The 72,089-nt window shown below is 38.7% G+C and overlaps 1 non-coding gene across 1 annotated transcript; it reads left to right on the plus strand.

Annotated features, from left to right (window-relative positions):
- The first annotated feature begins 44,951 nt into the window (after nucleotides 1-44,951).
- LOC122805107 lies at nucleotides 44,952-45,059 on the plus strand. Its single transcript, XR_006365316.1, has one exon. It is a non-coding gene; the product is annotated as a U6 spliceosomal RNA (small nuclear RNA).
- The last annotated feature ends 27,030 nt before the right edge of the window (nucleotides 45,060-72,089 follow it).

Consider the following 72,089-nt stretch of genomic DNA (forward strand, 5'->3'; position numbering starts at 1 on the left):
TGAATGTGTTCAGCATGCAAAAGAACTTCAAGTTCTGGCATACTTCTGTGTAGACTCCTAGCACTGAGTAGTGTCGCCATCATATTTTCCAAATTTGAGTCTAAGTTTACCATATCGGAATGCCCATTAAGTGGACTGTGCCTAAAAAAGGCACTTTGAGAGCAACAAAAGTTTTAGCCAGTATGCAAACTCTTCTATGGAGGAAATAGTCCATCTCTCGTGAAACAAGAAATCAAATCTACCATTTCATCCCAGGCCAGAGCATACCGGATCCCCTTGGTATGACACCATCTGCTTAGCCAGTTTTGTTAAAGCCAATTATCCTGCTTTGGTGTCTAGCATCATGCTTGAAGAAGGCAAGATATTGTTTAAGACCAGTGTGTTTCCTGCCTATAGCATATGCATAGTAAGGTCCATAATGTCTGTCTGCATGTCCTGCTACATGGAATGCCTCAAGTCCTTCACATCCACAAGGGTGTGACTAAGTTATAGTCATATTTATCTGGTTTAAGATAACTTACAGCCATTTGTGACATAATGGATCTTTGCACCAGTCAAGCAGTTGACAGTCACCCTGTTCTTGTCCAATCTGGTGACTATGGGGTCTCTATGCCTAGATATAGAGCCACCTATGATAAAAACATTTCCCTGTGTGAAAGAATGTGAAAGCAGACTTAGTGGACCTTTGGTCTGCTTTACTAGTGACTCTTCAGTGGGTTATATGAACTTGCAGTATGTGTGAATAGACAGGGAGTATATATTGCCTTGTGTGCTACATCCTGGGATCTAGGAGGTTTTGGCATTTTTTTTCTCTTTGGCCTCAGCATACGTTATGGGCATAGTGGTGTGTTGAAATTGATGTGGTATTGTGGAGATATGCTGCTTATCAATTGTGGATTGATGCGAGAGGTTTGCTTCATGTTTCCTAAATAATTGTATCTCTTGCCGGTTGTACTATCAATTGGTGGAAGCAGTGAACAGTCAGTGAGCATAAGGTGCTTACTACACTGCCTTAGAACACCTAATGTGGTCAGACTCACTAAGGATGAGGACAGAGCAAACTGCTGAGCAATGTTGCCTGAGAATAGAAGACTGGGGCTTGCATAGTACTCAGGTGTTTGAGGGAAACTACTGCAGTAGACCCTGAAGATTTATCGATTGGGCATTTAAGGTGATACTCTAAAGTTAGGTTAGATGATAACCAAGTAGTATTTAGTGAAAAGACAGAATTAGGTTATATTGTCCAAAGTAATGATAATTTCATGAAACTAATTTGTAGAGTTATAACTCCTAGTATATACAGGTCACTTGCATGCACTGTAGAACAGTTGTAAGGTATTCAACACAGTAGATTTTCTTTGCATTACAGAATGAATACTAAACACTAACACTGAACTTCTAATGCTGTACAGCTAAATTTTAGAGGCATAGATGCTGGGAACTGAGCACAATAGCTAGGGTTGTTTACCACAGAATGATCACCAGTCCTTAGGACAGAAATGCTAACTTCATACAGCTGATTTGCAGAGTCGCAGGTGTTTCCACAACTTATAATAATTGTGCATACCACAGAGCAGTCACTGGACACTGACCACAGTCACTATAGCTTGTAAAAGCAGAACAGTCACTAAGCAGTAATACTATCTAGGACAGTATTGCACCCATCATAGCAATTTCTAAGCATTATTTCCTAAATAACATAGTCAACAAAAAGGCTATACACCAGTCAGTGGGCATAATATCTATGTCATATAAAAGCAGAGCAGACACTAAGAAGTAACACTGCACATGGCAGTAGCTCACACAACAGAGCAATTCCAAGGCACCTGTCTCTACATAAGTGAAGACAATGTATGCAACTCTAGCAGGACAGTAACAGTGTGAGAGATACAAAGTACTACACCCTGCAAAAAGGACAAGAAGAATTCAGCAAGTTTTGCCAAGAATAATTAATAGTGATGGTTTACCTTACTGGCAGTACTTGGTTACAACCAGTGTTGATCTTACAGAAGTAACCTCCAGCTAGGGATCAACAGTACCTGGTAATAGATGGCTAATCAGTCACAACCTAATACTCAACATCAAAGAGCAAAAAACAATTCTCTTTGGAACTCCACAAAAAGTTTCAAATTCTACAGCTCCTGGTTCATCTCCTACAACCAAAACCAACTAAAACCATTTGCATACTACAGATACACTGAAACTTGGTTAGACCCTACTGTTAACATCCAGTATCACATTCAAGTTACTAAATCCAAAGATAATACATTAGTCTTCTGGCCAGGTAAAATTGCCCCTTCCTCTCTCCAGCAGGTAGGACAACCATAGGAGAAGTAGTATCCCCCATCTCCCACTGACTGCTTCTGTTTCACAAAAGAGCTATACTGCTCCACTTATCACCTCAGAGAGCATTTGCTGGTTCATTAACCTATCCCCTAAAAGGGGAAAACCATTGCCTTACTCTTGCTATAGCCAATTGGTTGTCCATATCACAAAGAGCTTCCCTCCTTCTGTGTACTCTGTTTTACCAACTGGTATGAAAATAAAGCCTCCCCTTCTTTGCTCACAGAATCACAGAAAAATATCTGCCTCCTTATAATCTAAGGTCCTTTTCTCAAACTACACCTCATTTGTAAGCTCTTCTATGCAACCTGAAATGCTCAAGACATGCTTTTTTTCTCTCTACTGGCCCCCAAATTTGAAAAACCATACCAGAAGATGTTAATTCATCACAGCCATTAATTTTGAACAGCTGAAACACTTCCTGCTCAACCAATCCAAATGCAATTGCTTTAGACTCAGCACCATCACTTAATGTGTTCCACAACACAGTTCAGCAAATTCTCTGCAGTCTTACTGCTACCATTAGCCTTCATTATTCCCCACATTAAGATACTGAGACTACTACAGCAGTTAGATATCTCAGCATGTTACAGAAGTAACACAACTTCTTACATACACATGCACCCCCACCCTTCCAGACCCTTCCAAGCTCAGACCTTCCTCTTACTATGCCTGGACTACTCCAGACAACAAATAATGCTCTAACAAATTTACTGCTATCCCCCCAAGTTCCTCCTCATACATATCCCCTCCTGCCTCCTTCTGCCTCTACTTTTTAGATACAACAATTCACTTCCCTAAAACTTTGCTCACACAATTTTCAGCTTCCTTCCCCTCCCAGCCTCACCACATCTATTATTTCTCTTCTCATCTACTGAGTCCAGAAATCATTCCCCTATAACCCTCCTCTTCTGATGTACATATCTCAAGAAAACAAACAGCGTGCCTTTACTAGTTTTCATGGTTTGCAGAAGACTGTTACATAGTACAAAAATAGTATTCCTTTACTAGAGTGTATTATGTGTTACAGTATTCATTAGGCAGTATAACTGTCTTTGCTAGTACATATGCTCCAGAAGTTTAGCAACCTATTGCTAACCTTGCATGATTAATCCCAGAGCCACTTTTGTATCTTTGATTGTATTACATTTTTTAAGGTAAATTACTGTGGAACCAGTTTCTTATATTACCTTGTATCTTCTTTATCTGGTTGCAATCCCCAGGCTGATCCTGATAAAGATAAATGGATAGATGAATAGATAGATAGATAAATAGATATACAGGTAGATAGATAGATAGATAGATAGATAGATAGATAGATAGATAGATAGATAGATAGATAGAAAGATAGATAGATACATAGATGGATAGATAAAGTGAATGTTCCTTTGTAGTAGCATTAATCCCAAGTTTTTTTTTTCAAAGAAGTGGATCATAGGCTCTTTGTTGGTTAAAGGTTTCATACAAAATCTTGCTAGGGTCTGAAGGCTTCTTGTAGCCTTTGCCTCATAGATGCCCCAGCTACCATGTACAACACCCCAGCACAACAAATATCCAAGCTACACAATGGTCCACAATTAAAGGAAAACTCCACCTTCTCCTACAGTTTAATTCAACTCTTAGGTTGCTTTTCTCCCTACAATATGATTTCTGTACCATGTAGGTACCAGAAACCTGCTTGTACTTTATGAAACTTCCATTTCTTCATTTTGGTATCAAAGGAAGGGAAAGACCACACACTTTTTAAGCTTAATTTCTCACATAAGTTGCAGAAGAATTTGTCTACACTTGCATGACATACCACAGACACAGAGAAATTTGTAAACAGGAGGTCAGGGTGCAGTAAACAAGACAGAGAGGAGTGAAATTGTTTTCCATTGTCTTTATTGCAGAGAGGAAAAGAACATACATCTGCTTTCAGTGCCTTTCACAGCAAAACAGAGCAATTAGATCAATCAATAGTTCAAAGGTAGTTGTCACCTCTTTTGACAAATTTACATAAGCAGCATCACAGTACTGAAACGCTAAGCTTTAAACTTTAAATGTTTGCTATTTATACTACTTTACATTTTAAAATGGCTTGAATGTAATATCAAAGATGTCTGTGACATTTAAAAAAAAGTCAAAAAATATTTTTCTTGTAATCCTTGTAAAGTATCAGCACATTTACCAAACTGTAGAGTGAGGGGCTGTCAATTTATATTGGACTACAAAAAGATACTTTGAACAAAGGCCTGCAACTTTGCAACTGGTCTGGTTGCAGCTGTATAATTCCTTAGTGTACTATAAAACAAGCCCTGAGACACATACAGATGAGGTCCATTCAAGAAATAAAAGAAGCAGTCCTCTTACAGAAAGTATATAAGTTGATAGTTACTGACACTAATCCCATTATATGTCAATGGAACTGGGAATACACCAATACTCCCTTATGTCTAGCATCACTCGTATAAAGCAGACTTGAAATGGATTATGGGAAAAAGAAAGACTTGAAGAAAAATAAGATCACATTGATAAGTCAAGCCCCATTGACAGCCATTTTGCAGAAAAGAGATAAAAATTCTATAAGAAGCAGTTAGAGTGATTTTGAGATGCTAAAATAACAAAGAAAACACTGAGAGAGAGAGAGTGAAAAATAGATTTTTTTAATTCTAAGGTGGAGTTTTCCTTTAAAACTGAAGAGGTTTCTACTGAAATGACAGCCAGACCAATTAGGAAAGTCCTCCCATCTCCCCATATACTCTGCCCAATCAGAGACAGACAGTAATCAATGTCCCTCTGCTCCTTCTCTCACCTGGAGCAAAACAGTTTTATTAATTCCAAGTGAGCTCGTAAGAATTATTTTCAGGTTTTCAAGTGATCGATAGTCCTTAAGAAGGCTAGGAAACAATGTCCCATTCATTCTTCATTCACAAGGAGCAGAACAGAAGCAGTAATCCCAGGCTGGCTCCTGAGAGGTGATTTATAGGCTCTCCAGTAATCAATAGTCTTGTACCAGATGTTGCAGATTTTAAAGTTAAGATGAAAAAGGGGATTAATACTCCATTTATTACAGTGTTCAGGCCTCCCTAGTCTAATCCTCAAGTGTTCACTAGTAGAGCAGATGAGATGAGAACAACTAAAGTCAAATTTACAGTAGGGGTAAGCAACCCAAGAGCCTCTGGGTTTAAAAGTACAGGATGGACTATGTGTATAGGTGGGAAAAATTCCAAAATTAGTCATACAACAGCAACAAACACAGAGCAGTGACAGCTCCCAAAGATTAAACCTTTTCCTGTTCTGCTTACTTAGCATAAAAAATGTCCTTCTCAGGTTTAGCATATCTATATGAGACTTGGGGGTTATATTAGTTCAACTCTTGTTCTGTCTACTACACTACAATAATACTGACTGTACAATATATTGTAATTACGTAGCTCTGTACAGCAACTCCCCAGTGTTATCCTTTTTGGGTATGAAATTTTACTGGGATGAGCCTGAAATGGTTTTCCTGGATCAGTATTCGACCCAGTTAACAAATGAAAGTAAATAAAATAAGTAATAACTAAGCTCAGATGTTGGGGTGCAAATAAATCCTGTGCTACATTGATCAAGACAGATACCTTCACCAACTTTTTCCTCAGTGTCTCTTATTCTTCATAACTCATCTTATATGTTATAGTCTAATTTAAGGTGCTTTGTATATATGCTGAGCTACATGATTCATCCATAGCACATTCATTAGTGAATGCCATAGACTGTGCATCATGTAAATTTTGAGAGCATGCCTGACCAAACTTAACCCAACACACCTTCTTTGAATTTTCCCTTCCTCCACACTACATAAGAAAGCTCTCCAAGAGTTTCATTTTTTTTCTTCTCTGTTTTTGGCCTGTCCTCCTCAGTGACCATCAAACCCTTTCCTTTTAGATGCCCAATGAACCCATTTGCTCACAGGGTCAGAATCCTTTGACCCATTCATTCAGTGGTGAGAGAGTTGAGTGAACTGAGAATGAGAATCATCATCCACTATTTTAGGGAAATGGATTTTTTTAGGTGTGTGTGTCTGTGTGTTAAACCCTACCCTTTCCTGCTTATACCTGCAGTATCTGAGGAGTTAGGGAAACAATGGACCTGTGTGATGTATTCCTTGCATGACATTATCAATGATCCTGCCCCCCCCCCCTTGCAGACAGTTGTGCACCTCTGATCCATGCTTATCACTGGGTATCCCACCATAGAGAACATGCCAGGGCATGTGCTCTTTAAGCAGCCTCACAGATAAAAGGAGAACAATCTAAATCTCACTGGTTCATAGGTAAGTACTAGGCTAGCTGCCCTTGTGGTCCATTTTAAGCTTAGCCAACTTCTCTTTCAAAGGTGAGAATTGAACCCTGCACCTTGTATATGTGAGATTAACACCTTAACCATTATACCAATCCCCAACCCACATAATTATCTGTAAATTGGATTCATACCCTGTATTACCTCTGCTGTTTCCCCAAGCTCTTTGCATTCACACCTTTTTCCACTGACATAGGTTGGGTAGAGATATGGAATGATAATTTACTCAACCATGACAATTGCACTTCTTCTCTCCCATGCCAACTTCATCTGACACCTGCCCCACTTATCAAAAGCAAGGCACCTGGTTTAAAAGTGGGGTTTATCTGTCTTTCACAACAGAGCTGGCCTCTCAAAGAATTTCATGTTTAGGGATGACTGTAGACACAGCCGTCTTTTGTGCTGTACCTTTGATACTGCATGTTCAGATCAGTATACAGCAAATTAATTTACACAACAGAGCATACTAGTTAAATGAGTAGTGTACTACATAATGCAGCAATCATTAGCTATGTAGTACTATAATGTAAAAAATATTGCATACAATCAACAGGAGGTGAAACTGTTTGAATAAAATAGTGCTGATGCCTTTGTTTGTCATATCCACTCAGATCCATCAAGCAAGTTCTGTGGGCATAGATGTGGGAAGATAACTTTGGGTGTCAGGTATGGACCAATCAGCATTTCCTCTAACATCCATACTGTGTGGGTTATACAGTCATTCCCCACCCCAAAATCAGAATCTCCTACTCTTTCATCTCTCAGCATACAGTCATTCTCCCACTGTTAATATCTGCCTATCTGCCACCCCTTCACAATGCCTAAAAATCATCTAGGATCATTTTTTGTCCAGTTCTACTCTGTTGCCATTTGGCAGTCACAGGAGACGAGTGCACACTTAATCACTCAGTGTGGTTGCCAGCAGGTAGCTAGGTAAGGAGGGTATGTGTTTCCCTTATATTCTACACGTTTCCAGCAATGCTATTGATGGCTCTGAAGTAGCAGCCCAAAGAAGTAGATACAGAGAAGACCAGTGAGTTGAGAAAATTAACAGCTCACTAGGCTAACAACACTAGTATTTTGGTTACATGCGGCTTCCTGTAGATCACTGCAGTATGTAATATAAATTGAAACCAGAGAAGGGTGATTGGAAAGGTAAGAACAGCAAAACCTTAAAGAATATGAAAAGCTAATATAGCACCAAGAGTCAGAAGAAGGATTTTTACTTTCCAGAAGTATAGTGAGAAGCTACTTTATAAACCATCACAGACACTATAAAGCATAAGATGGTGGTAAAGCCATATCAGTTAACGAGGAAATATTTATGTATGTGCATATCTAAGTATGCATTTAAGATAAATAGGCAGAAAGAAAGGGCTCATTTTCAGTTACTAAAGAGTTATATAAAAGTAACAGCACAAATATGTTGTGAGGACTGATCATGCAATACCACTACAAGACTTTGTACCATTACACAGATATAATCTACTCAGGTCCAGAAATGTACTAGTAGCACAGATTTATTCTAAGGGCTCGTAGACTTTTGTAACACTAGAAGTGAATTCAAGGAACATAATTTACATGCAAATTATAGTTTCAAGAAAATAGTTTAGACGGATTATTTACATTGAAATAAATAGTGGCAACTGTGCTTAGATCTTACTGCCAAGAAAAGGAATTATTTTCACCATTGTAACTTCTGAAGCTTGTGAAACAGAATATGGATACAGTAAACACTTGGAAAAGATTAACCAGTTTACCTTGAATCTAGCACACTGAAGCAGAAAATGAAGTCCAAAGGTTTATAGTTCATTCAGGCTAGTTAAAAAATCAAGTCATGCAGTCAGATAGTTTTATTTCTGCAAGAACTTTGGCTAGAGTGTGTTAACTTAGCGTTTTGATCACATTATTAGAATAGAAAATCTACTTGAAAAATCTAAGGCATCTAATACTTCTTAAATCTGGAAATTAAACCTACCATTTACACTTTTTTGCCTGTGTCACCGTGAATATCTGAAATAATTGTAGCGATCAGATTCACACTTCTAAATGACTTATTATATTTAGATGGCATCAAGTAAAAACACTGAAAAAACTCCTTTCTAGAGAAGGGTTGTCTTAAACAGCATTGAAATGATTAACACAAGTACAAGTGAGACATTTCTGATAAAGATTATTGATTAGAGAAGTCTAACATTTTAGACTGTTAGGTACTTATGTTACTAATCTTAATAAAAATGTCTCAAGATTCATGTTCTTGTAGCACAGTAAAACAGTGTTGTTTTTCACTGATTTTCCTTCCCTGACTATTTAGGATTAAATAACCAGATATTGTAATTTAAAGTAGTTGGATTATTAACTACATATATTTTTCCATTATGAAACAAGTACAATTTTTAACACATTTCTATTAAGATTAAGTCTATAAAATAACAGGTAGAAGTAACAAAACACCTTTTATTGATTCGGTAACAAGAAAAAGGCTTTTTTTCAAGTATGATCTGTGGATGTACAAAAACAACATACAACTTAAGAGTACAGTACATTAACGTGATTCACATTTTCATTTATCGCATGTAACTAAACTGAAAATAGAAAATGCATACTAAATGGCACATAGAAAGGATCTAAAGTAAACACAGGGATCATTACATGACGTAGGCATTTAAAGTAGTAAATCATGTAATTGTAGACTTAACCAAAGTAGCAAATATAAACACAGTCCTTCTTTCAATACTAGTAATACCAAGGACTACCTGAAGGGAAAGATATATATTGTTGAAAGACAGTGAAATGTTATTATTCCAGTGGACTATAGTAGATCTGCAATGAAGACAGAAAATAGACGCCTAACATGCTGGGAGCACCTGGGAATGCACAACGAAGAAAGGAGAAAGAGCTGAGGGGTACAGAGTGGGATTCACAAACATACTATTCTCTGTGCAAGGACATACCTCTCAACTGTACAGATCTTTCCAGAATGTTCAGATTTTTCCCTCATATGTTTGGGCTATTCCTCATACAATTTGTGGTTTTCTGGCAAATCACTGAGAATTGAGGTCAATAAATAATGACAGACATTTGAGTTTCAGGCTACATAAAAGATGTGTCCTTAGGTAAACAGTAAACAAGGATGTATAGTAGTGCTAATAAAGTGATATATATCTTTAATATGAGTGTTACAAATAATCACTGAGGAAGTTTATGTTTGGACAGCATTTCAGGTAAACTACTGTAGTACATCCATAAGTAGCAAAGCTAAATTATATTTTTACCATTCTTCTAGAGTGTACCTGAGAGTTCAGTTGATAAAGATTATTAAACTGTTTACATGTATGGCTAATTGTATTACCTGCTGAGGCCAGCAACATGGCATATAAGGATAAATCCCTAACTACAGCTCATGTGATCCAGGTTAAATTAGCAGCTCAGGCATATGAGCACTGGCAGGGAGGGATGGGTATGCCCATCCCAGATGTTGGCGCTTGTTGATGAAGCTCCCTGAAGGGAGGCATGATCCAAAGAAGGCAGTAGCCCATGGATGTGTGCCAAGGAGCACAGAGGAGAGGATGGGGAAAAACAAGAGGATAAGTCATTAAAGGAAAAAAATCCCTTCCTCAGCAAAATCAGTTGCTAGCATGAGACCCCCCCCCAAATCAGGCTACCCTTAGGTTCTCATGTCAACCCCAGCACAGAATCATAAGTAAGTCTGGAGAGGATGGAGGAGTTGACAGACCTGCTAATGGATGGGAACACTGGGATTGGCAGAAGATATGAAGCAATGGGGGGAGTGTGGAATATATTACCTGGCAATAGCAAGTTGAGCCTCATTAGTTAGGAGTCTCAGCAGTCTGTAGTGAACCTTAAGTTTGCAATTCAGTACATTGGACTGAGCAGATATTTTCTCAAATATACTTTTAAAAGTGACCTCGAAATATATATGAATTCTCATGTTCTGTAGTGGTTTACTCTCTGAATAAGTGAATGTTAGGTTTATAAATAAGAGGAACTGTTAGCAAGATAAAACTGCTGCACTAATTAAAATATCAGCATTGCAGTACATGCAGATAGTGAGGAAGAAGCAACAGTGACCATGTGCATTGGAGGGAGTAGTAATCATAGGTTTTGTATTTGTTTGCATATACTATATTCTGTGTATGCATAACATCAGCTCATGGTAAAATTATTTTACTAAATTTCAGTTTTTTGATACGGTACTTGCCAGACTATATGAAAAATGCTGCAACAAAAATTAGCTCAAGGATGTCATTAATACTGAGCAAATCTATAAAGTGCTTGCAAAATACATATATTGTTCTACAGCATGCAAAAAACAAGCGTGGCATGCATTCATTTTATTTTTCCTAACATCTCTTCAGGATGTCTCTTACAGAGCAAACATGTCACTGTCTTTACGTACAACACTCTACCTGCTCACTGGTTAAAACTGGTCATACAACCATATACAAATGTCCTTCATTAGTATAATGACAAATATACTAATGCAGCAAGAAATCTCCTTTTAGAGGCAGCCTTACATTAAGCACCAAAAGATAAAATAACTTAAAATTATTGTTTTAACTAACTAGCTTTCAGTTTGAATTTCATTATGAACTTTCCAGTAAACCCACTCTACCCCAGTCTGCTTCATGTAAATAGCAGCAATAAACTCCATTAATGTCAGGTAGATTAACATTATCAATTCCTGATAAACTTGTTTTAACATATTCAAGTCCTTGAAACTTGTGATGTCCCATCATGTCAGTGTGTTCCATAGAGCACTGCTGATAACACTGCACTTAACATCTTATAAACATTCAGTGATCTGAACCTTGAACTTCCTTATGGTTCATCCTTCATAAAATTGCATTTGCATGCACATAATCAAATGAGTAACTGAAGCAGTTTTTCACTGAAAAAGTTGTGATTTTCAAAAATCTGTTGTGTCTTAAAGTTATGATGAACTGCAGCTGTAAAATATGAGGATTAAAACTTGTCACTTGTTGTTACAAGAACTAAATAATATGACAGAGTAACACAGAAGTATATACTTTTTATTTTCATGTGCCATGTATTTATTTATTTATTGATGCTTAACTCCCATATCCCCAATCTTCCTTTCAAACAACATTTAAGGAAAGAAATAATACAATGCAGGAGTGGCTACTTTTAACAAGGATTTTAAAATGTTTGTGAGAATTGGTGAAGGGTTGCCATCTGTCCATGTTCTCAGCTGCTTTGTCCTAGTAAGGCTTGCAGTGGTAGCAAGCTGAATGGAGTAGAACAGACTGCCCAATCCCCAGAAGCCATTTCTAGCTTATTCTGTGAGATACTATTTCCAACAAACATGAGATAGACAATCCCACATGCATGTACTAGGAATGGCATGAAACCTCATCCCAAAGGTTTTTGCCTGGCACGCTTGGGAGGTGCACAGTAGGCATTCTTACTATGGGTCTTAATCATCTCAAGCATTTCCTGTTGACCTAGAGGATCAGTGGATATACTCCATGATGTTTCCAGACTGCTGCTACTTTTAAAAGGGCCTCATTTCTGCCTCTTATATACGTGAGCTTATCCTTTTAGCCACTATGCAAAACTTGTGATAAGGTAAGAATGGACAGAGACCTGGACTGAGTGGTAAACTGACAGCTTCATGCTATGACTTGGTTTTATACAGACTGGTGTAACATCTACAGCATTGTTACCATTGCACCCATCTGCTGGTCAAAGTCCAGATCCCCTCTATCATCATTCATAACATACCTCTCAACCCCATAGCACAAGAAATCTCATTAAAGCCTAAAATTATTGGGGTACAAGGCCCAAAAATAGGGTCAGATTTTAAATATTGTTCTTATAAAGTTAGAAAGCTGCAAGAATAACATGATTTTTGTTAGCATGCATTTTCTGACAGATATGAAGCCTGAAACTCAAATGTATGTCATTATTTACTCATGACAGTAATTTGCCAGAAAACTACAAATTTTATGAGGAACAGACCAAAAATATGTGAAAAAAAATCTGAACATTCTGCAAAAATCTGGACAATGAGAGCTATGATTTATAAGTAAAAAACTAATGTATTTAAACTCCTTCACTTAAGGAGTTGATATGCCCTCACTTGCAAAGAGCAATCCAATCTCTTCTGAAAGAGAAGCATGGTACCTAGTTTGGAGGAAATTATATTCATCTCAGCTGCTTTAAACAAAGCAATAGGCTGCCCCAGTGTACACTGGACATCACAGCAACCTGAGGCTTAGAAGATAATTTTCACTGTAAACAACAAGGATGCAGTCCTCACATCCCCATACTGGAAACAAGGATGCAGTCTTCACATCCCCAAACTAGAGACAAGGATGCAGTCCTCACATCCCTATACTGGAAACAAGGATGCAGTCCTCATATCCCCAAACTGGAAACAAGGATGCAATCCTCACATCCCCACACTGGAAACAAGGATGCAGCTCTCACATTCCAAAACTGTAAACAAGGATGGTGTCCTCACATCCCCAAACTGGAAACAACAAAGATGCAGTCTTCACATCCTCATACTACAAACAAGGATGCAGTCCTCACATCCCCAAACTGGAAACAAGGATGCAATCCTCACATCCCCACACTGGAAACAAGGATGCATTTCTCACATTCCAAAACTGTAAACAAGGATGGAGTCCTCACATCCCCAAAGTGGAAACAACAAAGGTGCAGTCTTCACATCCCCAAACTGGAAACAAGGAGGCAGCCTTCACATCCTCATACTACAAACAAGGATGCAGTCCTCATATCCCCAAACTGGAAACAACAAAGTTGCAGTCCTCACATCCCCAAACTGGAAACAAGGATGCAGTCCTCATATCCCCAAACTGGAAACAACAAAGTTGCAGTAATCACATCCTCATACTACAAACAAGGATGCAGTCCTCACATCCCCAAAGTGGAAACAACAAAGGTGCAGTATTCACATCCCCAAACTGGAAACAAGGATGGAGTCCTCACATCCCCAAACTGGAAACAACAAAGATGCAGTCCTCAAATCCCCAAACTGGATACCCTCTGGACTTTCTATCTTAATATTATATCCATGGAAATCCTGAAAAGGAGAGTGAGATAAGAAATATTGTTGTTATTTGAATATTATACTCAAGCTGATTGTATTTGACTTAGTAGCAAGAATGCAGACACAGCCCTTGGCTTCTTAAATACACAGGCCAAATAGCACATAGCAGCAGTCCTGAGACCAAGTATCATTGTTGGGCCTCTAACAAAAATGTCTAGGATATGCTTTCATATGTGTTCTCCACATCCACAAATCACATGAAGATAGTACTGACAAAGTCTCTTGAATTTTCTTCACCTCCAAGATAGACAAGTCTTGGTTGTGGTTATTCCACAGAGGATTCAAAATCAACTAACAACTTAGGTAGTGCAGGAGCTCACTGGGGAGGAATATAAGTAAGCAGCTGATCATAGGACTAGCAGTTCACACAATCCAATGCACTGTGATAAAACAAACTGCAATACTACATATAAATCTATAAGAAAAGTAATACTAGGGATAAAAGAGCATAAACTTTCCTTATTTCAGAGTTGTAACTGTCAAAATGTACTGGAGAATATCGTTGTATATATATATATATATATATATATATATATATATATATATATATATATATATATATATATATATATAAGTTTCTGTCTACAGCAGTTTTACTAAAATAAGAACATTCAGAAAATAATTCTTAGTTTCCACTCATAACCCTTTGATATTTATCATACAAAGAAACAAAAATGGTTTGGTGCCTTCAGATCTCTCTATTAATCATCACATTTTTCTTTGAAATATCCTAATGCAACTGTATGCAAATGCTTTTTGAGAAGAATGGCAAAAAATTATGATTTATACTCTTGCAAGATGTTCTCTTGTCAAGCATGCAAACTGTAAAGGGGGTAACAATGCTTCTTGTGATATTTGGATTTGCACAATTAAGTTAAATTTGACATTATTATTAACTGCAGTCAATAAATCCACTCAAGTGTGTTAAGAATCCTGTCAGGAAGCTAAAAATAAAAAAGTAAGAGGAGAATGTTGTTCATCAGGATACTCCCCTCTGTCAAGGAAAATGTGCCGGAGTTCCCCCTCTTTGTCATTGATATCAAGGGCTGTCTAGCCTTGCAGTTTCTGTTACTAGCATCCATTCTACAAGAGTATTAAGGTTCTATGAATCAATTTCTTTAATTCTGTGAGATTATCATTTTCATAAATTCATATGTCAAAAAAGCTTTCCTTGACTGCTTGCTAAGAGTGATTATGTATTAACAAACATTAATTTTCTTTGTTTGTGCAAGACACAAACATAAGGCAACAACACCCCTATAACAATGGAGGTTCCTATGCTGAAATATTCATAAATATGTATGAAACTCAGTATTGGCACTGCAGGCTTGGCTAAACATTCACTATGTTAGAAGTAGAAATGTTACTCAAACTAATATTGTTTTAATGTACAAACTAAATTAATCTTTTGTATTCAGTCACAGAGGGCTGTCTAGAGCTCCTGCTATGTGCATTAAACATGTTTGTAAATTAAATATTGAAGTGCATAGGCCCATTTAGCTTCATGGCAGTTCATGAATATTGGAAGATAATTCTTTATGTGATTACCATCTGGGTTTATGACACCTTAGCTGCTGTTACTTTGTTGTAACAATGTAACACTTAGTTATACTTGTTGCATTTGCTTGACCATAGTTTCAATTTAAAAGAATAAAGTAAACACAAAATTGAATAGACATGACAACTTCTACTGATCTGGCTTACATAAAATAAAAAGACACCCTGGCATTCAATAAACTCTGTGTAGGTTTCTTGCACAGCCTACACGGAGTTTACATGTGTGTACCATGATGTGTGGTGAGCAGCAGTGCTTATTGCATATTCATACCGCACATGATGTTTAAATGTAAAATGTAAATAAGCAAGGTTTCATGGTCAGCAACAGTGTTGCCCACCAGGAAACCATGCAAGTGAGCATGAATAGCAATCCTGTTTAAATCACAGCACTGAAGGTCCGTGGTTGTGCAGAATGCCACAATGGTCACCGGGGCCAAACAGATAACTTTCAATATTCTTAGTGCAAGATATCTGGACAAAGGCCAACATAATGGGGACACAATGACCCAGAAATAGGGATATATTTGACATATTTGCTCTTTAGAAATGTGCTAGAAAACCAGGGAGTTGTGCTAAATACATGTTCTGAAGGATTTGAAGTTTGAAACTCTAATGTAGGTAATTATTGAGAAACATCAATCCTGAGATAATCCCATTGGTATGGCAGAAAAAAACACAAACTTGATAAGGAACAAAAATCTGGACATTCTTTGAAAATCTTGACAGTTGAAAAGTATGATTAAGTACATGGTGCGAAGACAATACAGGACAGTGTATCTACAGTGCAGATTATTGTGAAATCCCATTCCTGCCATTCTGTACTGAAATGATCTGTAAGGGTACATGAACTGCCATGTAAAATAAATACTCGGGGAAGTGTGCATATTGAATAGGGACACACACAGATGACTTGTAGGAATGAACACAGGAAAAGAGGACAGGTAAAACAACTTAATGTACAGCAGATAAGGGCATGTCAATGGAAGATGGTTGTAGCAGCAACATCAATCACATATCAGTATGGGACAGTAGGGACTGCACAGTGAAAATGTGTATTATGTGACTGTCACACTAGGTGACATGGCAGTGGGGAGGATGTCCGTGTGAGATAAGCATCCTTACATGAACAATGAAATGGACATCTATCAGGGATTTTAAATGCAATTGGAGTAGGGTGCATTTTGTGAAGCTGTGCAAACTGATTTGCCTGAATATGAGTGCAATCTCAGCAGAGGTCTCCAGTAAGTGGGACAGAGGTAAAGGCTCATAGACAAGATTAGAAGAAGCATGCAGAACCATGGACAATATCAGAATAATACCACCAGTAGTCCCATGTCTCTGACATAACATATGTGATTTAGAGTGATCAGAGAAGATTCTGCACAAATACACTTGTACAACTATTATGACATGTCTGCACTCTACGAGAGTAATCATGCACACCATCCTGACACTGTAACATCTGCTTAGGAGGGACACTGCTGTACCTGTATGTGACATGCAACTGATGTAACACCTTTATAGGTTTCTGCACCATCAGACAGTAATGCTTATGCCACAAAAAGAAGACCTATGTATGGCCAATAAGATGTGTGACAGCTCAATGTAGCAAAGGTGATACACTTCAGTTATACATCACTGGGAAAGGTGTAGTAAGCTACAAGAAAAAGGGTGCATTGTACTCAGTTATTAGTGTGATGAAGTCTGTCAACTATAGAAATATTACGGCCTGTGATGTGGATGCCCTTCACATACTCAGTAGTTGTGTCACATACAAGGGAGTAGTCAGCACTGTGGCTACATGCTGGTGTACATTCCACACACCATCTATCCCAAGACACAGGTCATATACCTATTGGTCTAATTATAGGGTGTGATGGCCATATTATACTTGGGTTGTGTGTTTATTTTTTCTGACGTAACAAATCCCCCCATCTTTTTATGTCATTCCAGGTGTCATGGCTGTGGCAGCAGTCTTTGGTGTGTGTTGATACTGTCTGTATTATACTAATATCACAGCTGAAGTCAATAATTGCCTACAAGCTGTAGTCCTTCGGACAGCTGTTTGGACATAGGATGTGTATGTCATTTGTGATGTCTGTGACTTAAATAATTGACATGGCCTAGCAGACAGCTCTGATGTATGGACCTGATCACTGGACCTGAGATATACTTCACATTTCAACATATTTCCATGCCATGTATGTGATACAGTTGTCTCCCCACTTGGAGATATAGATGTTTATGGCCACATCTGACAGTGCTGAGTGAATAACCCAGTGTGGATTTGTGTCAAATGCCGTCAAGTCCAAAAGGACGATAGTGTTCTCATCATGCATGCCCTCAATGACCTCTTTGAGGACATCTAACAGATGCAACAGACATGATATATCATTAACAACTCACACAGGTCCATTGCACACAGCTGTCCATTTAGTAAAAGGTTCATGATGACATGTTGGTCTACCTCACATGCATGCATCTGGTGCTGTCTCCACAACTCACATGGATGCATATTGATGTACACCCTTCTACAGGAACATAGTCTGTGTAGAGGGTGTGTTGAGGTGTGTATTCAATTATGTTAGGAAGGTTTATGTGCTGAGTCATGCAATAGGTGATCTGTCATGTTGTCAGAGCCCATTGATTCTGTGTGATAAGCCTGGATGATGGTAAGACAGCTCATAATGGCTATACTGATCTGGCCTAGGGTTTGGACACAATCCCCCATGCAGGTATCATTGAGAAACTCACCCAGCTGGGAATTAACCTTTACATCAATAGATGGGCAACCAATTGGCTCAATGACAGAACACATACTGTGAAAGTTGGTGAATCAGCCTGTACCAATAGAGCTGTCACCAATGACATACCCCAGGGATCTGTGCTTAGCCCTATACAGTTTGGACTCTATTTGTCAACAGTTCAGGCTAAAGTTACCACTTTTGCTGATTCTTGGTGTAATCACTGAGTCCACCTATGATGATAACATACTACAGGAGGGGCTAACACAGACAAATGATTGTTGACAAAGCCACATGATCTACAAATAAATGCAAAAATGTGTCTTTATTTTGTCCTTCTGCAAAGTGGAATTTCCTGTTAATTATAGCTTGACAACAGTCCCGCTATGCAGAAAGCTAGTGATATAAGCACTGGGAACACACATAGATAGCAATCTGATCTTCGACCACCAAGTGTCCACACTGTTATTGAAAGCCTCTGTTGTGCACATCATAAGTCATGCCACAGTATTCAGATATGAGGATTATATCTACAGTGATATAATCAAACCACATCAGAACACTAATAGAGCATAATGCTCTCTTATGCATGTACCTCACCAGACACATGCAGCAGCCAGAAAGACCACAGGTGTTTCTCACCAAAAAAACACAGGGCCTACAAACCATGCCATGACATATGTGAATAGACTGAAAGCCATGTTACTATAATCTGAATTGTATAGCATGAGGTGACTTCTGCCTGGCCTCCAGGCCAGTCTTTAAACCTGCCCTGGTGAGAATAGTGCACATTCATAAATCAGATATAGCTGATGACATAATTAGTGTCTGGTGAGGAGAATATGGTAATAACAGTGCTCCAGTTGCTGGTGTAAAAGGCTCTCTGTAATGTCAATCAATTTATTTATTTATTTTATTTATTTATTTTACATTTGTTAACCATGAAATTCTGACTGGACCAGGTCCATTTTCAGAGGAGGCCCGGGGAGAAGTTATACAAATACAGTACATCCAGCATAATACACAAAACAGTTTACATCATGTATGCTGAGCATAGTAATATAACAAGAAATTAATAAAAACACTCCAAGTAAAAGAAGATATAGAAAATAGGTAAAAGACAATGTCAGTTACGGTTCATCCAGCATAATACACAAACAGGTTTTATCATATATGCTGAGCATAGTAATATAACAAGAAATTAATAAAACACTCCAGGTAAAAGAAGATATAGAACATGGGTAAAAAGACAATGTCAGTTATACATTGGTAAGAGAAGAACATTCATCAAGTAAGATTCTATAGTTAAAAGTACCCTTTCATATGACCAAACCTACAGGGGATCAGAGATCCAGTATGTGATCAGAGAGGAGTTTGGGGAGTTAATAGTAGTATAGGTAGGGTTATGTGATATAAAGGCATAACCAGGTACTAAGAAGGTGCGATTTGAGGAAGTTTTTGAATATGGATGTGGAGAGAGCAGTGGACAAGGATAGGGAAAGAGAGTTCCAATTTCTGGCAATAGTGTGGGAGTAGAGCGCTTTTCCTGCATTATTGTTAGCCTTGGTGATGGAGAGGACAGATTTTTCACTGGATCTTGGGTACCGGTTTGCAGTATAGACAGTAAGTAGGTTGGATAATGAAGGTTTTTTTTTCAGGATATTTGAGAATATTGTAGGCTGTGCCCAGCTGGTGATAGTTACGTAGCTGTGGTAGCTCAAGCCATTTTAGTTCTTTTAGTGCAGCACAGTGATGGGTTCTATAGGTTGAGTTAGTAGCAAACTTGGCTATTTTATTGTTGTATGATTCTAGTTTGTCTAGGTCACATTGTCTGATTTGGGTAAAGATTGGTGCTGCGTATAATAGAGTTGAGAGGAGGTGGCTTTGTGCAAGAGTGACTCTTGCTTTTTGTGAGAGAAAGGACTTATGCCTGCATAGGGAGCCTAGTTTTTTGTGTACTAGTTTTATGGTATGTGAGATGTGAACATCAAAGTGGAGATTATTATCTATTTCAATGCCCAGAAGTTTGGTGTGCTTAGAAGGGGAGATGGTGGTGCCGTCCTTAGATGTTATGGTAAAGGAGAGGTTTTTTGTTTATCTATTAGAGGTAAATAGTAGCAGTTTTGTCTTTTTGGGATTTAGAATTAGTTGGATACCTGATATCCATTTTTCTACTGAGTTAAAGGTATCTTGAGTGAGTGTATGTAGGGTGGTGAGAGATGAGGTGGAGCAGATCAGGGTTGAATCATCCGCATATTGTATGAGTGTGGCATGTTGTGTAGAGCTATTGAGGTTATTTGTGAAAATAGAGAACAATAGTGGGCCCAGTATAGAGCCCTGTGGGACTCCTATGTTGGTTGGAAGTTGTGTAGATAGAGTTCCTTTCCAATGGACTGATTGTTGCCTGTCAGATAGGTAGCTTCTGAACCAGGCTATAGTAGAGGAGGTGAAGGATAATGATGTTAGTGAGTCTAGTAGAATGGAGTGGGAGACCATATCAAATGCTTTTGAGTGGTCTAGGAAAATGGCTGATACATATTTGTTGTCATTCCTGTGAAGGTTTACATAATTAGTGAAGGATACAAGGGCTGTGGTAGTGCTGTGATGTGGACGGAACCATGTTGTGTGTTAGATAGTAGATTGTGTGTTAAGAAATGTCATCACTTGCAAGTGGATGCATTTCTCAAGAATTTTGGATAAGCGGCAAAGGATGGCAATAGATCAGTAGTTGGAGAATTCATAAGAATTACCTCTTTTATGGAGAGGAATGATGTGAGATACTTTCCAGAGTTTGGGTGTGTAGGATTGTAGTATGGAGCGGTTGCTAAGGATGGAGACAGGATATGATAGGGAGTCACTAGCCATTTTTAGGTATGCAGCAGGTATGTTATCAGAGTTTTTTGATAGTTGAGGTGGGCACTGGTGATAGGCTAAAAGAGGGGGTGGTATGGGATAGGTTAGGTTGTGATTGAGGTAGGCTGTTTTTGGTTATTTGACTGGACAGGGATAAGATGGATTTAGTAAAATGGTTATTAAATTGAGAAGCTATGTCTAGGGTATTGTTAGTAGATCTGGGTGCTGGAGTTGTGGTTTTGCCTGGCTTTAGTAGGGAGTTAATGGCATGCCAGAAATGTTGTGGATTATTTGAATATTTCCTTTGGGTGCTAAGAAAATAGTTTTGTTTGTTTACTTTGGATTCAGCCTTGGCCTTGTTTCTAAGCTGTTGATAGCATTGCCTTAAGCTAGGGGTTTTGTCAGTTTTCCAGATTTTCCAGGCTTTATTTCTAGCTTTTAGTAAGGCTCTGGTGTTCCTATTTAGCCAGGGTGCATACTTGGCTTTAACTCTGATATTTCTGCTGGGAGCTAGACTGTTAAGGATGTTAGAGAAGGTAGTATTGAAGTAGTCTACTGCCTGGTCTAACCAAAGTGTCCATAGTGGTTCTGAGTTGCAGTAGCTTAGGACAGTATTTAGGTATTGTGGGGTAAGGTTACGGTCATCTCACACAAATTTATAGACTACTGGTTTGGGGTGATTGGAGTGTTTGTGGAGTAGGAAGGTGGGGAGATGATCATTTAGGTCCTCTAGGAGACAGCCTACTGTATAGTTTTGTTTAGGATAATTGGTTAGTGTCCAGTCCAGTATGGATTCTCTCTTTGTTTTCTCATCTATTCTAGTTGGTTCTTTAATTAGTTGAGAGAACCCATATAGATTGATATGTGTTGAGGGGCTGCTGGAGTTACATGCTGCCCAGTCAGTGTTAAGGTCTCCTAGTAGGATTGTTTCCTGAGGTAGATTGTCCTTTGTCCAGTGTAGGATGTCTTCTATTATGAGTGAGTTGTTGCCTAGAGGTATGTAGCAGCATATTATATTGATCTTCTTGGTGTTTCTTATGGATAGGGCAGAAAATAGGATTTCAGCATTTATACACACATGCAAACACACACGCAAACACACACACACACACACACACACACACACACACACACACACACACACATACACAGTTGACTGTAGTGAGAATAGAACTACCTATCTAGGTACACAGACTACAAAACTCTATATCTAAGGCAAGTGCCACAGCTCAAGTCTGACTTGGAGTGTCTCAGACAACACTTTATAGCTGATAACATCAGCAGTGTCTGGTGTGGAGAATATGGTAATAGTACCCCACATGCTAGTGTAAAAGGCTTTCTGTAATGTCAAGCAAGAGCACAAACACACAAACCAAATTGACTGCTATGAGAATAAAATCCCTACCTAAGTACACAGACTACAGAATTCAGTACTTTACTCAAGTGCCATGGTACAAGTCTGACTTTTACAAGACTGCAGGTCAACTTATAGTGGATGACATCAGTAGGGGAAGATGTTGGGAGGCCTGCATGAAATGGAAGTGCAGGGATGTGCAAGTATCAAAACACTGTCAAAACATGGACTTGGGGCTGTAACTGTAGGATACACACTTCTGCTCTTCAGATTAGACACACACACACACACACACACACACACACACACACACACACACACACACACACACACACACACACACACACACACACACACACACACACACACACACACACACACAGTTGACAGCAGTGATAACAGAACCCCTACCTAAGTACACAGACTACAGAACTCAGTACTTTATGCAAGTGCCTCAGCACAAGTCTGACTTTTACAAGACGGCAGGTCAATTTATAGTGGATGACATCAGCAGGGCATATTGGAGAGAAGATGTTGGGAGGCCTGCATAGGCTCCTGTCTTCACAGGTTCATATTAGGTTACTAGCATAATGGCCCTTGGGCATTTACAAGCTTAGCCATGTAAAAACACAAGTACACTTATTGAGCATAGTTAGATAGTCATTGTTAGCAGAGCGATTTTCTGATTAGCACTCACTGGCCCTGTCCAGGACGGATATAGGTGCCACCCCAGGAGTGAATTTACAATCACCCATCCAGTTGTTAAGGTTGCACTTAAATAGTGTCATTGAGGAGCACTGCTTCACATGCAGTGGAACCTATTACAGAGGAGTGGCAATCGCTGGGAGATATATCTGTCTCCTCAGCATATTCTGTTTATGTCACAGGCTAGGTTGAGATTTCTGGAGCAAGTTATTCTTGTCCCATTTGATTTGCAGATGTCCAGCATTTCCAGTAGGGCAGGGTCTGAGACTGCTCTGTAGGCCAACCATAGGTCATCTCTCAGCAGCCTGCATGATGCTGAGCACAATGACATGTCTTTTAGACTTTCCATGTTTGTCATGTTTTGGAGGCCCTGGATTCTCCCAATCACAAACCTCTGAGTTTTTTCTAGTTTCTGCAGGGGTCTGGTGAGGTACAGCCAGAGGGGAGCATTGTAATCAATTAGTGATCTGATAAGGTTAGAGTACAGCACAACTATGACCTCCCTGGTCTTGGTGTGATGGCCTTATTTATGAGGTGCACAATGTAGAATGTGTGTCTTACCACTATGGAAACATAGTGATTGAAGTGTAGATTGCTATCAACATGTGCTCTCAAGTCTTGCCACACTATGTTTGAGCTTAGGGGGGTGCTGTGTATATCATAATTAGCAGGAGTACTTCATTGCCAAAACAAGACAATGAGGCATTGTTTGCTTTAAGGTTCAGTCCACGAGGTTGGCAACAATCATGTGTCTCTGTCAGCCCCTTCTGTAATATCTTAACATAGAGGGCGGACTCTATATGACTGCATCCAGTTGACAGTCATCTGCAAACTTGGCAAGCCACAGGCTATATATCTTTGCCTGGACCTTAATGAAATAGTGTCCAAACAGTTGAGGGCCCAGCGCACATCCCCATGGTATTCCACTGGCAAGTGGTCTAGTGGTGTAGGTGTAGTCTCCAAATTTGACAGTGTGCATTCTATCTGTGAACCAGTTAGTTGTCTTTCTAGTAATATATGGGTTAATCTCCACATGGAAGAGTTTCTCTGTGATATCTTAATCTGGGATAGTGCCAAAGGCCTTGGAGAAATCAACATAGCAGTATGTCCTGTTATCCCTCATCAAGGTCTTTGGGGTCATTATCAAAGAAGTCCACTAGGTTTAATCAGCAAGATCTATCCTTGACAAAATCAAAATGGGTCAGGTCAAGTGTATTGAAGGTCACTATGTCCCTGTGGATAAGGTCCATGCTGATCCTTCTCCTAGCTTTACAGATAAGGCTTTTTAGGCTTATGGGTCAATCACTGTAGTTCTGCATGTTAACAGATTGGTGTGCATTGCATATCACACAACATTTGATATACATTTTTGTAATGTAGGTAATATATGTGTGAAAAAAGTACTGAGACCCCAGGGTTACAGTGCTTGGGGGAGGCAAACATGGCTGTATTGTAAATATTGACATACTGTTAGATAGGGACTACAGTTTGTTATGTTTCCACATGTAATTTCATGTCATAGACAGGAAATGGACAGTAAGCAGCAGAAATACATAATAATATTTACTTTTCCATAGTGTGCCAAGCAGCTGGTTTGCTTAATGGTTGGAAAAGTGTTTGTGCATGTAAAATATACTTTCCATGTTTGTGCATAGCTAAGCTGAGCCACATTACTAAAGTGTGAGAATTAGTACGGAGTCTATAAAACACACCTGCTGCTTAACTGACTCTGTGGCAGCAGGTATAAATGCATTGACACATTTCTTTTTGAGCCCAGATGATACTGGGTTTGAATCTAGATGTATGTAAGTCTTGTAAATACTTTTAAGTAATCAGTGATAATGCAATGGCATAAGTTATTTATAGTATGTGTATTTCTGTGTGATGGCATAGTGCAGCAGGGTTAAGCAAGATTGCTCAAAAATAACCACAGCATTGTACCACCACTGAATGTCGCTTGGCATTGTTGTGTGATGCAAAACTCTGCACATAGAGGTCAAAAAGTGAAGGGATCCATTGCTTTTTTCTGCTACTTATGTGTGTTGTGTGTGATTCTATTTTTTGAACAGATTACAGGTTTTAAAATGGGATAGATAGGAAAGTGGTGAAATGGGGAGCAAGCATGGAGAAGAAAAAATGGAAAGCAATACAGAAATGTGCAGGAGGGAGGTAGGAAAGAACCATAGCTATCCATTTCTTCAATAGTAGAAACTGATCATATGTGCAGAATATTAGCTGAATTTGGACTGTCACCTCCAGAGAGGGGGGTAACAACATAATCATGTTGTATAGCCAATACGACCAAATCAAGTGCGTCAAGAAGACATGTGCATGAAATGGAGAGCTACATATAGGACAATTATTTTTTTGTGGGACAGGTGCCCATTTTTTTATTCAGTAAGAAAGGACTGCTGGGTAAGGGATGTAGGTACGTCTGGGTCAGGTAAGTTGGGTAGCTGAGGAAATAAATGCAAATAAACAAGACAAATGACAGGAATGGTGATGACACAGAAGGTTGGAGGCACCATGACTGGGGTGAGGAAGGGGACAACACAGTCTCATGGACATCAAGCTTGGAGATAGGGACAATTGAACCCTCACCAACTGGACTGTTATCACTGTGCCCTTACTCCACTGGCAGCTGGAGTGCTTGAAGTCTTCATCTATGGACCATGAGGGAGAGCAACTGCTCCATCCAGCATAGGCATACACCAATGTTGCAGTGCATGACCCTACCCACCATCCCTGGCATCTCCCTGTGGGTGATGAACTCACCACCTCTGCCACCTCTCCAGAAGGTACCACTGCACCAGTTTCTGGGGCAATACTACCTGATGGTGCAGGTAGTGCAGAGCCAGCAGAAGCAGTGCTGCCAGGTTGGCTCCCAGACATGGTGAGCATTGGAATTGGAGCTGGTGGAGCAGGGGCAAGCTACTCCAGTGGGGCTGGCCTACCTAACTGTGCTGTGTAGCATTTGGTGATGTGGTACACATGGATGTGATGGAGACATTTTGATGACAAATAATCAAAAATAAAAAAGAGAGATAAGGATTGGAGTGAGAGAAAAAAAAAGAGATAAAATTAGCACCATCATATGTAACAGACAATGCATTAACACAATTATACAACTATTTTATCTGAAGTATAACACATACACACTAGATTACAGATTACTGAAAGTAGTCCTTGAAATGTGCATATATTGCACATACGTATTTTCAATTATACAAATTACACTTTACAGCAGGGATATATGCCAGTGGTATAGAGTTTTTAATTTAATGTAAATATTATTGAAGAAATAACAGTATTGTATAGTTGGGAATTATGGTATTTAAACCCACAACCTCTAACTACAGTCTAATATTGGACTCTTCTAATTGGTTTGTGCTACAGACTAATGCATGCATTCTTGCTTTTACAGTTGGTATATGCATGTTCAATTTGATGCAACTGTATCAAAGACCAAAAAAGCTATGTTTAACTTTTAAAGCTACAATAACACTTCTCTTCTGGTGCATGCATACCACTTGCTTCCCTCATTCTCCCCAGTCGAGCAACATGAGCCAGTCGATTGAACTCACATTCATTGGGGGTTAGGGAAAGAGCCGAAAACAACATAAGAGCATTATGCATACCAGCCTTGCCAACATTTAGCTTTCCAATTCTTAAAATTATTTTCTTATTGTCATGCTTACACAGCTGTGGGGTGTCTGCAGTCTTAAACCCATACAGCCACTGGTTGAGAGTATCCCCTTTTCTATTGAGTAGGTCATTGAAATGATGCCTACATTGCTCTTCAGTGTGTGGGATACCAGTGGCACTGAATATAGCCTTAGCCAAACTATTCCATATCTCAGACTTGTACTGGGAGCCTGATAGTCCCCCCCGCAGAAGCCTTTGGTTGTGGTACTTTACCAGGAGTACAATAAATATCCTGGACTACTGGACACCCCACTTCTGTGCCCTAAACTTGGCACCTTCCTCTCCAATGCTATCCATGTCTGCCAACTGAACTAAAGCAATGAAAACTGATGGTTCCCCACTAATTCCAGTTATCACATTTACTGCTAGTGAGCAAACACAATGATGCCAACCTTGTTTGCACAATGTTAAGCACAGCAGTACCAAGCATGGAGGAATTAAATAATTGAAATTGGAAGGTTAATCTGACACTTGGCCTTAGTTTGAGGGATATCTGCTGATTTAGCCTGGAAATATATATTTGAAATTGGAAGGTAACTCTTAGGTGAGTTAGGTTTGCAGACATGCACTGAAGGCATAAATGTAATGACCTGACACATTTATTTTTGCCTTTATACACTGATAAAATTGATTTCTACATTGTGGGATTCAAACCTTGGCATAAGAGACAAAACATGTTCTTCCACCGTGTTGATTTTCCATCTTTGCCACAGAAGAAGTGCTGTTCAGACGTAGTCAGGAATCATACATAAATACAGGCAACAGTTTGAGTTGTTATACATGTATGTGTGTGACCTGGCAAGGTTAATGGATATAGATCCAGTTGTGTATGTATCTTAGGTAATTGTGAAGGCCAAGCAAGTCCAGATAGCAGAATTATACTTATAGAAAGATAGTAGACAGTATACCCCCAGCCATACATCTGGAAATGCAATAATGGTGTCACATTCCTCATACATATGCTGTTCTTCATATCAGCTCCAGTACCTAAAGTGTTATAAGCAAGAGTGAATATAATGGGAAGTGGAACAACAGTAAAAGTGTATGGAATATCCTGTATTAGAACCCAGGACTAGGTGTATGGCAGCCTGACACTTATACCTGTTGTCACAAGAATGTTGAAGTAACACTTGTCTATTTTTCAGTTCATTGCTATAAACTGCACTGTCACAACAGTAAAAAAAGGGTGCATGCCCTGTACTAAAACCCAGGACCATCTGTACTCCAGCCCTACACTTACACCTGCTGCCACAGGACTAATTACATAACATTCCCTAATAGGGTCTCTGTGTTAACCACCACTCAACACCACTTAGCATGTTTGCATAGTGCCCAATAGAATGAATTGAATGTATTTGGTTTCAGTTATTGGCTGTCTGAGTCCTGTCTGCAGGTGTTCGATGGCTGCAGCTGCTGGGAAACCCTGCTATCTGCCGCACAATGTTGCTAAGCGCAGTTGTGCGATGAAATACAGAAATTGAAACAATGTATTGTTTTTGACTTTTGCCCTTTTACAGATACCCTGTTTGCATGTGTTCTGCAGGTGCTCTTTCTGGTTCCTGGGTGGGCAACTAGTCTAGTTTGCATGCTGCCACACTTCACTCAAACAAGATAAGCACAGCCATCCTGACATTCCTTTCCTCCATTTCCTATGTTTGCGCTAAGCTGCACATCGTCCAGACAAGCCCCCCCCCCAAAAAAAAAGAAGAAAAAGAAAAACAAGGGAAAGGTATTTGAAATGAGGAAAAGCAATCTATGACATACACACTACAAAATGTTACTACACATGACACATTTCTACATAGGCTTGGATTTGAACTCTCACTCCACTGAACAATCAGAACACAGTAAGGGTGCCTTATCCCTCTTTACCACACAGACAGCTTTTCAGCAGGGAACTGAAACATAAATAAAAGGGAAATGTAGTTCAAATGAAATAAAGCAATCTATGAAATAAACATTACAAAAAGTTTGTTAGTACACATAAAATATTTCGCCATAGGTCTGGATTTGAACTCTGGTTCCAATGAACCATAAGAACACAGTAAGGGTGCCTCATCCCTCTTTGCCACACAAACAGCTTTGCAGCAAGGAACTGAAATCATTCTGCACACAACCAACTACAACATCATCTACAGTAATATAAAACCATACAACTGTTATTTGTACATTTACTATTTTTTGGATATATTGCACTAAGTGATAACACAACCAGTTAAGAGTATTGCTTGCAAATATGCAGCTCTGTCTTACCTCTCTGCATTTGTTGGTCATTCTTCTTTTGTATGACCAGTAATCTGAGACATGCAGTCTGTAAGCCATTCCATATCATTGTCCTTAAAATGTGTGAGGATATTAAATGGCAATAATGTAATATGCAGTTGCCAACAAGTGAAGGGGAGGTTGGATGTTAATGAACAAAACCTTTGAATTGTGTTCTGCTTGCTTACATTTCCAACCTTGACAAATTACATCTAACACTTTGTAAGTCTAACCTGTCACACCCACTGGATGTAGGGCAGTCTGCATTGCTGCTGTGTTTTCCTTCTCCCTACCAGTGATCATTCACAGTTGCAATCCATTAAAAACAAACACAGAGGGAGTGTCTGCACTATGTTTATATCAGTTACATGGAGCCAAGTATTTGGGATTCAGCAATTCTATTGAGTTCACACCTCATTTGCATCTTTACCATCCTGACAGCCCTGAATCTACACCATAAAAAGGTAACCATGTAGCTAGGGAAACTGAAAGTGATGAGACATGTTTATGTGGAGAACACAAAAAAGAGGCTATTATTTTGAGATATATCTACACAGAGGATTACTGAACTTAAGAAAGTATGCTTGCATTTTGTCAGCTATGTATTACATATGCTGAAATGCAATTAAGAAACATATGTTTAATTGTTTTATATATATTTTGATTAGCAAAGGCTTTTATACTTTTATCTGTATGCACTTCTTAGAAGTGTACTGATGTGTGGGCATGTTTTATGGCATTTCACAGGTATACATGATTGTGAATGCCTTAACATGGAATGTTCTGTGTTAAATCTGTAAACATGTTTCAAGGACAGTTCATTTAATAGCACTTTTAGCATTTCAAAAATGGTTCAATGTCTCATTTGCCTGTTCTTTTGGGGGCGGGATACAAAGTTGCATTTCTGTTATGGCACAAACAATGATATATTGCTATTGTTACTCTCCTTTTTTTTCCATCTATCCTGTTGTTTGTATTTCAGTTCTGTAGACTGTTTTATTTTTCTCCAGTGGGTAACACTGAAATACCTTTTCTGTTTTATCTGGAAACAGTTATTTTGTAGTTGTGTGATACTTATGCATATTATCATTCTCTTGTCTTTTAGGACACCTAAGACTATGCCACCTAGGCATCTCAATCTTCAAAAATAACCCTTTACTGAACCTGAAAATCAGGTCATTGTTGAAGCTTTTGGGTGACACGGTACCTTCCTGCTTGAAAGGTGACATGGAGATATGTCAGGCAGAATGCAGATTTGGCAGCACATCATCACAGACATTAATGCAGTGGGTGGCCACAGCAGGACATATGACCAGATGCACCATAAAGCAATGACATGATCTCATCTGCACAGAGGAGAGCAGCTGCAGTGGGTCATGATCAGATGGGTACAGGGGAGGCTGCTACACAGCCATTACTAATAGCAAATTAAGAGTTCCTGCCTACTGTCAAGGATCCAAACAGCTCCCAGGAAAGTGCAGAAGAGCATGTCCTTGACATTGGTGCTACTGGTTCAAGGACAGCAAGTATGTCCCAGAAGCAGCTTCCAGGTAGGCTTTTGTATCTCAATTGTTAAATACTGTTGTATAGTAAAACAATTTAAATCAATACATTAGTTCTGTTTCACAAGAATCAATACATTAGTTCTGATTCACAAGAATTTTCTTTTGGGGGGGAGATTGAAGATTACTACAGTTAGCAACAAATTCTGATTGATTACACATGGGCTTGGGGTGGAATTGTCATCCAAGTTCCTGTTGAATGTATAGTTAATGGACCCCCTGTGTTATTGTTAATTGTGATGATATTGTCCTTACCTTTTGCTTAACTTCTTCCATGACCATCTGGCATACACAGGATACCATCATTTGCACATGGCAAGTCAAACATTTTTATGTCAGTACTGATGAGCAATTCAAATAAATATTTTAGTGTGTGATGTTGATATCAGGACTACTGTATGCATTGCTGCACTGTCTAATAGTGGCAGCATTGTTATTTTATCATACTGGACTATAGTAGTGTAGGTATTAATTGTTCCTGTGTCCTGTGTTTGTTGCTTATTATAACAGGTTATCCTGACAGTGGAAGTGTGGGACTTCTAACCACCCAATGTCAGAGTATCAGCAGACTCTGATGATGATGGTACCCAACAAAGGCGCAGTCAGGGGTGCAGAGGTTGAATCTGACACTAAAGTTGACATACTCTGAAATTCCATTGAACACAGCCAGTAGGCCTACGCCTACCTATTCCAGTGATTCCATAGATATTGGACAGGTGAAGGGTGAGACAATCAATCAGGGAAGTGTGATTACTGTGGTTTCAGTACCTGTTGACTCTGGTCATAGCCAAAGTGTGAGTGAGACTGCAGACATCATACAAGAGGATTGTTAGGGGTGGTCAGAGGAGGCTTGATGTTCCTCCTTCACCTGATTCAGGTGTCTCTTCCCTTTCCACTCAATGTAGTTTAGGGCCATCATGGAGGCACAGCCACCTTCCCATAGGTGCTCCATAGAAATGCTTAGGTTTGTAGATGTGGCACAGGCTGATATGCATGACTACCTCCAGCATGTTGCCAATTCAGTGAATCAGATGAATGACATATTGGAATGAGTGGTGTCTGTGATGGAACATCTGCTGGGAGGGGGCAGGCATCTTTATGGCCATAAGTCAACCACATCATCTGCTGTTAGCCAATGTGGCCATGTCCGATCATACTCCCATAGTGGCAGTACTTCCACTGCTCTGTCAGTGGATGAGCTGTCCACACCCAGACGTGGCAGGCCATGCGGTCATGGTCCTGGGTGTACTCATGAGGGGAGCTCATGCAACAGACATCAGTCATGTTCAGTTACCAGCAGTGCATCTGACTGTGGGTGCGGACATACCAGTGCAACTCCTGGCAGAGCCAGTTCTCATAGTTGGGGACAACAAAGATGAACTTCCACCTCTACCATGCATGGCTCACACCTGTCTGACATACCAAGATGTAGAGCTAGCACAGAGACTGGCTGTGTTCATGCAGACATTCACACACCAATTTCACCAATAGGGCCCCTACAGACACACTTACAACAGCTACATGGTTCAGCTGTGCAGCTTAAAACTCATTTTGTCTTACTGGCCATTTGTTGCTTTATCCAAATGTCTGCTTGATTCTCTTTCTTACTTACACACACTCACCAACCTTTTGTGTCAGCCTAGGCTCCCCCCCCCCCAACATATGATAACTGTGCCATATCCCTGTTTTGTATCTTTTGGATTCAGGGATACATATGCTTTGTGCCTGATGCTCAGAGTGCATAACTGACTAAGTGTTTTGTATATCTGCACTTGTGATGTTGAACTTGTAATTGTACCTTTAACTTATATTGGTCTTGGAAAGTCAGACAGTTGATAGCATCAAACTTTTCCCACTTTATTGTGAATGATCCTGTGACAGTTGTGAAGTCTGAAACTGCAATAACTTCTCTCTTTAATGATTTTCCAGTACAAATGTATGGTGCTAAACTGAGGGCATGCAGTGACCATCACTACTTTTGAGAGGTATGATTGTGTGAAGCTTTGATGCCTAAGGCTGTCAAGTAAGTCTCTGCTGTCACATGTCAAGGTAATTTCTGTACAAATCTCCCACCTTTTACTTACTTACAATACCAAATATCAAAATGCAAGAATATGCCAGTCATTCATATTATTACACAATACATTCCAGGTTCAACACTTACCTTGTAAATCCAGCAGTTGCAACAGTTTTAGTTTAGGGCTGACTCTGTTTGATGCAAGCAGTACACAGCCAATACATGGAGAGATAAAGCTTGTGATAGTTGCCTGGCACCAATGTTACTATATGTATATGGATAGGAGGAAGGTTTTAGGCCCTTAGGTGGCAAGTGAGTGTGATATGTGTCGTATCTTAGCCAATGTGAGGGGATATTGAGCATGCCTATGTCTGCCTAAACCCACAGCAGCTGCTTCATCCCCCTCTGACTCCTCACTTGCATGTGGCTGTAGTGACCTTGCCATTGGTGGTGGGATGTGTGCTCCTTTCCCTTGTTGATCCTGCTGAAGCTGTTTTCTCAGGATGATGTTGTGCAGCATGGCACATACTGTGAATATTTCACTACACATCCATGGATTGTATGCAGGGCTCCCCAGATGTATCTAGAGACTGGAACCGTGACTTCAGTAGCCAAAACACATGCTCTATAATTTTTCTAGTTTGAGCTTGTGCCTCATTATAGTGTTCTTCAGTGGGTGTGTGCATTTCAGATGGGTGTCATCAGCCACTGTTCCAGTGCATAACCTGCATCCCCCAGTAAATGAACCTGCGGGATATCCCCCCAGTGAATATCTGATACATTTGGGAGATGCACTAGATACATGAGTTGTGGTAACTGTCAGAGTTGACAGCACACACATTCAGGATGATTTCCTTGGCATTACACACAACTTGCCATTAATAGAGTGAAAGCCCTTTCTATTAATGTAGAGCCTTCTCTATTCCCTGGGTGGTGCCTTAATTTCTATATGTGTACAATCCGTGGCACCCAGTACTTCAGAGTAGTGTACTACAGTGTAGAACTCCTGCATATTTCTGGCCCTATCCTCAGGCATATGGGGAAAATATATGTGGTCACTAGCATGTTGGAGCACATCATTCAGAAATTGATGGAGGATCCTGAATGCTGATGTCTCTGACACCCCCAGCATGTCCCCCATTGGTCTCTGAAAGGTACCTGTAGCTAAGATTCTAAGTGCTACACATTACTTTGCCTCCACTGGGATAAGTTCCCTCGGTTGTCCTGGATCTGAGTTGAGGATGACAGAGGTTGCAGAGTTCCTGTAGTGTATCTCTATACACCCTGTAGTGCTCTACAATTTCCACATCATGTAGGTTGTACTAAGTTACACGGGGTCTGAAAACTCTTCTCCTTCTTGGCCCTGGCCTATTAGCAGCAGCAGCAACTTAGACTTCACCCTGTTACACATACAAATGAATTTAAGCAACAGCAGCCCCTAACATTGTTTTTGTGTCGACTCCTTTCCGTGGCTGTACTCCAATAAGTTTTGGAATTTGCAGGAAAAAACAACACTGAGTCTGCATGTTTGCTTTATAGCTTGTTACATGGCTCCTCCGTCTTGGATTGGTTGATTAGCATACAATTCAGTTGCTTATGCTGTAATTTGCATGCCATGATGTTTACCTTGTTTGCATGACTGTGTGTGGCTCTACACACCGTGTAGAGCCACTTACTGAATCCAAAAAGGTGCACTACCATGTAGGCTTTATTGAATCTAGCTGTCAGATTACTGATAATAGGAAAACAAAAGTGTGTATGTTTATATTGTCACTCATACAGTGGTACATCTGTGAGTCCAGGATTTTAGCAGTCTTAAAGTTCTAAAACTGCCCAGTGTCATTTTTATTCAAATTTGTAGAAGACTGTTTTCATTAGTGGATAAGAGACATGGATAGTAAATGGTATTGCTGACAGAAATGGTTCCATCAATGTTTAGAAATGCTGATGCACATACGGGTCACATTAGTGTCCATACTTTCTGAGACGTTGTATGGTGGAAGATAGACCAATACAATTTCATATTTCCTTTACCATCATAAACATATTTAGTAAGCACTTTTTGACAGTTTCATTTGTTAACCGATTTCCTGCAACTAAGACTAGCCCAACAAGCTGCATTTATCCCATTTTTAGCAGCAGACCAGAGTGTAATTAGAAACTATAAAGAAGAAATGGCTTCTCACAGAAGTTCAATATAGAATCAATGAAAGGAAATAAGTAAATAAACGTGTATATTTAGGTCTGGTTTTGGCAGACATTTGAGTGAGGCTAATATATGAGATAATGGCGTATTTGCTAAAAGTCACCATGGTGGTGGTAGGGAGAATCTTCCTTCAATGAAGTACAGCAGCCACTGAACTGATTATAGTAGAGAGGACAAGGTGTTGTGCCCATGCGCAGGATGGTTGAGCAGGATTTTCCCTAGAAAAATATTAAAAAAATGTTTTATCATTTTGAAAATGCATTTGACTAGGTATCTCTATCTTTTTATGCACTTACATGCCCTACATCCAAAGTGAAAGGAAAGAACAGATCATATAGGTCTGGGTAGAATAAGCAAGGAGGCTGGGGAGAGATACATATACCTCTTGACATGTTTTATTATTTGATAAATTTCTGTAAAATAGCAGATAATGGTACACAGACATGCATTTTCTACTCATCTAGCATTTGTAAGGCTAAGCATGATATTGCTTAGATGTAAGATAACATTGCTCTTGATGATTTTGAAGACTACATGCATTATTGAGTATTATACCATGATCCCCCCAAAACGTGCACGCTGATTGGCCAGCGTGCCCGTTGTAAATCGAGTTATACTAATGGAAAAAGGTCCGGTCGCTCGGACTTTTTACCATTAGTATAACTCGTTTTTTTTAAACACTGTCTCGCTATGTTAAATGAGTTTAACATAGCGAGACAGCTTTAAAATAAGCAACGGAGATCTCCGTTGCTTATTTTAAACTGTCTCGCTATGTTAAACCCATTTAACATAGCGAGTGTTAAAAGCAACGGAGAAAGCAAGATCTCCGTTGCTTTTTAGTGTCTCGCTATGTTAAATGAGTTTAACATAGCGAGACAGTTTTAAAATAAGCAACGGAGATGTCCGTTGCTTATTTTAAAACTGTCGCGCTATGTTAAACTCATTTAACATAGCGAGACACTAAAAAGCAACGGAGATCTTGCTTTCTCCGTATTTGCCACTCAAAACTCTGATGTACTGCGCAGGCGCGCAGTACATCAGAACTGCCGCGGATGCCAGACATCTGCGGAAGGGCAGTAAACAGGCATTATACTATGCCATTATTTAAGAAAAGTAATAGTTTCTTTTCTTAAATAATGTCATATAATAATAACCACTTCTGGGTGTGGGTAATGCTAAATTTACCACGGTTGGCTTTGTTTGGTCCCTCGGGCTTCGCCCTCGGGACCAAACCACGCCAACCGTGGGTAAATTTAGCATTACCCACACCCAGGCGTGGGTTATTGCTATAATATTAAGACACAAGCTGTATATGCATAATGAACAGTAGCTGTCACATTTCAAGAAGACATTTCAGTCTGACTGATCATATGTCATTCATTCTACTTTCTTTGTTTTGTCACTTTGAACAAAACACCTTAATTATGTCTTAAACAGATTTGTTCTAAATGTCAGACTGGAAATTAACATCTGCATCTTGGGGCCATGAATTCTGACAAAGGATTAAATCGAATTTGAATTTCTGTGCACAAATTTAAATGCAGCGATTGTTTACACATATGCAGGTCAAGTCTCACTCTGTCTCTCTATCTCTCTGTCTCTCTCTCACACACACACACACACACACACACACACACACACACACACACACACACACACACATGTGCACACAAACACACACACACACACACACACACACACACACACACACACACACACACACACACACACATGTGCACAGACAAACACACACACACACGTATAGGCGGTTTAGATTATCTCCAGTTCACCAAATGATATGTCTTCAGGATGCAGTAGAAAAATAAATATACAGAGGGAATATAGGAACAATATTAGGCAAATAATGAAAGGACCATAAGATGCCTAGCCATATGCACCTTTATTATGACACACTTAAAAGTTCTTGCCATCCTTTATAAGAAATTTAAAGTGCTCACCTCCCAATTCCATCAGGGACATGCATAATAACCCTGGTATAAATTTGTGTCTACCCATCCAGTCATCAAGGCTAGCCTTAAAGGTAGCCAAAATAGCACTTTCCTTGACTTGGGTGGACATCCAAATTCCACTGAGAACATGTTCTAACAGGAACCAAATGGCAGCAAAAGCTGTGAGGTAGCTAAGCTAACCCTTGGTCCTCTCTGATACCCATTTCTGGAAATGCAACTTAATAAACTGCCACATTTTACAGTTCAGTCATCATGCCAATGGTGTGCTTTTCTGTTGTGCTTCATGTCTTTAGATTTACTAGTCACTGAAAAATGCTTGTCAGGGTTGCATATTGAGTAATATGTGATATGTGATAGTTTGGTAACCGGTATTCATTATTAATCTGTGGTGATTACTTAGAGAGCACTTAATTATATCTAATATCTGTTCCTGAAAATAGGATTGCACATGTAATACTGTGCTCTTACAAAAGGAACACTGATCGTGCCTATAAAAATGTCACCAAGCAGATGAAGTCCTGACACACACAAATACCTTGTGTTAGAACCACGGACTAAAACTAAATGCCAGGAAATGTAAAACAGTATCCTTCTGGAAGCCATCCACCCCTGGTAACTACCATATTGACAACACACCCCTTAGAGCTGATCCAGTAGTCAGGGACTTGGGGACACACATAGACAGCAATTCAGCCTTTGACCAGTCCTAGTCAGTTATAGATTCCCCTCCATGGGTCACGACATCCATGAAGCCTACTTAACCAAACTGAAGACAATCCAAATTTTACCAAAAACACTGGTTATGGGGGTTTCAATTATCCCACCATCAACTGGGAAACCTACTCTAGCCCAAACTCGCTAGCACAAAAGTACATTACTTTGTGAATTCAAATGCCCTAGAGAAAATTGTCCATACCCTGAAAAGAGGAACAAACATTCTAGATCTGGTCCTCACCAACATCTCAAACAGGTGCACCGCTGCAACTGTTGCACCCTCATTATTTAAAACTGACCACAAATCAGTCACTTTCGAACTGACACTAACACCAAATCTAACAAAGGGTGAAATCAGACTAAAAAACTTCACCAAGGCAAACTATACCCTCCTAGATGAAGGTATAAATGCATTCCAAGCCCCACCCCAAGCTGAAATTGTAACTTTGCTGAAGTTTACACTAAAGCCCTCTAAAATCACTTGCATAAGTGTATAAACTTGGCTGTACCAGATAGAATCAAAGTCAGGGCCCCAAGTAAAATCAAGCTGCCATGGTGGACTTCCAGCATCAACAAACTCTACAATAAATGCAACAAGTTGCTGTCCAAGAAAGCAAAGACAAGGACCCAACAATGGAAAAGCACCCTCCTCAACCTTAACAGGCAAATAAGACAAAATTGTCAAATCCTCCTAGAGCTCCTTTGAGAGAAACCTAGTAAGTACAGCCAAGGATAACCATAAGGCCTTGTACAGTTATGTATGTAACCTAAAGGGTAAGACCCAAGCATGTGCAAAACTGGTGGCCAACGGTATCACATACACTAAACCCACAGAGACAGCGAACCTGCTATCAGATGGGTTTGGTGAAAATTTCACTCCCTTATCGGCTCCTAACTTACAACAAACCCTCCCCAAACCCCCACACACACACACACACACACACACACACACACACACACACACACACACACACACACACACACACACACACACACACACACACACACACACACACACACACACACACACACACACACACATATACCTTACATATCTGAAGAGCAGGTCCTCAAAGCCCTGTCCAAGGCAAAGAACACAGCCTCTATGGGATCAGATGACATCCCAGGCTGTATTCTAAACAGGCTACAACATGAACTAGCAGCACCACTAAGTACCCTTTTCAATCATAGCCTAACCATGGGCTTCGTTCCTGCGGAATGGAGAACAACTACAGTTATTTCCCACCACAAAGATTGTCTAGCAACAGACCCAGGGAATTACAGACCCAGAAGCCTGACCAGCCTCATCTGTAAGGCCATGGAACGTATCATTGTGGACCTCATAAATAAAGACATAGGTGACCTTCAAGCCCTGGAGCCTACCAAATTCACCTTCATGAAAGGCAGATCCTGCCTGTTAAATCTGGTGGATTTCTTTGAAAGAGTGACCAAGGCCATTGATGAAGGCAAATCTGTGCACACAGCATACCTTGACTTGGCAAAAGTTTTCGACACAATCCCACATTCAGGCATTACTGATAAACTTAATAAACTGAATGTTAACCCCTTCTTTGTAAGATGGGTTGCCAACTGGCTTACAAACCAGACACACACTATCAAAGTGGGTGACTCCACATCAACCAGCAGACCTGTTACCAGTGGGGTGCCAGAGATGTCAGTGCTGGGCCCCTACTGTTTGGTATATACTTGTTAGCAGTTCAGGTCAAAAGTAAAGGGTTGTGGCTGACCAAGTTTGCAGACAACTGCAAACTAGGTGTAATCATTGAATCCCCAAATTATATCAGTATACTGCAGGATGGGCTCACATAGACCAACAACTGGTGCATTAGTCACTGTCTCAGACTGAATGCAAAGAAATGCATCATTATTCGCTTTGGCACAAACAATGTCCCTTCACACTATCAAATCAATAACAATACTCTAAGTACTCATGAAGTGGTAAGGGACCTGGGATCACAGGTTGACCGCAAACTTATCTTCGACCACCACATGTCTACCATTGCAAGGAAATCTTTCTATGTAGCTCACTTTATTAGTAAAGTTATTGTCTTGAGAGCAAAAGAAGTTATAACCCCCTATACTTGGCAGTTATCTCGGCCATAATTGAGTATAACATCCCATTGAATATGCTGTACTAAGCACCTACAGCAATTAGAGAGACCTCAGAGGTTTCTAACAAAGAAGATCATGGGCCTCCAGCATGTGCTTACATGGACCGACTAAAATCTGTGTCATTATACTCCATATCATATAGACTTCTTAGAGGACACCTATGCCTGGTCTACAGAGCAACCCAAGACCCAAACCTCATGAACTTACTGCATATGATACAAGCCTTCTAGCTTAAAAGAGAGACTTTGGAGTGATTGAGTATCAGTTTTCTGTATTTTCTTGCTGTACTTAACTGTTTTCCGCCTAAATGCTGATTTTTCCAGCACTTGTTGTGATTTAAAAGCTTGATTATTTTCACATATTGTGCTTATTTGACTGCCTGCACTTTTAAAAAGTTGTTTTTTGTTTAAATAAATTGTTTAACTGTTGTAGGCTACACACTAAAGTATGATAGCCTTTTCTGATCACTTGTAGTCGTTTAAAGCTGTTTTAAGTGTACATTTTACTGTTTTTGCCTTATCTTTAAAAAAAAAAAAATGTTCTTGTTTCCTGCCTTTCTAAGCTAGTATAGTCCAGTTTTCAGGCTAGTGCTGAATTCAGGGCTGTGTTACATGTTTCTGAGTTGCCCATACCTTACTTGGATAGAGGGAAGTTTCTCAGTTCACCTGTGAGAGAGGGGAACTTTGAGTAGCCATCTGTCCCTGGAGGAGTGGTTCCAGCCCAGAAGTTACTAGTTTAAAAACTGCGTTTGCACGGTTTTGTGCGCCGGGCAGCACTGGTTAGCTAGGTTAACCTATTCCCGGCTCCACTAAGTCTCCTCTTCAGTTTTTCACTTGAAACTAGTCTAACTCTCAACCTAAGCACTCAAAAAGTCTCCTACAGTCCAGCACTTGTTCAGACCTAATAGCAAGCACTAATACACCCCGACACTTGACTACCCAGCAGGGCAAGGCTCTTTATCCACCCCTCACCACTCAAGCAACTAAGCAGCTCACCCTACTATTCAGGCATGACCAAAAGGCAATTTCAGGTGTACTCTCCAGTCCAGCTGGTGAATCTGGGTATCCTGAGGCAATGTTACAACTGCCTCATGTACACAGACAGCCCTCTCCTCCTACCACAAACACTAACATATGCGAGAGATGCAATTATATAGCCAAACTGGAGGCTAAGGTCTCTCCACCCAAGACTGGAACAGACAGTCATGAGGAGAAGGTTAACACTTGCGCCACACCTTCAGCCTCACATAGACCTACTAAACCAGCACTGGCAAAAAATACAAATAAATACACTAAATCATACTCGGAGGTTCTAAATGAAAACCTGCAAAAGCATCAGAGAGCTCCAAAGCCAACACCCACAAAACCTGCACCTCCCGTCACAAACCAGACAACACATAAAACACAAAATCAATGTGCCGCACAATCACAGCCCTTAAGGCGAAATAACATACCTAACACACTAGTAATACGCGACTCAATAGTCAGGCACACTGACGCCCCACTCACTAGGCTGGACAAGGAGAAGGTTACTGTTAGCTGCCTATCGGGAGCCAGAATCCGCCACATAACACAAGCACTCAAGTCACTCCAGAACAAGTACAAATATGACTCTACCATTGTTCATGTTGGTGTGAATGACCTGAGACGTACCTCCATGAACTACATGAAAAGAGACATGGAAGAGCTCTCTGATCATGTAGCCCAGGCGGGTATGACCCTGAGTAGCATCCTGCCCTCACCAAGAATGATACCTCAGTATAAAGAAAAAATTATCGGTTTTAACAATTGGCTAAGCTTCTGGTGTCATTCAAAGGGGATCCAGTGCCTGTCAGCCTGGGATGACATGCTCGACAAGCCACGTTTCTTTGTAAGAGATGGCTTGCACCTGTCACCCCTTGGCTTTCGAATACTGGCCAAGGCTCTTGCTGCCCCCATAGTGCCTTTTTTAGGGAAGGCTCAAAACTCAAACCCACCACTGTAAACAGCACAAGTAAAAAAATGAGGGCTATACTACTCAATGCCAGGAGTTTTAATCTCAAAATGAATGCGCTCGAAGCACTCCTAAGTATGGATAACGTCGACATCTGTGCAGTAACTGAAACCTGGTTCAAGGCTCCAGAGAGCACTCCAGCACTACTGGGCTACAACTCATACCATATATTTTTGCCACAGAACATGGACCGAAACACAAAAGGAGGGGGTGTATCCATATTCATCAAGGATACTCACACCTCCAGGTTAGTGGTGCAGCATGATACCTCTGAGATCATCCATGTGTAACTAACATCGGGCAAATCTGCAATGCAAATTGTGGCCTGCTACAGATCACCCTCCATGACCCAGGACCACAACTCCGCCTTTCTGGAGACACTGGAAAACATAAAGGTCCTACCGAACACCCTAATATTGGGTGATTTCAATTACCCTATCATTAACCGGGAAAACTACTTGAGTACAAACTTCCAGGCTCAGCGCTTCCTGGAATTTATCAACTCAAATGCCCTGGATCAACTGGTAAACTCCCTTACTAGAGGCCACAACATATTGGACCGGGTCATCACCAACATGGGCGACAGGTGTTCCGTACCAGAGGTCAACCCGTCACTGGTTAGATCAGACCATAAACTAATCACCCTGGATGTTCACACCCCACCACCACCCCCAACCAAGGAAACCACAGTGAAAAACTTTTCTAAAGCAAACTTCACCTTACTTAAGGCAGAGGTGGTAAGTTTCACAGCCCCCATGCTAAAGGATAACACTGCCCAAGATGCAGAATCCTTTACAATTGCACTCTATGAGCACCTACAAGGATGCATGGATCGTGCCATCCCTAGCAAGACCAAGACTCACTCCCCTAAGAGAAGGAAACCAGTCTGGTGGACCCTTGCCATAAACAGGTTATACAACAGAAGGAGGAAACTAGTTCAAAAAAATCAAATCCCAAGAAGGAAAGTCCTCCCTAATCAGTATCAGTAAGAAACTAAGGTCCATCATAAAATCAGACAAGGCTAACTTTGAAAGAAAAATAGCCAAGGATTTGAAAAATAACCACAAAGCCTTCTTTAGCTATGTCAAGAATCTAAGTGGCAACTCGCAGATATGCTCTGAGCTAGTGCAAAATAGCACAAAATAGACTGAGCCTACTGATATTGCCAACATCCTGGCAGATAGATTCAGTGCAAACTTCACCTCCCTCTCACCTTCAAAAGGGCCCACAACAATACCGGAAAAGTGTAGTGTCGCGGAAATCACAGAAGCACAGGTGAAAACAGCCCTTTCAAAAGCCAAAAACACAGCATCATTGGGGCCAGATGGTGTCCCAGGCTGCGTCTTGCATGAAATACAGAACAAACTAACCCCCCTCCTAAACACACTGTTCAACCTCAGCCTCTCCACAGGCTACGTGCCCATAGAATGGTGCACAGCAACGATTATTCCGCTCCACAAAGGAGGGGCCACAACTGACCCTGGTAACTATCGCCCCATAAGCCTGACTAGCCTGGTCTGCAAGGCTATGGAGCACATCATCATGGAACTCATTAACAAAGACATTGGGAACCTCCAAACACTTGACCCGGCACACTTCAGCTTTGTTAAGGGCAGATCATGCCTACTAAACCTGGTTGACTTCTTCGAGACAGTCACCAAGGCCATAGACAAGGGAAAGGTGGTTCAAACAGTCTACCTTGATCTTGCCAAGGCGTTTGACACCATTCCTCACTCGGGTATTATAGAAAAACTCACCAGCCTGAACATAAACCCCTATGTCACAAGATGGGTTGCCAACTGGCTTACAGACAGAACTCACACAGTAAGAATAGCGGGCTCCAGGTCCGACTCTAAACCAGTCACAAGTGGTGTCCCGCAAGGCTCGGTTCTAGGACCCTACTGTTCGGCATGTATTTTTCAGAAGTACAGGCAAACACAGGACTATGGCTAACCAAGTTTGCCAATGACTGCAAACTGGGAGCCATAACTGACTCTGCGGCTGACACGGGCATCCTTCAAAAAGGCCTTACTGAGACAGACACCTGGTGTCAAAGTCATGGCCTCAAGCTAAATGCCAAAAAATGCATAGTCATCCCATTTGGGAAAACAAAACACCCACGAATTACCACATAGGTGGCAGCCCCCTTAATACAGAAGAGGTAATAAGAGATCTGGGGACCCAGGTAGATAGTAATCTCTCCTTTGACAATCATATTGCCAAAGTAGTTAGGAAATCCTTCTATGTGGCCCATCTAATTACTAAGGGGTTCATATCTAGAAATAAAGAGGTTATAGTGCCCCACTACTCGTCACTCATCAGACCCATCATAGAGTACAATGCCCCATTTGGGATGTACCTCACAAGACACTTCCAACAGCTGGAAAGACTACAAAAGCACCTCACCAAGAGGATTACAGGCCTCAAACATATATCCTATGCAGCCCGACTGAAAAAACTCCAGCTGTACTCAGTGGCATATCGCTTACTCAAAGGTGATCTCTTCCTGACTTACAAAGCCATGTCCAACTCAGAATTGATGGACATGCTCCACCTAAAGAAATCCAAGTCACTGCGAGTCACGTGCTCTAGTGAGCTAATCCTCGCCACAACAATAAATAGAACATGCTGGAGGGATAGATTCATGTCACAGAGACTCCCCATGCTTTGGAACAAAATACCTAACTATATTAGGCAGAGCCCCTCACTAACACTCTTCAAGAGAAGCCTTGACGAGTGGATGGGTAACAGAAAATACACCCCTGGGATCACTTCATTGGCTCTGCTTGACAGAGGCTCAGTTAATTAATCAATGGGGCAGCGAAAGCCGACACACTCTGGCTAGGCTTAAAAATGCCCTCGGGCAGATAGCCTAGTACCTACCTATGAACCTATGAACCTATATCCGTAAATCAAATGGGTCTAAGGCCACACATTCCAGGGACATAAATATGACCTGCGACTTAAATAGGACATGCTGGAGGAGCAGATTTATCTCCCAGCAACTGCCACATCTTTGGAGCAGGCTACCAATTCATGTGAAATAGAGCACCTCTATGACACTGTCTAAGAGGAACCCTGATGAGTGAATGGGGCACTGAAAGTTCTTACCAGGGATAGCACCCTCAACCCTTCTGGACATGGTCAGTCATCACTAAATGCAATCTTAGGTATTGACTAGTACCTCTATGGTATTACATTGGGTTGAAACAGCTAGGCTTAAAATGACCTCTGGGTCAGTAGCTTAGTAGTCTCCTATGATCCTATGATCCTATTCTTTGAACAGTTCAGCATAGGCAACAGTGTTCTCAGGGTTTGTAGAGGCCTCAAATTTTGCCAGGTTATCACTTAATAGCAGGAAGTTGTTGATTTATTTAACTATTTTATCCCTGTAAACTTCATTTGGCAGCACATATACTAAAATTGGAACGATACAGAGAAGATTAGCATGGCCCCTGCACAAGGTATGACAAGGGGGTGGGAAGATGGCATAATGGTTAAGGTGTTTACCTTACAAACACAAGGTGCAGGGTTTGATTCTCACATGGGGTAATTGGCTAGGCTTGAAATGGCCCACGAGGGTAGTTAGCCTAGTACTAATCTATGAACCTATGAACCTATTTAACATATTTAAGCTACTACCCCTTTGGCCCCAAAGACTGCTGTACTCCTCCAACAAATGTTTATTCTTTTCCAGTAAATGCAAACAGATATTAAACATGCAGTCAGTGAAAATAACACTCAGCCTATACATACAGCAGTTCATAAGATTAAAATAACTGTTTTATATTTAGTCATGAACATGCTCAAATTTCCATATTTGTGTTAATTTTCCAAAATGGAAGCAACTTATCCAGTATTGTATGACATCATGTGAAAAGTTACATTAAGATGATAAAAACTGACTGATGCTTCATTTGTAACGTGAAGTTGTGGAGGTAAGTTGTTCAACCATTATTTCATTCTCTGATACCTACTTTATCCTGTTCAATATTTTAGTAGAACTGGAGCAATCCTGGCAAGCAACTGATATAAGGCAGAAAACTAATCATCAGTGAGATGCCAGTTCATTGCAGGACACACATAAACACAATGGCCCATCACTCATATACCTGCAGGCAATTTAGAGTATCATCAATTCACCTAATGCATGTTTTTTGGATGTGGAAGAAAACCAAAACACCTGATGACCCACATGGCCACAGGGAGGACATACAGAGTCCATGCAGAAAGCACCCCAGTGGTGAACCAGACAAGAAAACAAAGAGCTTTCAGACAGCAAGGATAACTGGCACACTGTGCCAGCCTTGGAGATATTCATGTGTATGTATGTGCAGTTAAGAAAATATCCAATATTAATATATTTTTTGTTATTATTTCAGAAAAAAATCAACTTACAAAAAACTGCATGGAATTATAACATAGGCCCAATTATTATGAAAAATAATGACTGCTGATACTTTATGTAACCAAGAAGGGCTTTAGAGATATCCAATAATATTTGCAAAATGAATACTTTATAAGCTACATCATTTATAAAATCTGCTTGGTATCGTGAACTGTTTCATTATGAAGATAAAACTGTCAGTAGTGCTATGAGCATATGTTGTACATTTTAAGCCACTTAAAGTTGTTTGTTTCTACTAAAATAATTTTGGTAATATTTAGATTAATATAAACATGTGATGGATCAGATTCCATGGCATTCAGGCAATGTAATGGTTAGCTTATGATGAAAAAGAACTGCAGTGTCAGTATATGACAATTTTTCAGAATGTTGAAGAACTGACATGCACAACAGCCTGAAGCCCAGAAACCTGCCATGCTAAAAGCTCAGAATGCCTAAACAAATTGAACTGAATAAGTTATAGTTTAAGTCCTGTAAGAACCGTGCTGTATTAATTCATGCAAATATATCTGTTATATTAACAAAGTATCCAGATGGCTGCAACAGTGTTTTGCACTTGCAGTTATGGAAAAAAGATTACGTTGGCAAAAATGCAAGTTAACCAGAAATAAAGTAATACTTCAGAATAGACTGTATAACCACTTCTATTAAGGTGGGGGTATTAACTAAAAAAATAAGATTAGAGAGAGCATCTATAGCCACTTTTATTTTCTATGTATTTGAAAACATTGGCTTATAAAATACAGTGGGAAGATATAGAAGGAGGTTTTATTTATTTTATTTATTGGCATTTGATTACCGTGAAGTCCAGCTGGGTAGGTCCCCATTTTAAGCAGAGGCCTAGGGAGAAAAGCTTCAAAGTATTATCACAAGGTTTAAAGAACAATTATTTTACAATTTTCAAAAATAATACAAAAAGCATCTACAGTTTAAATAATTATACCAAATTAGATATAATGTGAAAATATTGGTTAAGAATAGATATTACTTATTTCACAACGATTTAATAGTTTATGAAATTTTAACCAGTTTATGGAGAAATTAAAGGTAAGATAGTGTAATGCAAACATGAATTGCAATATGAAAGGAGATAAAAAACAGGGTTATGGCTTATTTAAAAAGAGTCAGGGGAAAGAAACTGATTAAAGTAACAAAGTGAATGAAGAAGGGAGAATAAATAGGTGTTAGATATGCACAGGTACTTGTTCATGTTTAGGGATATAGTGTATCCTTGGGATGAACAAGAGCAGAGCCAGATTTTTGTCAGGAAGTCTTTCCGAAGATTTTTAAATAACTGGAGGGAGGGTATTGACCTGATGGATACAAGTAAGGAGTTCTAGGCCTTAGCAACATGGTATGAGTGCAGACCGTGCCCAGTGGATTTGATAAGTTTGTGGACAGACAGGAGTTTTTAGTCATTGGATCATAATGACCAATTGGGAACATAGTTGTGTAGAATGTTGTACAAGCAGATGGATGCTGGATAGTGTTATAGGTGGTTAGAAGCTGTGTACATGTTAGTTGATGGGGTAGTTCTAACCAATTTAGGCTTTTAGTGCTAGGTGAGTTCTAAAAACAGCATTTGCTGCAAATGCAGTGACTTTATTATAGCTTTATTCAAGTTTTGACTTTTGTGGTACCTGGGTGTTAGTAAGGATGGGAGTACACTAAAGTAGTGACGGGAGGAGGTAAGATTTGGGAAATGTATTTTTACTTGCATTGGTGAGAAACTTTTGGGCTCTATTTTGCATTATTAAAAGAGAGGATTTTAAATTTTAATTTTTCATGAAATAGGGATTTTAGGAAAAAAAGAAGTAGTTTTTTTGAAGAGGGTAAAGCATGAGTTGTGAGTTTCAAAGCCATGTCTCAGTGGCAGGTTATCTGTGTATTGTATAATGGAGGCCTGTTGTGTGGATGTATGAAGGGTGCTAGTGAGAATGTTAAAGAGGATTGGACAAAAGATATAGCCTTGGGGCACACTGGGAAGTATGGAGAGGGGACAGAGTGTAGTATTACTAACTGACACCGAATGGGCAGGTAGATTTTGAACCATGGAAGGGTGGGCTGAGGTAGACCTAGTTAAGACATTTGAAGTAGAAGTCTGTTGTGACAAACAGTGTTGAAGGTTTTAAACAATTCTAATAATAAGGAGGAGACTAGTTTGACATTATCTCCAGCGTTATTGGCAGTATCTATAAAGGTTACAAGTGCAGTGTTGTTAGTATTATGGGAAGCCATGTTGAGTGGGAGATAGGAGTTCTTCCTTGCAGGAGATAGTTAAGAAATTTTTTCTGAATACATTTTTAAATATTTTGGAGAGGGGAGACAAGATTCCTAAAGTTCTAAAGTTAGTAATGTCTGCTGAATTTCCTCCTTTGCATAGAGGGATAATGTGTGATTTATTTTCAAGAGAGAGGGAACATAGGATTCCTGGGTTGACCTGTTTATAAGGATTGAGAAAAGATAGGCAATGCTATCAGCTGCAATTTCAAGATACTCATTTGGAAGGTCATCAGATGATGCAGAGCATTGTTTCAGTTTGCTTATGAGTAGTTTTAAATAAGATGTAGACATGTTTGAAGGTAAAAGTATATATGGTGATATGTGGTGGCTGGACAAGGTTGGGATTGGATGTTGGGAAATCTTTGCTTAGGGACACTATGCCATATATGAAATAAGAGTTGCATTTATTGCAGTTTAAAGTAGTGAGTTATTTGGAGAGGGATTAGGGTCGAATTGTTGTCCAGGGTAAGAGTTCTTTAATGGTTGGCCTGAATTTTTTACGGATGTGTTTCCTGTTCTTCTGAAAGTTGTTATTGTACAGTTTTTTGTCTTGATTTATTTGTTTTTTGTTTAGTTGGACCACATTCTGAAGTTTTCAAATTATTGTGGCATTTTTATATTTTTGAGATTCTTTCCACATTTTTTCGCTATCCTGCATTAGCATTCTATTCTTTTTGGATAGCTAAATGACATGTTTTGTTTTTAGTATCTTAATTATAGGAGGCACAAGGCTATTTAGGACATTTAGGAAAGTTGTAATGAATTCCTTTACAGCATCATCTAAGGAAAGGATTTTTAGCATGTTCCAATTAATAGATGATAGTGTAGTAATGAATATTTCTGGGTTAAACCTGGACAGGTTGTGTGTTGTTTTATAAATATGCTGTGTAAGTGGATGTGAGAGATGTCTGTATGTATAGACTGGGAGACGGTCACAGAGAGAATCTGGCATTGTACCTGTGGTGGTGAATTTACCAAGATCTAGTTTAATAACAAATTTGATGTCTGTCTATGATGTGTGTGCTATTAATTAGTTATGAGAAACCATATACGTTCATGCTAGATGTAGAGGAGTTAGAGGTTGTGTCCAACAAATTGATATTGACATTATCTAGAAGTATTTTCTTGTGGAATTGTTATGGATACCCATATTTTTCGGTGTAGCTGTACTATCACCAGGAGGGAGGGAGTTAATATTTATTTATATTTGTTTATTTTCAAAAAAGTAATAAGAAAATTTGTTGATTTGAATTTTGATATTGATTTGTTGTAAAGAGAAATGTGGTAGGTGTTGAGAAATATTAAAGATATGCCACCACCTTTCCTCTTTATATAACCTTTATGGATGATACTATAGCTGGAAGGTGTAATTTGGAGTCATTTTTTGCTGGGTTTAAGCCAAGTTTCAGTTATAGCAAGAATATCAGGCTTGTGTTGGGTAATTCAGTCATGTAGTTCAGTAGTTTTATTTCTTATGCTTCCAGTATTTATATGGACAACAGTTACATTACTGGTATTAGGTGGATGATCTTTGTGGGGTTAGAGTACTATGTGGAAGATAATTGTCCTGATATTGGTTGTGATAGATGAAGCCAGGATTAGGGTAAATGCCTCCTGTTATGAATATTATTGTATATTGGTGTATTAGTGATTCTTGTTTTTTTATCTTTTTTTATTTTTTTTTTCAGATTATTTTTCCACTTAATTTTACTTTGATTTGAGTTGAAATGGAGTTAATCAGTCTATATTTGAGTTAAAGGTAAGGGGCATCATTAAATAGGTTTGGTGCAATGTGTGGGGTTTAAGGAGGAAATATGGATAGGTGGTTGAGACAGAGTTGGAGAGATGTTGAAAGCTATTATTGAGTCATGGTAGGATGAGAGATAGCTCAGAAGGAGAAGAAGAGTAAACAATAAGCTGAGGAGTAACATGATTATGTAAAATAATCTGCATTTTATTGATAGCAGGTAGTTAGGAAGTAGGAATCAAAAAGAAGTTGCAGGGCTGTAGGATATTTAGTGGTGGTGGAGTCTGAAATCTGGTAGAAGACAGGTAGCAAGGAATTATTTTCCATGAAGGAAAGGAGTTAGGTTGCCCTGGTATCTTCTCTTACATTTCTGAAATGTAAGAAATAGAGGGCTGTGAAAGAACACGGTATGAGGATGTAGTTAAGATAGGAAGATGTGAGGGTTTATTTGAGGAAAGTATAAGTTGAAATGGAGAATAATAGGTACTGTTGGGATATAAGATGAAAAAAGTTGTCAGGAATTATGCTAAATGTTAGATGGAAGTTAGGAAATAGGAAAATATAAACAGAAGTGTCTGTATGATAGTAGTAAGGTTGTTTGGCGATGGTTAGGGAATGGATGTCACGAGTGAAATGTGTATGTGGGAAGTATAATGGTTGACTAAGAGGGGTGGGTAGGAATTTGGGGTAGGGTATGGGAGCATAGTGGGTTTCCCACCCTCAAGTAATTATTACAGACAGCAATCAGTTTATAACCAGTACAAAATAACAAGAAAGCACAACATAGAACAGGTTTTCTTTCATTTACTGAATGCAAAAATCAGGAAACTAGAGAGACTAAGAAATTGGCATATATAGTGGAGTCTATTGGTCAGGAGAAAGAACCGTGGCCAACTTAGTAAGTGGTTCTAAGAGCACAAGGGGGAAATTAACATAGCCACTTTCCAGCACAGGGCAGTCACATATTTGACTAGTTAAAGTTAATACACAGCAAGAATCTTCATGTTAAAATTGCTTTCCTTGCACAATGACAAAGTTCTCAGTGAAAACATTTAGGAGTTCAGTCTTGTGACAGAGCTTCTGTAGTATAGAGGTCAGAAATGAATGTAGTGACCACAGGCTCTGAATGTAACAAAAAGAGAAAACTCTACTACACTGTTATATTATTTTGAGGCAATAAAGTTAATACTTATTCCAAGAGATGGAGGAAAGACTATGGCGAGTCAGAGCAAGATAATATGGGTATTTTAAGAGCAGAACAATGGTTAAAAAGGCCTATGAATGCAAGGTCAAAACAGGTTTAGCATGAGGTATAATTATATAGAATCACAGTAATACAGTGCATAAAGCTGTGAAGATCAGAATTAGCATAACATAGCACTACACTGATGAGCAAAACATAAAACTATCACTTAGTAAATATTCATTGGATTAATCAGTATATCAAAAGAGTATTACATATACCAAGATATCAGCAACTGACATTAAATATACACTTGTTAAAGGGCTCAGGCTCAACATATGTAAAGCTAATCTGTCTTGAATGAAATCAATACAAATACAACACGCTACCAACATCTTTTTATTGTTCTACAAAGTCTTACAAAAATATAAATGTAATACCACATGACATGTACTTGAGCTGTGAAGGAAGAATATTATATATTATATTATACTGTATTATATTATATTATGATATATTATATAATATTATATTAAAGTATATTATATTATTGCAGAATAATAGATAGGAGAAGATTGCCCTGTTTACAGACATCATTATTCTTTACTTAACTGGGCTTGATAGTGGTCTGGAGAGAGTATTTAAAATATTGGGAACCTTTCTTTTTCTGTGATATTAGGATACAAGATTAATTAAATTAAAACTAAAGCTATAGTAATCCAGTCTGCACCCTCCTTTGATTTAGTTCAAAGGAGACAATAAAATACATGCCGTAAAATGTTCCTAATCACCAAATCCTATACGCAGCAAAGGCATTTTTGTATGACCTCGGCTAGAGGTTTTGGGGCACTATTCAGACAGAACTAATGAAATGTATTTCAGAAGACAAGAATCAATGGTCAGGTGAGGCAAAATGTCAGTACCGCATGAACAGGGAGGCTTGGTTCTTCTGAATTTGCATAGCTATTACAAGGCTGCGGAACCAAGAGTAGCTGACATATGTCAGTCAACAAATTATGCTGCAAAATGGAAGAATATGATGCTTTTGAATCAGGGTGAAAACCAATTTCTACAATAATTAAATACATGGCCAAAAACCCAGGAGGTATGTCTAGATAATACATACATAATAAAGTATATAAAATAGTGAAGGGACAGGCTAACACTAAATTATATTTGAAACAGAGAATAGAATTATGGCTTATAGGTCTCCATCATTGCAATAAAATAGCTGAAAATATTCTTCAGACTTGATATATGGAGCATGGTAGGCTTGTTTATTGGGAACATCTTGGGAAAAGAGTAGGGTTAATAGAATGGAATGAAGTGACAGAGAATTTTAATTTAGGACCCAATGTCTGGATGGAATGCATGAGAATATATAAGACTTTACAGAAAAGACAGAGAGAGATTGATAAGTTTCAGTAAAAATGACAGTATGAATGGTAATGTTAGTGGAGACTAGAAAATCATAATCAAACACTAAAAAATTAATAATAAGATTCTGCCATACAGTACAAATTAATCATAGAGAAAATAACAGGAACTGCCCATAGAGTGGCAGGAGCCCATAGCTAGGCTGATACTGGAAAAATAATGGCCATGAGCATATGAACTTACATGAGATTTCAAAGCAGTGAAGATCATGACAAAACTCAAGAACATTTTTGGTTGGAAGTTTTTGCAAAAGTACTTCTATATGCTGGAAAGGTTGAATAAAATGTTTGCTAGGGTGTTTTGTAACCATTGTAAGTGCTCAACAGATGAACTAGGGGATTAGGAGCATATTTTTAGTCATGTTCACTCATGAGACTGATAAAAGATCTAAATGATCTGATACAATAACTGCTGAGGTATAAATGGGTCTTGAATAGAAAACATGGTGTTAAAGGGATAGCCTTTAGATCTTACATCAACCTTTATATGTCAAATCTCTTATAGGACTAGTGTTGCTGGCTTTTAAAAATCTATTACAAGAAAATGAAAGTCTACTAAAATGCTGGAATTACAGGAAATCCTGGTGATAATGGATACACTGAGGCAAGCTGAAGGGATCATAGGTAGTATAGTACTAAAAGAAAGACATAAGTACAAATGGAAACTATGGGAACAATGCCTGTGTTTTTTGTAGTTTAGGTTTAGCTAGTTAATAAGAGAGGCAAATAAAATAGGGAAGACATTTTAGAGGGTATTAAGTAAGGCCTTTACTCATGATAATACAGAAGCATGATATTATGGACAGCATAAGCTATGGCTTATGCCATAATGAGTTTTTGAAATAACATCATTTATATCATTTATTCAATTTCAATTGCTGAGAAGGTAAAAAAACAACAGATTACAGCAGTTCAGGTACATGTGTAGAAAAGCAGAAGACAATCTAATAAAGAAGATTTGGGACAGACAGAAAGAAGGTAAGAGGAAACAATGGCATCCAGCACAGAGCTGATTAGATTGTGTGAGAGAAGACCTGTCATGGTTGGGCATGACTACTGAAGAAGGTAGGAGAATGGCATTGAATCAAGAGAGATGGTGACAGTTGGCATGACACCCTGATCCCATGCAGAAAATGACAAAAAGGATGTTTATGATGATGATGATGATTTTGATCATTTATTCATATACACATCCTGAAATATAATTCTACAGCATAATAGAGTCCATTGTCAAAATCCCCAGTAATTGCAGAAAATATATATTAACATACAAGAAGTGAGCCATCCGGTCCCCCGCTCCAGATATGCTACATAGGTTTTTGAACCAATGTGTTTCTACCATTAGACCAACAGACACTGTGCAACATTTATTACAATATTACAATATTACATTTCTCATATGAAAAAATGATTTACACAATCCCAGTTATGTGACTGAACACGATTCAAGAAAATGTATATGTTTATAGGTTTTACAACTAGCATATGGCCAACACTTCTAGACTATACAATCACAAAACATGGTACTACATTACATGACTTGCCATGCAGTGGCTGCTGCTTAACAAGTTGACATTGTTCAACACAATAAATTCACTGGATCTATATGTGCAGTTCTGAATTAAAACCTTCAGAACTATTGGCAAGCACCAAAGCTGCATTAATACGACAATCTGTCACTTGTTCATAAGTCACTTGCTAGCCAAACTCCATCAGAGTCTGATCTTGTATATTCCCACGTATAAATGTGAATGTTTAACATGAGATTCTATGCAAATATCACAGCACATCATACATGATTTATATGTGTCCAAGAGGCACGAGTATCTGCAATGTACATCTTCCAGTGTTAATGCATCAGCCTTTACATAGTCTCACTAAGTATAACTGCAGCAGCTGTCTAAAGCAGTCTTTGCAGTTAAAAGACAAGATAAAGAACAGTAAACTTTACATAATAGTAGCTGTTTAAATGATTATTACTGCAGTAGCCTAAACAATATGAGTTGTATCCTGCATAGGATATAACAGCTGGCCTACTTCCAAAGCTTCAGGGCATCTTCCACGTAACCAAACATTCAGGCAGTTCGAGTTGAGCTGAATAAAAAGACAGGTTTGGGTTCCAAGCCCTTCAGAGCTTTCATACCAACAGAGGGAAGGAGGCTGAGCCTTGCAGGAACAATTCTGGGAGCAACAAAACATAAATGTCCATACCCTGGCATAAGCAATACACCAGAAAACAAGGGTGGTGGTGGGAGGGAGTGACTTCTGCAGCAGTGATAATTCAAACATCTACAGCTATGATAAGCTTACTTACACAGCTGCTCAATGTTCTTCATATTGATCACTGCTACAGTAGCCTTATCTAATTAGGTGGATTACCCTAACTTAATATATTTGGGAGGGGGGAGGACAATGGTCCAGGAACCCCTGGGAATGATCCTAGCAAAGCTAGATCTAGTCCTAGAAAAAGAATCAAGGTTGTAACACTTTGTAAAAGTATGTACAGAAGACCAAGTTGCTGCTTTCAGAATACTTCTAGAATCCACCCCTTTCCAAAAAGCCATAGATGAAGCCAAGGCCAGGGTAGAGTGAACCTTGACCCTGCCTGGAATAGTTTTGTTGTGATGAGTATAAGAAAAGATAATCACCTTAGACAAATATTTTTGGAAAATAGTCTGCTGTGACACAAGTTGTCCCTTCCTCTTACCTTCACAAGAAATAAATAACTAACCAGAAGAAATTAAAGGTTTATTTCTGTCAAGCTAGTACCTGAGTTATCTGTGGACATCCAAGGTATGGAGTATTCTTTCTCCCTCGTTTTTAGGTTCAGGAAAGAAAACAGGGAGATGGATAGTTTGGCTTAATGTAATCTCAGATATCACTTTAGGTAAAAAAGACAGATTAGTTCTCAAAGAAACTATGTCTCTGTGAAAAATGAAATAGGGTTGACTCACCATAAGAGCTTGAAACTCAAGCCTTTCTTGCAGAGATCAGAACAATTGGTAAAACTGTTTTCCATGTTAAGAACCTCAATTCAGCCTGGTTAGATGGTTCAAATGAAGCAAGTGTTTGCTTCTCTAACACAAAATTAAGATCTCAAGGAGGGACCATCACTTTTCTTGGAGGCTTTTATGCAAAACTGATTTCAAAACATTTTGACATGAGAATACATTGAAAGCGGCTCAGACAGACATGCTGAACTGGCCTATAATGAGCCTTGACAGAGGAATACGTAAGGCCATAGTATTTTAACTCACACAAATATTGTAAAACCAGAGAACAACTACTCCTGAATGGGTGCTGGTTATGTTGTTGGCACCACCTAGAAAACCTTTTTCATTTCATGTTTGCAGCACCAAAAAAAAACTTTTTAATTTGCTAATATAAGATTGTGTGGTAGCAGTCTTGCTGCCTCCATTAGTACCTGCTGCACATCATTAGTAAACAGGTGCATAAAGGGAATTAAGACCTTACTATCCAGGTAGTCAGTTGAAGTTGATTGTGATTGGGGTGTATCAAGTACCCCTGATCTTGTGTGAGTAGATCCATTCTTTGAGGAAGCTTGTGGTAATTACTCCTGGCCTTTTCCAAAAGAAGGGAGGAACACTGCTGCCTGAGCCAGAAGAGAGTCACCATAATGATCTTGGGGAATTCCTTCTGAATCTAGAGAAATACCCTGGACATCTTCAGTATACAGGTGCCTAAAGGGAATTAAGATCCTATTTTACAAGCAATTGATTGAAGTTGATTGGGGTCAGGGTGTATCAAACATCCCTGATCTTGCGTGAGTAGATCTATTATGTAAGGACGCTTGTAGTAACTGTCCCTGACCATTTCAAAAAGAAGGGAGAACCACTGCTGCCTGGACCAAAAGGGAGATGTCACATTGATTTGCTGGGAGTCCTTCTGAATCTTGGGAAGTCCCCTGGATATCAGTGGAAAGGGTGGATAAGCATCCAGGAAAAGAAAAGCCATCTGTCTTCCAGGCCTTCTTCCATGGAGTCCTGAACCAGAATCTTGACAGTCGATTGTTCCAAGTTGAGGACATTTCTACAGATGGATCATATTTTGGAAGACCCCATAATCTAGTTTCCATTCATGAGGGTCTACCCTTGTCCTACTCAGCTTGTCTGCCACACAATTTTGCCCTGATGGAATGTAGGATATCTGTAGAGTGAGATTGTGCTGTGAAGCTATATCCTAAGCTAATATGGCTAGTCTGCAAAGGAGGTACAACCTAGTTCCCCCTTGCTTGTTGATTTACCACATGACTATGGTATTGTCTGTAACCACTTTTGAAAGGGCTTGGGGGCCATAGATGATTCAGAGAGTTGTGTGCCTTGATCAGGAAAAGTAAATATTTTATATTTATATGGTTGCATCTGTCCTTGGTATCTTCCACATCTTGCACTTTTATCCCTCCTGAAACTGATCTCCAAGCAAAGTCTGAGGCATCTGTGGTAACTGAATGCTTTTGACAAGGAGGGAGAAGGGGAGAGCCAGATTTAGGGGTATTTGCTGTGTCTACCAAGTGATTTATTCTCTGACAATCCCCAGCACTGGGATTTGAAAAGACAATGGATATTGGTATTGGGACCAAAGGGACTTCAGATACTATTGTATCTTTCTCATCTGAAGACTTGCCATGGATATCATGAGAATCATAGATGCCATGAGACCCAAAATCTTCAGGTATTTCCTGTCAGTGACCAAAGTCTGAGTGGAAAACCTTAGAAATGGATCTAGATATATAAAAAAACTCTTTGAACTAGCTGACACCACAGGAGCACAATCCTGTGTAGTCAAAAAAAGACTTTTTAATGTTCTCTTGGAACCCCAGCTAGTGTAAGAGATCAGCAAATATAAACAAGCCAGCAAAATACAGAAAATATGGATACCCTGTAGAATGCAATGAGCTATAACTAGAGCGAGACACTTTTTCAACAGTGCTGATGCAGTGAATAGTCTAAATGGTAAGGTACAGAACTGATAATGTAACCTAGACACACAAAACCTTGGGAAACACTGGACAGCTATAAAAATATGGATTGGATGATAAGCAGCTTTTAAATCTAGATTTACCAGGAAACTTCAAAGAAGAAGAAGAGGTAACAGCTTGTGAAGTGACATCATTTTGAACTTGGGCACTATAACAACAGGTTTAGGAAAGAAAGATCCAGAATTGGTCTTCAAGCATTTTTTTCTTTTGCAGTCAAAACACTTTTGAATAAAAATCTTTTCCTACCTGGGAAGGAGGAACTATCACTCCTCGGGATAGCATGTGGTGAAGAAGAGGTGGAAATGAAAGAGTCTGGCCTGGTGGCTAAGGAATTACTCCCTGAATAGAAGGAACTTCCTCCCGCTGCCATCTGTAACCTTGATGAATGATCATCAGGACCAGTTTGTCTGAAACTATCCGTTGCCAAAGAGAAAAGTGGAGGTTCAGACTTTCTGGAAGGGAAAGGGAGCTGCCAGGGTTAGGGGGAGGGGTACAAGATTCCTTGAATAGCCATTTTGATTTGCTGGACTGTACTTAGTTTTAGGGATTTCCCAAGTATTTTTTTTTTGGCATCCCCTTGTTATTTATTCTATTATCTGCATTTTGTTTATTTTATTTTTGCCAAAAGTGGATGAGGGGTTAGAGAATACATTGGAAATTTTTGAAAAGGAGGACTGAAAAATCTTAGATACTCCATATACCAACTTATCCCATTCATTATGCTTTTTGATCTCTGCAGCAAAAGAGCAAAAAACTAAATCTCTATCCAAAGGAGAATTGAAAATCTATTTTTTACATCATCTAGGAGGTTCTGAGAACACAGCCAGGCAAACTTCATCAAAACAGCACCAGGGGTCATACCCTGGAAATACCCTGGAAGAAGTATCAACTTTGTATCCACTCACTGTAAACAATAAATAGTGACTTGTATAGTTGAATAAATTAAATTATTTAAAGTAGCTTTTTCCTGACAAAAAGAAATGGCAGACAAAACATTCCTCATGTTTTCGTAATTAGTCAGAATAAACTTTGACATAACAGCCTGACAATTCAAAATTCTGAAAATCAAAGTTGCAGAAGCACACACCTTTTTCAAATATTGTGTCTTTTCGGCTTATCCCGGTTAGGGGTCGCCACAGCGGAACTCCAGTCCGCTAATGTTTGGTAGTGGATTTTTACCTGCCGAGTTACCAGCCCTGACACACAACCTTCAATGAAGGCATGCCCATTCACGCATGCCTCCACACAGAAGACGCTCTAGCTGAGAATCGAACAGGACAACATCTTGCTGTGAGGCAACAACGCTACCGCAGCACAACTACCGCGGGTACACACTTTTTTCAAATACTTATCAATAATCTTTCCGTCCTTAACAGAAAGAGTAGAATTGGAATTAACAAAAATGTTTAGCAGCAGCAGAATTGACTAAATCTAACTGCTGGGTCAGGTTTGGGAACAGTATATAAAAACTTAAAAGATTGAGAAAAGTTATACATTTTATCTGCCTTTTGACGGGCAGCTGGCTGACTTTCAGGAAAATTGCAGGCAGTGACACATACATCCTCCAAAACTAACAGAACTGGAGGAATGGATGAAGTTTCTGGAAATTTCTTCTGTAATGGCTCAGAGTTTTCTGAGGGACTGATAAACTTCATTGCTCTCCCAGTGAAAACACTGGCACATTCTGGAAATAATCTCAGAGAAATAGAAGCCCTACAGGGAGACTCAGAAACTGAGCTCTCCTCTCTGAGTCTAAATTAGAAATCTGAGAAGAAAACCCTGTATCTGTCTATTAATCTTCCAGTCCAGATGAAAAATGTTGAATGTCTTTAGTAAAAGAGCATCCACTCTTTTACCAGAAGCCACCTTAATAGAAGAATCAATAGTCTGAATTAAACCCTAAACAAGACCCAATAAATTACTCCTGTCAAGGGAAATTTGAGGAGTAGTAAATACATTTTAGTTTTCTGATTTTTTGACAGGAAAAATGAGGTCTACAGTGCTATTAATGGCAAAAGCAACAGCTTCCTAGGGATGAGAACAACATTCTGACAAAAGGGAGAAATCTTTACAGGTTCCCTGTCCCAGGACTGGCAAGAATGGCTCTCCCTTGCCTACTGAAGGGACCCCAACAGTCGTAGAGGATGTGGCTAGCCCCTGGTCTATTGTGGCTGTAGGTGCTATATCCTAACGCTCCAGGGTAAATGATGAGTGGTCTAGGAACTAACAATAGCCACAGCATAGTTACCTATTTATGGCTGAAGCAAACTGCTAGCCTGCTGTGATTGCAAGACTGTTTGCTTAACTTTTTCTTTTGTGCCTGGAAGAAGGATTGACTGTGGGACCGGTAGTTTGTTCCATAGTCAAACTGAAAGCAGTGCTTCTTTTCCAGGGAAAGCAAGTAGCAAAACCCAATAACAATTCAAAGTCTTTAAAAGTCACTTTTGCACATAAAAAACATAATAAAAATCTCCTTACAATATGCTGCCAACCCCCAAAAGTAAAATAAACACAATTTCTCAACAGAAAAATATATTTTTAATTACTTTAAACTAACATGAAAAAGTGCATTTTAATTTAAAAGGGAATTACAGTCTCATAACAATCCATTAATACAGAAACTCCTAGCTTAAAAATAACTTTCCTGAACAAGAAAGTATTAATAAATAAACATTTTTTTTAAATGTAAGGTTTCCCCAAAGGGAACTTATCCCAGGAAAGGAACAGCACAAGCAGACTGTTGATCCTTGAAAGCTTCAGAGAAGCACACTGCTGAGTGATATGCAAGCTCTGAAGGGCTTGGCATCCAAACCTGTCTTTTTAGTCAGCTCGGCTCAAGATGACTGTAGATTTGGGCACATACAAGGTGCCCTGAAGCTTTGGAAGTTGGCCTGCTGTTATATCTTATGCAGGATATAACCCATGTAGCTAAGACTACTGCAGCAGTGATCAATATGTTGAATGTCTGATAATCAAATCAGCATGTTCTACCCCCTGACACCCAATCATCTATACAACCATATTTATGTATTAATAATGACATGCACACATATTCATACTTTGTTATATAAGCAAGTGCGAACACAACTCCATGCATAACTAAATGTATAGCACTGTATTTATATGACATAAACATAGTTAAGTTTCATACCACGTCAATATGGACATTGCATATACTGACATCATGAACTTATAACCATTGTAATATTTTCCTACAGACAGTAAATGCATTTTCAGCTTATGAGAACTATACTCTCTGGAACCACGTGTCTTTCTATGAAATTACTTTTTGTTAGTGTTCCCTACAGTGCAGGCATAGCTAGCCAATAAATAAAATTAAAGAATTTGAGTTATGCCTGCTAGCCAATAAATAAAATTAAAGAATTTGAGTTATGCCTGCATGGCAACACCTCTCTACTCGGTATTACCTGCATGAACTTCCTAAAATATAAGTACTGTGTAGAAACAATGTAGCCATGCAGACATTACTCAGTGGCTTAACCACTGAACAATGTACCAATACAAGCTGTATTACCTAAGAACACACTGCTACTTTCTAAGTTTCCCATTTGAACGTAGTGTACTTTCTGTCATCTTCTATATAACCTGTGAATATCTGAATGAAACTAGTACAACTATTGAATCACAGCGCCATTAGTGTTTGGACATAACACAGGCAGGCAGTGCAGCAGAGTAATGTACTGTTACATGAATACTTCTACCTCCTACCTGCACATGAAGTTAATGCATATAAAACTGAAGCAGAGCAACCAGGAGTGAGGGGGTGTGTACAGTACTTACTTCAAGTTGATTTAAAAGCTCAAAGTCTAATCATTTTGCAAAAGTCATAATATTAAAACATAAAAAATAACAAGCACATAGAATTATAAGATGATAGGATCATAGGAGATAGATGACAACTGAATCTTGCAAGCATCTTTGCCATGCCAGTACCCTTATAATATACCATCTCCTCTGAGGAAGGTTAGTTTGCTCAAAAGTGAGTTGAATTTGTGACTGTCCATCCAATCATCCAGGTCCCATTTAAAGAAGATAGCATATATTTTTTTATTATTATTAATTATGATTATCACATTTCATTTGCAAGGGGAGTCTGTTTCAGATCCAGAGTTGAGGAGGCACTGATAATAGGTTCATATATTGATAAGTACTAGGCAATCAGTCTGCAGACCATTACAAACCTAGCCAATACCCTTCATCCAAAGTTCCCTCTAGCCTCATGCTGGGTAAGGCAAGGTAGACTGGGGGAGAATATGATGCTGCCCATCCATTTATATATGTTTAAAAAACTAAAAAGGTGAGGCATTATAAATGATAACCAATAACCACAAGAAAATAATAATGCCAAAAGAAGTTCAATAACAGATTGAAGAAACACAATGTTTTCATTCCCCTTCACATCCTATTATCTGTGTTTTTGAAAAGACAGTTATGGAAGAAATGCATAAGATGGGGCTCCATTGTAGAAGAGAAGTTACTTCTTGATACCTTATGGAGAGACAGAACAGTACATATCATAAACCAGATAAAAGGGAAGGTGCAGTTCTGTATGACACCTTGGATTATTCACATGCTGTGTTAGATATCCTGTATAATACTGAAACTTATACTCCAGTGTCTAAAAATCAAATCAATATTTCCCACCATAGGATTGATCTGTACTTGGAAGAATACCTTATGAACTAACAGACTGAAGTGGTGACATACAAATTTGTATATAACCCCAATCCAGTGATTCCTACCATCTTCAGGATTACAAAAAATTCACAAAAACATCAAGCCCCTTTTAGGCCTATAGTTTCCACCCAAAGATCCAAGCCTTATCCCCTAGCAATTTTGATAGAAAGTGGATGAAACCATTTCACAATATGGTACCACATTTACTCAGAGATTCCTGCGACTTCTTGTGGTGTTTGAAAACTCTTGTATGGAATAAAGATCTTAATTTTTTGACCATGGATGTATTGGACTTGTTCTACGTTATACCTAAAATGGGTTAGAAATGTTTCAGGAAAGTCTATCCTTATTCTCATTTCTATCTAATGATAAAATTAATTTAATTGTTGAATTGACTTCTTTTGTATTGGATCATAATCACATTTTCCTTGAAGGTGAATTTTTCCAGTAAACTAGAGGAGCTGCTATGGGGGGATGCTTGTGCTCCATTTCTTCCAAACCTTGTTTCGATGGCTTGGGAAAATCAATTTGTGTTCAAAATTGATTATTTCAACAACCTCCACATATATTTAAGATAGTTGGATGATATTTTTATATTAGAGAAAGGAAGTGAATCAGATATTCAGACCTTTTTTGAATTTTTGAACAATACAACCGATTTTTTAAAATTCACCTTTACACATAACAAGGAAAGATAAACTATCTCAACGCTTCAATATCACATATGAAAGCTGGCTTAAATCAAATATTTACAGGAAACCCACCTTTTTGCAACTCATATTTTCATTTTTCTAGTTGCCATCCCCTTTCACAAAAGAAAAGTTTGGCGAAAGGGCAATGTATTAGAGTCACAAGAATGACCTCAGATTTTACAGAAGTGGGGGAAGAATTAAATGAGTTGGGTGGCATGTTTTAGCAAGGAGTTATCCTGAGAAATTAGTTGATAATTTTTGTAAGGAGGTGATTAAGAAATGAGGGGGCGAGTATAAGCCTTTGTTAAGTATTGGCCTTGATGTGAAGGAGAAAGTGGATAAGTTTGATAAATATGTGCAGTCTTTGATAGTTCAATACAATAGTTTTGCCACAGATTTTAGAAATTTAGTTAAGAAGAACTGGAGTATTTATAAGATTAACCCAGAATTATATAATATGTCTGGTTCAGAACTTTTGTTTATTTTTAGACAACTCCTAATTTTAAATATGTCTTGGAGTATAAGATAAGTATTAATAGGGACTTTGCCAATCAATTCAATTGAAAAGGATTTTTAGAAACCAGTGAACTGTTTTGGCAACTCAGGCTGAGTGCCAATTTCCCCACTGGTTTAAATGAGGTTACATCTGTTAAACCTATATTGTACATGAAGGCAAGAAATTTATGACCAGAGTTGGAGTAGTAACATCAAGAGTACATTTTTTATGATTTTAATTAGATGAAAACCATGAATTTTAACTGAGGTCATTTATAATTATTTATTTTATTTTGTATAACTGTCTAGTGTGTCGTTTTATCTTTATCATGGATTTTTAAATGAGCAATTCAAGTTCATTACAGATCTTTACATGTTTAATTGTTTTAAATGTGTAATTGATTCATTAATTAATTGTGTAATTAATCAATGGTTTTGTTCTGTATCAAATATATTTTGGTGGTTGCCACAAGTAATATTCATTCTGATGAAGTCTCCCCTAGTCGAGATGAAAACATTCAATATTAAACATATTTTTAATCCATTCTTAAACTTCTGTTTGATATTATTTATCTATGTTTACCTTGAAGGTAACAAGGGTGCGACTCTGCTTGACATGTAGTGGAAGTTTGTTCCAGAGGTGAGGGCTACATTGGGACATGAATCTATCATGTTGACATGCCTTATTTATCTAATGATGAATATTTAATTTCTTTAACTGAATATTTGAGGTAGCATTTGTTCTTTAAAGACATAGGAGGTCAAACAGGGTGAATCTGTTATAGTTTGAAAGGTTAGGCACAGGTGTCTACAGGAAAGTCTACAAGAGACCAAGTACAGATAGAGATAGAGAGAGAGAGAGAGAGCTCTCAGTCTGTCTTGATAAGTAAGGTTTTTGAGGCCGCAGATACTTTTTAGTTATGAATCTCTGTGGTTTCTCAAGTTGAGTGATACGTTTAGACAAATGCATAACAAAAGGTGCATTATATTCAATAATGAGTCTGATGAGATATGAGCAATGGTGAATTAAAGACTTCTTTGGATCTAATGAAGATGCTTTTAGAAACAAAAGAGCCTGACAGAAGCTTTTCCAAACTACTGTAAAGATATGATGGTCAAAAGATAAAGAATTATCAATAGGAGTGCCTAGATTCCTCATGATAGTGCTTGACTGAAGGAGTGTCACCTATATTGCATGTGAAAATGTGTTGGTTACCAAAATTAACTTTGCAACATATTTTTCACATTTAATTTGAGAGCATTGCCCTTGTACCAATCTGTTTTGTGGGGTTGTGACAAAATGAGATGCTTGGGAACTTGGTTGAAACGTACTGCAATCAGCTAAAGAAATGTGGGAAGAAATTAGTGAAAAGGTTCTAAGTAAGAAAAGACTATGGAGATTATTATTTATGGACATCAACTATAACATTCAAGTTATTAAGATGTTTTTGATCCTGCTCAGTCTTTATGACGGTCAGGCTTATATGTATCAATGAAGTGATTAGACATGGAAGAATATGAAAAGAAAATTAAAATGTTTCTTTGGGATATCAAAACAGAAACAGCACAATGGGCAAAACTAATACTGACAAAGGAACAGGATATATTGCGGCTTCCCAATTTACAGGTATACTATAGAGCCACATGAATTAAATTGCTCTATTTGAGCCAGGACATGCAATCTATGCCCAAATGGAAGCACAAGATAAGGCACAGTACCCAATGAGGTAACAGTAGGATCACACATGACTATTTGGTCAGGTCTATGAAAGGAATATAAATAGTATTACGTTCTGTGTTATATACATAAAATTATTAAACAAGCCCTTATGTTAAAGGCAGTTAGACCTTGGAAAAATAAAATAATACTAACAAGGTGTTAAGGCACTGGTCCATGTATTAAGATTTGTAATATAGTGAAAATAAAACAATATGGTCACTAGTTAGCTCTTGATCTCAAATTATATTGCAGAGAGCTAAGTTATGTGTTTAACTGTTTTTGTTGAAGGAAAAATATTAAATCAAAGTTGGGATTTAAATACTAGATAGATTAGTTGTTTGTGATATTTGGATTTTCGTGGTTAAAAATAGTAAGTTATTGAATGTTAAATGTAATCAATTGTCTGACATGAGGCTACTTTTTTAGCATTGTATAAATATACACTTATAAAATGATTCTATCAGTAATCACTTCAGAAATAACAAGTGCACCATGAATTGAGATTGTATAGTATGTGAAAATGAAGCTATGGTAATGATAAAGATAATTTCTACAAAATAATAATAATAATAATAATAATAATAATAATAATAATAAAATAATAATAATAATAATAAAATAAAAAATAAAGGAAGAAAAAAAGAATGCCATCTCACTTTATTTTGTTTCTTTGGTGAGGAAGCCCTGTTTAAAAACTTGGTTTCTTAATGATAACTGTTCAGGCTTCTAAAAATTTTTGAATTACATGTTAGAGTAAAACCTTTTTCCTAGGTGACAGACTGTGCTATTTTTTTGGACTTTGACAGTGCATATATTTAATACATCTAAGTTATTTGTGCATAATTTTCCAAAAGTGGTTTGCTTAAGTCAAAATCGCACATAAATTAACCCTGTCATCTGTATAATACATTACTCTGTCACTCTTTAACATTTCTCCTTTTACATATATTTCTATATCACACATTAACAATGTTAGCTATACTTAGGTTAATCTGTCTCAACAAGACAATGTACTATACTATGCAAACATGTTAGCATATTTCTATCCATATGGACAATAATGCGAATGCATAAACAAGCCATCTTAAGTGTTACCTGTATTTACATGTCATACACAGATATTGAACTTGCATTTCTTGCATGTGATATATGTTTAAAATTACAAATTTGTGACACATCATATAATAGATGAAGTCTTACCCTGTCAACTAATTTATCGGTAGGCTATCCTTGATTGATTCTTGTTTGGGCGTATCTTCCTGACAGACTATTATGTAGTGCTTTTTCTGTAAAATTGTGTTTCAGATTCATCCATGTCTGTACCAGCCCACATATCAGTCTAATGGGTAAACTACATAAGGATACATATTCCCACAGATTGTCAGTTTACCAGCATGCTACTAACATGCACCTTCCTGCAAATCAAGAAACAGTTCAAATGTGCTCTGCATTACATAATCAGTAAATAATAAGTATATATTCCTCTGACTTACAGGGAACTATAACAGCAGCAGCAGGCATTGAAGACACTTATCTACAGGAGGATGGAAGGAATTGTTTTTTGTTTTGTTTTGTTTTTGTTTTTTTTTTTTTTTTTTTTCTTTTTTGCTGTAGACGTCTGATTTGGTATGAATGTATCTCTTACATGACTCACTAAAGATTCTTCTTGATGTGTCTTTACTTGAGCTGTGAATCTCAAGAATTTACCACAAGTTAGAAAGGACCCAGAAGATCACAGATTTCAGATAGCAAAGTCTTAAAGTAATGATGCCCTAAAAATAGTTCCCTCCAAGTCTCGGTGACAACAACAATGCTTAGTAAAACAGTGCAATGAATGGTAAGTGGCCACAACTCATGTGGCTACAATAGAGCTAGGGTTTAAGCAAGCACATAAGCAATCTGTTCCTGGACTGGGCTTTGACTGCAGTATTTAAACTTGAACAAATAGCCAACTAATGCAAAAAAACTAAATCAGATATCAGTCTATATTGAAACAGTCATCCTGGAACCTACAACACTGTTCCTCACGGGTTCAAAGTTGAAGAACAACATGCCCATCTTACTAAAGTCATCCATTTGGTCAGATAACACCTAAGAAGAAAGTACAGTTATAGAATGTGAAAAGGTCCATCTACCCTAATTTATACCACCATAAGCAATGCAGGAATATTGCCAGAAAAGTTCAAGGATAACTCCTAAACTAGCTTTGGAAAGTAGTGTGTGCTCTTCCTCCGGCAAATCCAGCTTTTAAAAAACACCAGATATCAAGACATTACAGCCTGAATCTTCTAAACCCTATGCATAGAGTTAGTAGCCACCAGGAAGTATATTTTTAAACAGCTACATTTTAGCATGCTCCTAGGCAAGCCGAGCAACATCAACTTCAGCATTTTTACGTAGTAAGTTCTTTGTTTAGGTAACATAAAGTTAGGTAATGTGCTCCCCATATGAGGATAAAGATTAAAGTAATTTCATGATCAAAAGATTTCGAGCTACAATCCTATGTACCATAAGGTGATGATATGCAAAAATTAGGTGACACATAGAACTTGGCCATGAAATAACATTGCTCTAATGCATGTCTACAAATCTTAAGGGATCAGGAAATCTATACCAGAAGCTGCCTCCTGCAGTAGTCTGTCACTACCCAGTCATGGTGGATAAACTGCCACTGTGCCACAGGAGATTCCTTCACTGGTACTGAAGCTAGACCACAAGTGTTTACCCAACACAAGGCTGAGTTAGGTTTGTCTGTATGTTCTTCTCTCGGGTTCTCTTAATGTGACATTTTTACTTGATTGAAACATTGATTATAATGTTGCTCCCTTGCTGCATGTGTACAGTTCCAAGGAGCCATTGAATTGCTGTTTCTTTGTTTTAGATCTCATTTTTAATGGTGGGATTGTTCTTGTTCATAGATTTGAGACTTAGTGGCTGACTGTTAATCAAAGTTGATTTGTTTTCTGTATGTTTAATTAGGCACAGATTGCTGTCTAAGTGAAATAGATAATAGATGCACACTGTAGTAGGGAATTTCTCACTTGCCCCTCCTGTAAGTATATATGTATGTGTATCTATCTGTGTGTGTGTGTGTGTGTGTGTGTGTGTGTGTGTGTGTGTGTGTGTGTGTGTGTGTGTGTGTGTGTGTGTGTGTATGTGCATATATAAGTATATATATATATATATATATATATATATATATATATATATATATATATATTTGCCTGAGGAAGAGCACACACTCCTTTCCAATCATAGGATCATGGGAGGTTACTAGGCTAATGGCCCCAGGACCATTACAAGCCTATCCAAGTTCAACCAGTCTTCCCAGAAAGGGTGTCTGGTTCAAGCAGACAATAAAATCAGAATCTATTGCACCTGTCCAAGAGGGACACAGGTGGAACCCCCAGGTGAAGTTCCAGTTACCCATCCAATCATCCAAATTACACTTAAATAAAGACAATGAGGGGCTTTGTTTAACATGAAAAGGAAGCTTGTTCCAAAAGTGGGGCAACCTTTGCGAGACAAATCTGTCTCTCCAGAAAGTTCTGTTGATATTACATACCAGGTTAAGGACCTTTGAGCAACTGACCCCTGTGCCAGTTGACTTGCGAATGTACAGTATTTCCATTAAGCTGGGTCAGAGATTGTTCTATATGCAAGTCACAGGTCGCCTCTGATCAGTCTGTACGACACAGAGTAAAGTGACAATAATTTCAGTCTGTCCACATAGGACATATCTTGAATACCCTGAATTTGCTTTGTAAGGAACCTTTGTGGTCTCTCCTGCAGGTGTTTGGAAGGGAACATACCAAAGGGAGCATTGTACTTTACTATTGGCCTTATGAGGGAAGAGTACAGGGGGTTATAACCTCTTTTTTTTACTGGAGGCAATGCTCTTACTTATGAGATGAGCAATATAAAACACCCTTCTTACCACTCTGGACACATGGTGATCAAAGTTAAGGTTGCTGTCAACCTGTGTGCCCAGATCTCTCACCACTGACTGTGTGCTTAGGTTATTGCTATTGATGTAGCAGTTTGCAGGAACATCACCCTTGCCGAAGGGGGTGATAATGCATTTTTTTGCATTAAGTTTAATACCATGAATTTGGCACCAGTTATTAGTCTGTGTATGACCTTCCTGCAGGATGTTGACATCACTAGGGGTTTCAATGACTGCTTCCAGTTTGCAGTCATCAGCAAACTTTGTTACAGTCCTTTAGTTTTAGCCTATACTTTGGAGAAGTAGATACCAAACAGTAGTGGTCCCAGAACCAATCCCTGTAGAACACCACTGGTTATGGGTCTGCTGGAGGAGGTGGAGTCTCCTATTTTGACCGTACGAGTTCTATTAGTGAGCTAGTTTACAACCCACCTGACAATATATGGGCTGACACCCAGCTGGGTGAGTTTATCAATGATGCCTGAGTGGGGGATTGTATAAATAGAAAACAGTACAGTCTAGCACCGATCTGTTGCTGCAGCTGGAGGAGCTATTAAGTTTCCCAGTAGATCTGAGAGCACCAGGGCAGTCGGTAAAACCTCAGTGTAAATTACTGGAAAGGCTTAAGTCCCAGCTACTTCAAGAAAAGCAAATATTCTATTTTAAGTAGTAAAATCAATCAATGGAAATCAAGCAGTTTTCTTTAAGAAATTCAGTAAAATAGATCAATCCAAATGACTTTGAAGAGGAAGAGAACTTCAATAAAAATGCAGGACTTCTTTTCCTTTATTATCTTTATTATCTTTATTTTTTTAATAGTTTTAGTTGCCCCAACTCGAAAAGAGACTTCCACAGCAACCACCACAGCAACTGCAACACCAAAGGCGTCATATACAGAGCACAATGTGCCAAATGTCATGCTTTCTATATCAGAAAAATGATCAACAAGATAAAAACACAGATAGCAAGACACCTAACTGACATCAAGCAGAATAGACCCATAAATGCTCTGGCTAAACACAATATGGTTTCCTCTGGACATGACTTTTTCTATTTCCACAAATTGGAACAACTCAAATACATGGAATTCCACAGAAACTATAATGATCTCCTCGAAAAGAAAGACCTCATTTGGCAACTAAGGTTAGCGGCAACAAAATCCCCAGGACTAAATACAACCATCTCCATGAACCGTGTCCTCAACCTTAGAAGACTATTTCATCACTCCTATTACTGACCTAAAAAATGGATTGTCAAGACCTCAAAGGTCTGGTTGTTTATATTAGATATTTTTCTCTTGAAACGTAATGGTCAGTTATTTGATTGATTTATTTTCATTGTTGTTTATTTTAGAAATTATTGTGTATATTTTTTATTTTTTTATATTTTTATATGTATATATTCTCTGCAGTTCAAAACCCACATGCCACAACCTGCACCAATTCCCTGCTTCCCCCTTCGTAGCTTAGATTATTTTCCTATCTTTTAGCTAATTTAGGAATTTTCTCTGATACAATTCACATTTTTATTAGTTTATTTTATTTATTTTTTTATTTTTTATTTTTTATTATTTTTTTGAGCCAAGTCTGATGAAGCATTAGCAAAAGCGCTGTACCAGGAGTAATGACTCCTGGCTAGCCACTCCCCTTGGCCCAGTGGTGGCTGGTGACTTCAAATCAAAGGGGGGCTTCAAGAGACAGCTGAATGGGTGGGGGTCAATGGGAATGGGAGTGGCCAACTAGAAAGGGGAGGAGCTATGCTCAAAACCACAAAAACTGTAACTTTAATTAAATACGCTGCCCTGGGTGCCAAACCATTATTATGAGAGTCCAATCAAGACAAAATGATGTGTAGAAGAAAAAAATATATTTCAATGGATTGGCTGCAAGACAGCTTACTTAATATCTAGATGGAAACAAAAATGTTGTGAGGCATGAAAAAATAAATTACTTCAGAATCAAGTATAAGAAAAACAAGCAGCACTCAGTTCAAACCACTTCTCCTTGCACTGCAATTCCAATTATAATTTATATTTAGCTTTATTAAAGTACCAAGTAACATGCTGAAAGTAGCAATCTCTGTGATACCCCACTTGTAAAAATGTTTCTTATCCAAAAAAGACCTGCTGCCTGACAACAACTATCTACTTGTTTCATGGGGAAAACATGATCAAAGTAAAAAATGAAAAGCAAACAAGAAACAAGCTCAACATACACTGCTTAAAGGATTACTGCACAGGTTATGGACCACACACGATAGATTGCCATTCTGTTTAGTTTGCAGGTAAAGCCTGCAAAGATGACTGCAAGTCTCCAACAAATGTAATGAGCTTCTTAAAATAATGTAATCCTGTCCTTTATTACAAATACTGTCATATGCATTTCAATACCCAAGGCTTATATGTTATCTAGTTACGTAAGTATTATTCGCATGGCAACAACAGAAAGGCTTTCAATGTTGGCAATTCTTTAACAGTATGCTTATTAAAACTTACTTGCATCTTACGATCTCAGACAAGCTTACCTGATGGTCATTAAAGCATTGCTACTTAAACACAGAGCAACAGGCACTTTTTGAATAATAATAAGCATAAATCAACAGTATAAAAATATGACAGAAACCAGGACATTCTGCAAAATCAAGGACAGATGAAAAGCCACTGAAGGCCCTTCTGTTGTTGTGTCTACCTTGGATGGAGGGATACTCTGCACATTTACACTGCATAACTGCTCCTTGCCTTGCTTGGACACATCCAGAGTCACTACATGGGGGAATGGGGTGCAACAAGTATGTCACAATTTGAAATGTCTCTGGCTGACTGTGATGGCCCTGACACATTTGCCATACCTCTCAACCTCAGAGCAAGAAATCTGGACAAAGCCATACAAAAAAGTGGGACAAAGGCCCAAAAATAAGGACAAT

This window comes from Protopterus annectens, chromosome 6.part0 (genome assembly GCF_019279795.1).
Source record: "Protopterus annectens isolate FY-2018-M chromosome 6.part0, PAN1.0, whole genome shotgun sequence".
In the NCBI taxonomy this organism is placed as follows: Eukaryota; Metazoa; Chordata; order Ceratodontiformes; family Protopteridae; genus Protopterus; species Protopterus annectens.